General features: G+C 37.9%; 1 long non-coding RNA gene across 1 annotated transcript; it reads left to right on the plus strand.

The window, feature by feature from the left end:
- Positions 1-6,130: 6,130 nt before the first annotated feature.
- On the plus strand, positions 6,131-28,293 carry LOC116533255. The gene is made up of 4 exons (XR_004261179.1): positions 6,131-6,702; positions 14,371-14,428; positions 23,781-23,995; positions 25,931-28,293. It is a non-coding gene; the product is annotated as an uncharacterized LOC116533255 (long non-coding RNA).
- Positions 28,294-72,089: the final 43,796 nt, after the last annotated feature.

Raw genomic sequence — 72,089 nt, forward strand, 5'->3', positions numbered from 1 at the left:
TGTGTAAGTATACTATGATGTTTGCACAATGACAGATATACACACAATGCATTTCTCAGAACATATCCTTGTTGTTGATATGTGGCTGTACTTGAAAGGTGATGCACCAATCAAGAAACTATTGTAATGTGAATATCAATATCAGAAATAACTAAATCCAATTTCCTGTGGAGAGCTCAAGGGTATATACAGTAGATTTAAATTAAAAGTGATTGATAAAATGTAGTGTAGTGGTTTTTATTTTGCTTATATATGTATGTGTGTGTGTGTGTGTATATATATATATATATATAAAACATAAAATTTATCATTTTAGCCATTTTTGAAATATACAGTTCAGCAGTATTAAGTAAATCACATTTTTGTGAAACAACCACCACCATCCATCTCCAGAACATTTTCATCTATTCCACTGAAACTCTGTACTTATTAAACACGAATTTCTTGCTCCTCCCCTCCCTCAATCCCTGGCTACCACCATCCTACTTTCTGTCTCTGTGAATTTGCCTTAGATTCTAGATACCTCATTTAAGTGGGATCATACAATATTTGTCCTTTTGCATGTGACTTATTTCACCTAGCATAGTGTTGTCAAGGTACATCCATATTATAGCATGCCCCAAAATTTTCTTTCTTTTTAAGGCTGAATAATATTCCATTGTAAGTATTTGCCACATTTTGTTTATCCACTTATCCCTCCTTGGATACTTGGGTTGTGTCTACCTTTTCACTATAGTGAATAATGCTGCTTTGAACACGGATGTCCAAATTGTAGTGTAGGTTGTTGAGACAATCTAGCATTTTGGAGATTAGGTCAATGCATTTGGAGAAGCAGCACAAGCTATAGAGTTTATTCTTCCATTGATTCAATGTCAAAATCTGCACTGATGTTGATAAATTCATATACATCAGATAACTAATTCTGATCATCAATCCTCCAGTCTTTGTAACAACTAGTGCTTATTAATGTGAAGAGGGAATCCAAGCAATGTAAATGTGGATTTTGGCAATTTTACCTGACCACACATAATAGTTAAGATTGCATCTCTTGGCTGGGAGTGAGCTCACTCCTGTAATCCCAGAACTTTGAGAGCCCAAGGCAGGCAGATCACTTGAGGCTAGGAGTCTGAAATCAGCCTGGTCAACATGGAAAAACCCCATCTCTACTAAAAAACACCAAAAAAAGAAAATTAGCTGGGCATGGTTGTGCACACCTGTAATCTCAGCTACTTGACCAGCTGAGGCATGAGAATCACTTGAATCTGGGAGACAGAAGTTGCAGTGAACCAAGATTGTGCCACTACACTCCAGCTTGGTGACAGAACAAGACTGTCTCAAAAAAAAAAAAAAAGTTTGTGTCTCTTATAGTAAAAATTGTTATTTAATTTAAAAATAGATTCATTATCAAATCATTACACTTTTAAAAATCCCACCTGATTTAGAGATATCAAATGAAGATGTATTACTGAATACATCTTTATTTAAAATAAATTTTCCCAGCTTTTCTATGTGGCTTCCTGAAGATTCTCCACAGTAGCGCTACCTGGGAGCTTCCTCTTATATCTTGCGGTATTTGGAATGAGGTTGATTTTCTTTGACCACATTCTATATTGTATTTATCCACCTTATGCCACTAACTCTGTAGCCAAAAAGTGAACATGGTATTAATGGGATGCAGTCCTATTCACAGTAATAACTGTGGATTGCTAACCACATGATAAGATCAAGATGCATATTTGAATTGGCTGTATTTATGTTCCAGATGCAAGATGATTATCTGACAGCAGAGGCAACATGATTTAATACATAAGGCCGAGGGCCAGGAATCGGGAAATCTGGGTTTTATTCTTGGCTTCATCACTTAGGCCGTGTATACATGAGTGGAGTATTTTGTAATTGCACTGTTATTGTTGACCCCAAACTGCTTCCTGCCCTGCCCTGCCACCAGAAATGTTTTACTACATTGTTATGATATCATTGCCTTTCTTCTTTTCCTTCTATTTCTCTTTCCTCATCTTCCCTATTTCTTAATAAATTACATTAAATTGGTATCATATGAGCAATACATAAATATATTTTATTTTTTAAAAAAACTTACAGAGAATATTGATTTTCCCTTAATCTTCACTCTTTTATTCCTGAGAACTTCTCATTCTCTTGTTCCTAATCTTGTTCTTTTTCCTATCTGCTTTTATTTCATTCATTTTCTGATTGTAGAGACTCACCCCATTTCTACACCACCCTCTTTTTCATACTTAAACCAGCTTGAATTTCAACATAAAATGTTCCCACGATAAATTATTCCTCTAAAATACACTAAGGCAAGTGGAGAAATATGTGAAGTGTGATAGAGAACACAAAAAGCAAACTAGGAAACAGAATAGAAAACTGGAAGAGTACCAGGGATCTGTAGGATTGGATTCTGGGTGAACTGAAAACTGCTCTCAATGCATCCCATCCTATCAAGTAGGTAGTTAGCAAAATTTTCCTTTGAGAATTCTGTGAGGCCCTCTCAAGGAAACTTGTGGTTTCTTTGAGAATCAGAGATCTTTGCATTTCTGGGTTGCTGTCATCCCTACTTTTAGCAAAGAGATGCACAGGTTGATTTCAGATCATAGGGAAACTCTTCTGCCTCATCTACCCTCACCAGGAGGAACAGGGCAGTAGGGAATGGAGAAGGTAAATCCACAATTAAAACTGCTAGAAGACTAGGGATACCTAGCCATCATCCACAGCATTGTTCCCCCTTAGAGAGAGCATCGCTGGGCCGGGTGCCATGGCTCACGCCTGTAATCCCAGCATTTGGGAGGCTGAGGCGAGTATATCACCTGAGGTCAGGCGTTCAAAACAAGCCTGGGCAATATGACAAAAGCCTATCTCTAGTAAAAATATAAAAATTAGCTGGGTATGGTGGGTGCCTGTAATCCCAGCTACTCGGGAGGCTGAGGCAGGTAGAATTGCATGAACCTGGGAGACAGAGGTTGCAGTGAGCCGAGATCACACTATTGCACTCTAGCCTGGGCAACAGAGCAAGACTCCATCTCTGAAAAAGAAAAGAAAAGAAAGAAAAGAAAAGAAAAGAAAAAAGAAAAGAAAAGAAAAGAAAGAAAGGGGGAAAGGAAGGAAGGAAGGAAGGAAGGAAGGGAGGGAGGGAGGGAGGGAGGGAGGAAGGGAGGAAAGAAAGAAAAAGAAAGAGAGGGATAGAGTTAGCACCTAGCAATTTTTACAGCAAGAAAATATTGTTGGCAAAAATAGAGACCCATGTTTCCTTGACCTGAATACTGCCACAAAACTCAGGCAGTTTAGCAATTCTCAAATATGTGTATATATACATACACATACATTTGAAAACATTATATATATATTTTTTATCTTAAACAATGGAGCAGGCAGGTGGCTGAAAGCTTAAAATTACTGTTTTACCACATATCACATAGTTTAATAAGTCAAACTGCTTCCTATATTACATATATTCAGGGGCTTCCATATTTTTTCTTTTGTCTTTTCCTCTAATCTTTTTTTTTTTTTTTTTAGAATGAGATGAAGTGTCACAGGTATAATTAAGTCCTTTTGACATCATTCCCTGATCTCATTTCTTTCTCTTCCTATCTCTTTCCTATGGGGTAACCAGTAGTCCAAAGTTGTGTATCTTTCCTGTTCATGTTCTAAGTTTTAATTGCATCTGTGTGCATCCTGAACTAATATACAACATGGTTGAGTGTTTTAAAATTTATAAGCATTGATTTATTCCATATATATCTTTTTAAATGTGCATTTTGTACTCAACATTGTTTTTGAATTTTTATCAAATATTTTTACCACTTCTTAATACTTACAATTGTATGTGCAAGTTCCTAATTCCCTTGTCATTCCTTCTATCTAATTGCAAATCCCCAAATGGGTAGACTCTGCTTGACCTTGTGGAATTGTTGAAGATGCAGTTCTCAACAGCATCACTAGATATTGTAAATATATTAAATAAATTTAATAAGTGGGATCCATAACCTGATAATAGCATTTATAATAACCTATAGGACTGGACCATCCTCTGACATTTAAATTTTGGAGTTTCCGTAGGTGACATTTTGAAGTTTTCTAATAGTTCATCTAGAATATATGATCATATAAAATTTGACATATATAATGACCAAGAAAAGGCCATAATATTTGAATTACACCACAGAAAAGATAGGTGTGTCTTATCATTGAAACAATATTCCAAACATATTCTTACCAATTAATTTATTAGAATGTTAAAAGCCCATATGCAGACTTGGCCCAATCAATGAACACATCCAGAAGTAAGACTAATGTCTCCAAATAAAATTTCCCTCTTAAAAGAACCAGAGGTCTTTGGAGAAGTGGCTGATTCTGTGACAAGAAATATACAAGATGACCTGGGAACATTTTGTCCTATAGCTATCAAGTAAACTATCAAAAGACTTCTATGGTCATTTCAAAAGGACTCAAGAACCAAAATAAAGAATCTCCCACTGACCAGAAATAGGATAAGTAGCACATCAATTCAGATAAAAACTTCAATGGATTAAAACTAATCAAATACGTTTAAATCCATAGTCACCTTTGAAGAATGCAAGCCAACTCATAATTTTGCAAGTAGGTAAGCAAAGGGAAAGAATCAAGTATTTATCCCATCTTCCCTATATAGTTTATGCCAGTGAGTAACTGCTATGGTCTGAATTGTTGTGTCCCCCAGAATTTACAGGTTGAAATCCTAATTCCCAAAGTGATGGTATTAAGAGGTGAGGGCTTTGTGAGGTGATTATGTTAAGCAGCCTCTGCCCTCAAGAGTGTGGATTAGTGCCCTTGGAAAAGACCACAGAAAGACTGCTCTTCTTTTCTACTATGTGGACCCTCGCCAAACACTGAATTTGCCGACACTCTGATCGTGGACTTCCCATTCACCAGAAATGTAAGAAATAAATTTCTTTTGTTTATAATCCACCCAGTATATAGTATTTTGTTATAGCAGCCTAAACAGACTAAAACAGTAACAAAATAGGAAATGCAAGAAAATAGCTCTTTGAATAAGTGTTATAGCTAATAAAGAAGAGATGGTAGAATTATAATATTACTATTTTGCAATCTTTCATGAACTAATGGATTAACAATAGCTGCTAATATCCCACAAATAGAGATAACTCCTCATAGGGCTAGGTGCAGTGGCTCAGGCCTGCAATCCCAACATTTTGGGAGGCCAAGGCGGGTGGATCATCTGAGGTCAGGAGTTCGAGACTAGCCTGGCCAACATGGTAAAATCCTGTCTCCACTAAAAACACAAAAAAATTAGTGGGGCATGGTTGTGTGCACCTGTAATCCCAGCTACTTGGGAGTCTGAGGCAGGAGAATTGCTTCAATCCCAGAGGCAGAGGTTGCCGTGAGCCAAGATGGTGCCACTGCACTCCAGCTTGGAAAACAGAGAAAGACTGTCAAGAAAACCCCAAAAACTCCTGATAGAAATACAAATTACCACTTTGATGAAATAGCCTCCACAAACCAATCAAACTTAAATCCAAGAAAGCTCTAGATCCAGCTAATAATTTATGGGAAATACAGTCAAAAGAAAAACATATGCACTCTTGCATATGTTTATATATAATAGGCTACACCATGGGGATGCAACCAGCAAAACTCCAACTCAAGGAAATTCTGTAGGACAAACAACCTTGTGTCTTCAATGACTAAATTACAAGCAGAAAGAAAGGGAGAGAAGATTCATAGATTAAAAGAGACTTCAGAAACCTACCAAGAAATCATAACATGTAAACTTTACTTGAATTCTGATATAATCAAATGAACAATTAAAACGCCTTTATGACATTTATGAAACCATTGGAAATGTGAACACTGTATGATAATATGAGGAACTATTCGATTTTTTTTTTAGGTTTGATCATTGTACTGTAGCTTTTCTTATAATTTGCATGAGTTCTTGTGTAAATAATATTTATAAATGAATTAGTATATAGGTTTTGATTCAAGATAATAAGGAAAGAACATATGTTATACTTCAGTAACTACTTGATGAAATAATATGAAGAGAGAAGCAGGTACAGACATAAATGAAATCAAATTGGCCATAAGCTGATAATGAGCACATGGGATCAGACTCTTGAAGGGAACCCTTTCCTCCTGAACTTTTAAGAACTACTACCTGAAGCAGGGAAATGAAAACAGAAATAATATATACCCATGGGTTCCATGGCCAACCCAATAGGAAGTGAGCAGCTGTGAGCACTGCAGGATCTCTGTAAATTGGATACTTGGGCACTACCCTGGTATCTGGGTTGTATCTGTGGTCAGTCATCCCTTACTATTCCAGCTGAAGAAAAGGTTGTGGTGAACCCTGACCCTATGCACTTTATCAACTACTATTAGTGCTCACACAGCTGTAACAGCAGCAATCCTCAGTTTAGAAGTTAGCACTTTCTGTTCAGAATATCCATTGGTCCTGGAATTTTCTAATGCTTCATAAAGGCACTGTCATTAAGGGTCCTTCTGATGCTGAAAAAAAATGAGGCTAAGGTTTAGAAAACCCTATGTTATTTCAGCACACAAGATATCTAACAGAAGATGAAATAGAAACTTCCAGGGACATTGACTAGCCTCTCTCAATGATTTATTCGTCTCAGTGATTTATGCAACTCATGATATGCAGTCTCCAAGATGAAAACAAAAGTGGTGAGTTTTCCTAGACTAATCCTTTTTCTCCTACAAATGGAAATCAGGGCTTTTTGCCTGCTGGGAAAAGAGTGGCAGTGGTGATGTGGGAAGCCAGCAAGAAGAGGCTTTCAGAATAGAAAGCAGGTTTTTACTTTCAAGCCTGAGCTATTATATTCAAATAGACACAGAGTTCCAGAGTGCTCAGGTGCCAAACGCTCATTGTTGAAGAATAACAATAACTATAAAACAGAGCAGCATATAGATTGATAGGTCCTTCAAGGTTATAATGGGGATCAAAGAGTTTAACAACTCACTAAATAGGCATATTTTTAACAACTGAGCTGATCATAGCCATTTTGGAGACCCTGCATTTCTAAAGATAAGCTTATGCTTCTAGTAGAAAAATAATGGCCAGTGTATTCTATTGCTGACCATCCAGGGTTATTTTATGCAGCATTTAATCAATGCTTGGGTGTTAGAAGGCCTTGCGAATCATTATTTAAGGGAATCAGCACTGCTGGGTCTTAGAATGGCCTGATAAAGGGAGAGGCCTCTAGAGAAACCGAGAGAGTTCCAAGCCATTTCTCAGAATGAAACCAAATAAATCACCTATTATAGAATACCTCTTATGGTGAAGTTACATAACTCATCCACTACATTCAGTGTCTGGGTGATGGGATTAATTGTACCCAAAACCTCATTTGACCTCTACCTCGGAACAAGATGACCAGTCCCAACCACAATGCCTTACATACAGAAGGAACTCAAACATATATTGAATGAACTACTACCGCCTATCAGTGAATGTGAGCATAAAATTGTTGGCTAGAGGTTTTCTATTCTAGAATTTACTCTTTCATCAGAAAATAAAGGAATGGAGGATGTATTAGGCTATTTTGACATAGCCCAAATTATAGTAGTTTGTATTTTTGAATATTTACTGTAAATCAGGGAGTATTATAAACATTTTACATGTATTAATTCTCATAAGCCTCTGAGATAGGTATCATGATTTATTTTTACAAATAGAAAACTGAGGCACAGAGAATTAAACTAATATGCTCTAAGTCTTCTAGCTGGTAGTGGCACAGCCTGGAATCAAACCAAGTCTGACTCACTCCAGGATCTGCAGTCTTTACCAGTTTTCCAGACTGCCATTACCTATCCACAGCAAGTGAACAAAAGCCTTATTAAAGATCTCCATTTACTTTGAGAGGATATTTCAAGGAAAATTTTCTGTGTGATAAAGATGCCATATACTATAATAGTATAGAGCCTAGGACCTAGAATCAAGATTTGATTTATGGCTCTACCAATGATCCTAAGCAGGTTAACCTCTCTAAGCTTACTTTAAACTGGAGATAATAGTACCTACCTCAGAGGTCATTTTTTAAAATTAAATAAAGTAGTCTACATAGTGTTGGATAAAGAAAATATGGCCTACGTACATCATGAAATACTATGCAGCCATTAAAAAGAATGAGATTTTTTCCTTTGCAGCAACAGGAATGCAGTTGGAGGCCATTATCCTAAGTGAATTGACACTAGAATGGAAAACCAAATTCCACATGTTCTCGCTTGTAAGTGGGAGCTAAACATTGGGTACTCATGGATATAAAGATGGGTTATAACAAAGAGTAGGAGGGAGGGGGATGGTCAGAATTGAAAAACTATCTTTTGGGTATTACATTCAGTATCTGGGTGATGGGATTAATTGTACCCAAAACCTCGGCATTATGCAAACCTGCACACGTTTGCATAATGACAAGGTTTTGGGTACAATTCATTCCCCTGAATCTAAAATAAAAGTGGAAATTATCAAAAAATAATAATAATTCACATAAAGCACTTAGTACGGTTGGCACACATGTTAATGATAATAACAAGTTTACTGAGCTATTATGTACTTACTAAATATCCAATAAATTTTAGTTAAAATAGTTGATTGTGCTCAATGACAGCTTGATGTCTACCACATTTGGATAGTTTCTAATCTTTTCTAACCTGGAGAGATGTACTTATCACCATTGAATTCAAAAACTTTGCGGAATAATCTTTATTAACCTCAAGCTAATGATTAATCAAAAAAGATGTGTGTGTGTGTGTGTGTGTGAGTGTGTGTGTGTGTGTGTGTGTGTGTGTGTGAGAAAGGTCTATATACTACTATGATGCCCTAAATCAGAGAGTTGAAGAAGGCTAGCCAATTATATGTTGCTCGGACCTACTCCCTGCTAGGTAGGAGTTAATATTACTAAAAGTCAGTGAGAAAACATTTTAAGACCTGCCTTGACCATTCCTTTCCATGTAGAGAAGTACACTTATCATCAACTCTGGATGTTGTCGTAACTTTCAGACGTACTGAGTCTGCTGTGGCAAGGCAGGATGGAGAAAAGAATAAGTCAGGACTAGAGGGGACAGACTAGCTCTACCCAGTAAATGGGAATCTTGGCCATTACTTAAACTTAGACTGTGCACAGGGGTAAGAGTGACCTTAGGTCTGATTCCAGCTTGCAATGATATTCAAGAAGTCTGATCTCAGGGCAGAAGCACCACAACAGTCTTTAGGCCACAGTAATATGTAAAGGTCAACTGATGGTGACATCTTGGTTCTTTGGGATTTCATTACAAGAGGGAGACTTTTTTTCACACAATTCAGTTGCAGCTGGATATAAACCTGTGGCGAAAGGAATAAGAACAAGATCCAGATTTTGAGGGAAAAATGGTAAGAGTAGAAAGGTTTTCAGGACCACAGCCAAATGTAGTCCAGGCCTGGCAGGGAGCTGGAAGAAGTGAAATATAGGAGCCAAGATGAAAATTTAACTTCCATTCTATGAACATGCGAGAAAAAGCTGCAGCAAAGATAATCATGAAGGGCTTTCTGAGAATTAAGTAGAAACTAATGCAGTATCAGGAAGCACAAATAAGTTGGAATAGCAGTGATGAAAACTTCAAATCCCTTCATGCACTAAAGCTGAGATATCTAAACTGAAATCCATTTACAGGGTTCAGAGGTCCCTCTGAAATATGCACAAAATATTCATAGGTGGACACATATGTGCAGTTTTCTGGGAGGAAAGTTCATAGCTTTGATCTGTTTCTCAAAGTAGTTTGTGATCCAAAAAAGATGTATGACCACTGGCCTGAGTGAAGTTCATATAGGCTTGATCATTTGGTTGTTACATTCGTGAGACATATTTCCCTAACATTTGACCTCATAAAAAAACACAGATAGTAAGTAGTGAAATCATAGCATTTCCACATGTTGCTGTTCTTCATATCTGAAGAGGACCCACTTGGCCCTGAGAGCCACCTACCTTCAGTGTAGCCACCAGAGACTAAGGCCTGGTCAGCAGTCCAGTGCCCCCTTTGCTGATACTGCATTCTCAGGACTGCCATGGGTGTGTGGCTGTACCTCTCTTTTTTTAGTCCAGTGTTGTTTATATCATGGATACCAAAATGTATCCATGGAAAGGGTTTTTAAACTCCTATTTGCAAAGGGGTGCCAGACTGACAGGGTTTTTCACGGTTCATGTAAAAATCAGAAGAACAGGGAAAATAAAATGAATTTTCTTTCACAAAGGTAAATCTATTCAAATTAAGTAACTATCCTTTATTCTGATAAGACAAAAGATTATTCCCTTATGAATTATTTGATGTTAAACAAACTATGTTTTGATGGTGATATCTGATGGTGGTTTGTTCTTTTGTTTTTATCCTACTTGATCTATGTTGGTCTCCAATTAAAAAAAAAATGTAGCCCATGAAATCAAATTGTAGGAACTGATTTCTGTTCTACTCAACAGCAAGACATCTAGCCTGCAAGTGAATGCAATCAGATCCAGTGGTTGTTTTTCCACAGACCACTCATGTGACTACTCATGCCTACTGGCTCCTCATGTGACTGATTTTCCATGGTGGAGTTGGAACTAAAATAGGCACAACTGACTTGTTTGTTTATTTGTTAAATAGACACCTGGCTTAGACAATTAGGATAGCATCAGAACTTAGCAGTTCCATCTTTAACTCAGAATGTGCACGGCATCACATTTGGTAACTGCTGGTTGAAATAAAATTGACTCACTTTGTTCAAGGCACATAGGAACCCCTACACAATTCCCTCCTGCCCACTGTGAATCACGTTCAGCCAATTGCCACCCAGCACAGGGCTACTCACTTTCTGTGAGTGAAAAGTAGCTCTTATAAAGGGATGGAGTGTTAGAGCAAGAATCTATTTGTGAGAGTCTCAGTCTCAATTTTAGTAATGACTTATTCTGTGACCTGACATGGTCACTCAAGTGGACTTTCTATCCTTGTGGGGAATGAAAAAGCGACAAATACTGTACTTGCTTAATAGTGTTAGTATAAGGACATTAGGCTGAGGTAGGCATGTAGGCACTATTCAGGAACAGAAATTTCTTAACCTAACTGTGGACTTCAAAAATTATGAAGCTGAAACATTTTAATCTTAGGATGAACCCATCATTTAACTTAAGGTACTTTTGAGAATAAATATGATTACTTCATTGATGTATTCATACCAGAGTATTAAGACATTTTGGTGTTTGAAAAATCTATGTGCTTTCATAATTTATCAGTTGGATAGATCTATTATAGTTAAGACCAGTCTATTAAATAATCTTTATATAAAATGATTTCATAGGAAAACTATTAAATGTCTTGAACAGAAAAGTTATAATTGGACATAAACTATTATTAGATTCATCTTCAAGAATAATTCTCTACAAGAAATACTTTGTATGACCTTTGCTCGTGTAACCTTGTCAAGGCTACAGGGTTACCTGGACAAGTCAGGTAACATCTCTCTGCTCTTCAACTCTATGAATAAGAATAGAAGCTACCTCAAAGAATTAAATGTGGTAATACATGTATGTAAGCAGAGCAGGACACACAACAATCATTTGATAAACTTTAGCTAATATTATATTCTTTATTATATTATTATTATTGGCAAACTTGAGATATCAGCTGCAGAATACTTTAACAACAAGAAAAAGAAGCTCTGAACAATCTTACATGGTTTTGCTCTACCATTAAGTTGCAAGTTTCCCTCAATTCATCTCTATCATATCTTCCTGAGAAAACAGCAGAATATAAATAAGTTCAATCATTCTCCAACGCATACCTTATAAGACTCTCAGGAAAACCTATCTGATCTCTAGCAAATCTATACCAACATTGTGCACAAATGCATATGTGTTCACACTAACACACAGACACGTGTACACGCACACACACAGACACAAACACAAAACAGTCATTTTTAGTGTGATTCTCTAGGAATTTCAATAAACATAGGTTTGTTCTTTAAACTGAATTATATTTTATCACAAACACTGCTATAAACAATAGGAATGTTGCTTAAAAGCATAAGCCTAGAAGACAGGCCATGTACAATTATTGATCTTTTCTAATCCTTGGCCTCCGCGTCTGTAACACCTGCTTTATAGGAGAAAGGATGTAGTTAAATGAGATACTGCACATAAAACACTCAGCACAGGGCCCGGCACCTTGTTCATGAAATTGTAGCTGTTATTACTCTTCATTACAGATGTTATAATTTTCATCTCTAAAACTTCTATTGGATTCTTTTCATAGTTTCTATTTCTCTCTTCATCACGCTTGGGATTTTCTCTAAATTTTTGAGTACATAGAGAATACAATAAGCGTTTGAAGTCCTCATCTGTTAGTTCCCTCATCTTTGTCATTTCCCAGTCTTTTTACCAGCTGATTTTCTTCTAGTTAGGGTTCATAACTTGCTTTTTTGCAAAACTGGTAAACTTCTATTTATTTTTTTTTTGCACAACTGGTAAACTTGTATTACATCATAACTTTTGTCATTGATCACTGGATGTTGCACTATTCCTTTTATTAGTATTGGATTTTGATCTGCCATGCAATTAAGTTACTTGGAATAGGTTGGGTCTTTTCAAAGCTTGCTTTTAAACTTTGTTAGGGTGAACTCTGAGAGCCTTTGAGCCACAACTCATTTAGCCCCTTGCTGAGGCAATACCAACAGGGGATTTTACCTGATGCCACCTGTGTTATGAGTTCTTTCCACCCTGTTGGGAACACAAACTTAAATATTAGCACCCACCCTCTCTAATACTCTGTTCTATAAATTCCAGGTGTCTTGGCCTCTCTGAACACCAATTCTGTTTCCTTCATTCAGCCAGAACAACAACACTAGATTGCCCGTCCCTGAGTTCAGCCTGGAAACACTTTGGTCATTGAACTGGTGCAATCATGGCCTCACCTTGTTTGCTTCTCTTCTCTCAGGGATGAGAGTTCTGTGCTCCCTGCTGTCCAATGTCTACAAATTGCCGTTTCACATTTTTTATCCAGTTTTCTAGTTGCTCAGGGTGGGAGGGTAAATCCAGTCCACGTTATTCCATCTTAGCCAGAAGTTGAAGTCTTTGGCTATTATTATATCTGAAAGCCAGTCTTAGGTATAAAGCAGTCCTCAACTGTAAGTCAGAGTAAAAGGAGTAGCAAATGTGATACATTACAGACTGTACAGGTTAGTGTATGTGATTATAGGATGTTATTAAATACATGTATCAATTTAAGCATGCACCATTTTCTTTTTATTTTTATTTTTCACTTCTGAAAACATTTAGCTTTTGAATTCTTAACACTAGGCCAATCTTTATGAAAAGTCACAAATTAGGGAGCTTTTGTATAATTTGAAATCCTGTTAAAGATATGATTAAGACCTTTGTGAATGACTTGGTAAATTAAAATTTTCCCTAAAAGAACAAAAATTGATTTTCTTTTTTGTTTTTTTCCTGAGGCATGCAATCCTCTGAATATTGAAAATTAGGTTACTCTTACATAAATACATTGCAACTGTAATTTAACATATCTATGAAGCTGAAGTATTAAGATCCTTCCCCTGCAAGGTTTAATTTTTATTATACAGCATTATACTAATATTAAACATTATTACATTGTTCAACATTAGATGAATTTGTTGAAAGTGTGTTTGTGTATGAGAGATTGTGCATTTGTGTGTTCATGTGTGCATGTGTGTGTAGGATGCACAGAAAGAATATGCATACAACAGGGAGAATTAAGCTCAATTTCTTGCTTAAATAAATGTTTTATATTTGTTAATATAGTACTTAATCTTCAGGCTGAGGATTATAAATCCATGAAGGGAAATTGAGGAATTCAGACTTTAAAAATTGCCCTTGAGATGGAATTTAATCATCGCATTTTGAGATATATAAAATATACTACAAAGTGTGAGATAGCTCTACAAAATTTTTATTACATAAAGTCATTCAAATGAGAAATACCTCCTAGATTCACAAACTGTAGTATATATGTCTAATAAAAATTACTCTTAAATCTTACATTTCCCCTTTGAGACATTTATTGTTCCTGGAGAAAGCAGTATTTTTTTTTTCTTATTCCTAAATCTGTCTTCTATTAAACTAGAGGGCTCTATAAATCAGTAATAACCTTTCAGATATCAACCTTTTCATAATTATGTCCTCCAAATGCAAGTAATTGTTTACATATTTTATACAGAAATAAATCGGAGAAAACATATGTTCCATTTGATTTGGTGGAGGTATAAAGATTTAGGTTATTTTTCAGCATTTGTGAAGTTTGGCTTTACACTCTTTTATACTACATTTGGAAAAAAAATATTTCACACAGAGAAACAAATACATCAGATGATGCTATGCAGTTCTGAAGGAAAAACGTGTGTTGCCAGGTAGGAACTGATAAAGATTTTATCAATATATGGCTTTCATTAAATATAATACTCTGCATGACTTAGTGTACCATGCGTGTACTATGACTATGATTTTAACTGTCTAACAGGTTAAAAGGAATGTTTGGTTTCAGTCAAATAGAGCTCTGAGTATCTTTCTGATGCTTTGGCTGTATTTCTCAACAGGAAGTGGGTAAACTTCCAAACAAGAATGATTTCAGATTAAGAAACAACACCAGCATCTCGAAGGCCCTCTGTTTGTATAATGAAAGGACAGCAAACAGAGAGGCCCGCGGCTGTTTTCCTAGATGCCTGCTCTGGGTGCCAGCCATCTGTGTTCATTTAGATGGTGTATGTGTGCGTAGGTAGGTGAAGGGCGGGGGAAAGAGGAGAGACAGATCTCAGGTTGCAGTTCTGAGTGTGGTCTCTATAAAGAATGAAACCTCTGCCTGGTGCCTCTCAAACAAGACCCTCATCTGCTCGTCTCTCCAGAGAAGTAATTTCACCAATACCAGCTGCAAGGGGAATGTTTTGTGTTTTCTTTATTCAAAGTGAAAGATGTTAAACAGAAATTTTCAGAAGCACTTTTGTTTGGAAGAGGGGAAAGGAAGATCGCGGAAACTGGAAAACATCCATGAAATTAGCCCTAAATCATGGCCAATACTGATCATTTCCTGACAAGCTGTCTATCAACCAAGCCACAACAATAGTTTATTCAAAGCCCTCTGGTGCTAAAAGTGATAGAGCATTGTTAATTGAATGTTGGTACAATGGTGGATATTTTTAAATTTTAACTTTCATAAGTGCAGTAGTGGCTAGAACAGCCGTTTACTATCAGGAGTCCCCAAAACACATTGTTAATGTCTCTCTTACAGCTTGCATTAACAGGATTTAGAAGAATATCAGTTTAAAGTAAAGTACCTGAGAGCTTATTTGACTCACTTAAGATCAATGAAACAGAAGAGAACAGAAATTAGAAATGCAATCAGTCATGTTAGCTCCAAATTTGGCATTTATTTGTGAAAAAGTCTATCTAAATATAATGTCTGTAATTAGGAGATGGAAATGAGCTAATTTGGCTGCTTGATTTTATTTTTTCATAATTCATAACCAAAAAATTCTGGTTGCATTTAATTGATGTATTTATTGATAAAATTTTACAATATTCCTATGGCCTAAAATATCATTAGAATATTCTTCCAATGCTATTCTCCCACCCTGTCTCTTTCCCTCCTGCTCTCTCTCCACCTCCTTCTCTCTCACTATCTCTCTGAGTTTTTGTAGCTCTCACTTATCTGACCTTCTGTGACATATTCTGTTCTTAAACTTGAATTGGTCAATGTTGTGATTCTAACACCCATGTCCTAATGCAAGAAGAGGACATGCCAGATTCTGGGGTTAACTTTCTGGATGTCATGTCTGCTTACAGAAAAATGATTTGTATTCCCAATTTAGTGTCAAATTATCCATTTATGAAATTATTATAGGGTGTGAAACTCTTCCTCTTAAGCCCTTCTCAAGGAAAAAAAAATCTTTTTATTAACTGGACTAAAAAGCTACTTTAAGAAAAGCTCCCAAACTTAATAGTAGTAAGAACATTTCAAGTTTCTTAGAATGCTGTGTTTCTAGGTTTTCATGTAATCAGAATGCTTAGGAGAAGAGCGGGAACATTTATTAAGTATTTCACATATTTTGAGAATTATTTAAAATGAGAAACAGACTCACCTGGGTAACATTTTGCCTTGAAAATTCACTGGCCTGAGTTTGTACACCACAATGCAAAAGATGCGTAAGGAACTATTTAAGCTGATTTCGTTCTACTCTAGTATTTGACAATTACTACAAGAGATTTCTTCCTGGGTGTAAAGGAGTTTCTTCCTAAGGGCTCCGATAAAATCTGTCGGCATCTTTTGCAATTTGGGTCTTCCTATTACTTTGTCTTATTTCATGAGCCAGCAAACACATATCTGTCCAGAATCACAGGATTCTCACAAAAAGTACAGGACAAAGATCCAATACTCAAGAAGCTTAGCATGTGGTTAGGGGGAAGCAAAACTAATCAATGTAGGAAATAAATGGAGATCCTACATGTTTTGAAGAGCAACAGGAAATGGTTTTGTGAGATTAGGTGAGTAGAAAACAATGGCATAGATTGGGGAAATAGCTTGGCTTATAAGACTAACATCGAGGAGAGCCCTAGGAGTAGAGAAGGCAAGGAAGACGTGTAAAATAATTTTGCACACATGAGAAAGAATCAATTAATTTACTACCTTAAACTTAATGCCACTGTAGATTCTTGAGCATGGGGTGACATGAGGAAACAGGTGTTTAGGAAAATTATTCTGACAATGATATTGGAGGTTTGGTAGGAAATGGTCTGGAACATGGAGCTATATCAGGCAGCTGTTGGAGTGATTCACAGTGATTAGACTTGGGCTGAGGTTACGGCAGAGTTAATGAAAAGAGCCCAATCTTGAGGATGCTTTGAAGAAACAAACAATGGTTTGTCCATATCACAGACTAACTATAGGAGAGGGACACTGGTAAATTGTCCAAGGTGACATCATGATCTCAAGCTTGCAAAACTGGAAGAATGCAGGTATTACCCAGAGAAATGAGAAAGTTGGTAACTTGGATAGGAAATGCATTTTCTAAAAATTATAAAATGTATTTGAGAGTATGGTAGCTTCAGTTAATATTTATATTTAAAAAAAAAAAAAAAAAAACATTCTAGGCCGGGTGTGGTGGTTTATGCCTGTAATCCTAGCACTTTGAGAGGCTGAGGTAGGCAGATCACTTGAAGTCAGGAGTTCAAGAGCAGCAGGGTTTTACCAGTTCAAGAACATGGTAAAACCCTGTCTCCACTGAAAATAGGCTGAGGCACAACAATCACATGAACCCAGGAGGCAAAGGTTGCAGTAAGCAAAGATTACACTACTGCACTCCACACTCCAGCCTGGGTGACAGAGTGAGACTCCATCTCAAAACAAAACAAAACATTCTAATGCTTTAGCATTCCTACTTCTGAATATACACTGCAAATCACTGAAAGTAGAGATTTGAACAGATATTTATACATCCATGTTCACAGAGCACCATTATTCACAATAGCTAAAAGATGGAAACAACCAAAATGTCCATTGACAGATGAAGGAATAAACAAAATGGGGCGTACACACACACACACACACACACACACACACACAAACCAAGAAATTAGTTGGATGTGGTGGCGCACACCTGTAGTCCCAGACACTCAGGAAGCTGAGGAGACAGGAGGATCACTTGGGCCTGGGAGGTCAAGGCTCTAGTGAGCTGTGATCACACCACTCCACTCTAGCCTTGGCAACAGAGTGAGACCCTATCTCAAAAGAAGAAAGGAATGAAGCCCTGATACAAGCTAAAACATGGATGAAGCTTGAGGGCATTCTACTAAGTAAAATAAGCCAGATACAAAAGGACAAATATTGTATGATTCCACTAATATGTGGTACCTATAATAGTCAAATGCCAAGAGACAGAAAGTAGACAGTTTATCAGGGGTTGGAGGGAGAGGAGAATGGAGAATTATTGTTTAGTGGGTACAGAGTTCAGTTTGGAAAGATGAAAACATTCTGGAGACAGTGGTGGTGACGGTTGCAGAGCAATGTGAAAGTACTTAATGCCACTGAAATATATACTCAAAAACAGCTAAAATGGTTAAGTTTATGTTATGTATATTGCCAAATAGAAAAATGAGTGTCATAAAGAAAGACGGTGTAAACCCTGAGGGCGAACCAAATAAGTGCTTCCAAGAAACAAGTAGAATCTGTACACTTGAATTTAAACTTAGGACCTGCCACTTACTAACTGTGTGTCTCTTTTTCTTGTCTGTAAAAGGGTGCAATGAAGAGAACTAAACGAAATAACAGGTAACACTCTCTTGTACTTGGTAGGTGCTCCATAAATACTAGTTTCCTTCACAGTTTTAAAAAAAAAATACTCTTCAATTTGAACTTCTTCCCTGGACAGAATTAGACTTCAGATATATTACTGTGCATCTTTCATGCCAAACAGAATAACTTCAAAGAAGAGGTGCAGCAGCTGTCACAGAACAAAGACTCATGCAGGAAGGGTACCTCTTTCCTTATGCAAAGACTGAAAAACAGGAAAACGCAGCAGTAAACGTGAGGCTGCCTTTGACTGACAACTTCCCCTCCTGCCTGTGCCTCTTGCCCAAATCTCAGAAACATCTGTCACATACACTTGACTGTGTTTGGTTTTTATCTTAAAGAATCTTTATGACTAAATAAACTAATAAGATGTGAGGAAACTTCCAAGTACTCAGAAAGCTGACAGCTTGCCCAGAAATACCCAGATGATTTCAGTCCCTCTCAGTTCATTGGTAGAGAAGGAGGTTCAAGGGAGAAGTAAGACAATGTTATGTTAAAAAGCTACCACTGCCTCTGGTTAAAAATCAAAACTGGAAATTATCATAACTATTAGTGTGTGGTTAGAAAGGATTTTTAAAATATCATAAAAGTTACTAAAACACTTAGATATTTTCATAACTTCTAAACATTATCATGTTCCTGGTTAATATAAGAAGGAATTTTATTTTAATCAAAAAGGATGTCAAAGCCAGAATCCACTGATGAGAAAAATACTTCCAAAAATCTAAATAGGTGACCAAATCTCTCTGCTTTAAAAGAAATAGGAAAGAGATACCTCTGTAAAGCAGATGCAGCAATGCAAAGCAGGATACATGAATTTAGACGTTCATTACATTTGTATACCAAACATCAATATACTTAAAAACTGCGGTGATCTCAGAGTTCCCGTGTGCTGGAGCTGAGACCAGAACCCAGGGCTCCTAATTCCGAGTTCAGTTTAATATCCCATTGTATCCAATGCCACTCCAGAGGGTCACAGATCAGTCTTCAAAAAACCTCCACAAACCACCCCCATGTCCGATATTGGCATAACGGATCCAAAATAAAGCCATCTGGACAATTTTGATTGTGATCCTCAGATGCCACCTCATCCAAAATAAACCTTACTGGCTCTGATTTCCAACTGACTGACAATACACATCACGCTTTCCAATATGAACACATTTGGATTGGGCTTGTGGCTTGCATGTTAGTCACCCGCACTGCTGACCCCATGAATAATCACCTCTCCAACTGAAGTTCAGACAATAGGCATCCTGCCTCCTGCTTTACATCCCAGGCATTTTAAAGAGACACCCCTGTGGTCCTAATTCCTGGAAAACAATCATTTACACTGTATAAAACTCAAAACTCTAGGGAGGCAGTTAAGTAATTTAGCATTTTTGTTTTATGTGAAAATATTATTTCTAGTTCATAATGGGAAGTTCAAAAACATTGTTTCTTATCATTAAAAGCTCTCAGAAGTGTGTAATCTGGGCTCTTTATAGGTATGTTCCCTGTAAAATGCCCTGAGGAACAGAATACGGATCTTTCTACAAAGAAATACCTTCAATATCTTTTGTTGTTTAAGGAAAAGGTCTTTAATTTAGAGCTGAATTAGTCAGACAGATGAACAGTCCTTGGAATCTGCAGTTAGTTTAACAAGGTTTTAAGACAAATGAGGAGTGTTTGTCATCTATTATGTTGTGATGACTGTGAATTGAATGTAGAGAGTTTACAGGCTCCTTCATTCAAGAAAGTTTTTTTCATGCCATTATGTTCCAGATTCGTCAAGGTAGTTGGACACACATGGATCTGGCCCTGAAGGATCTTAAAGCCAAGTCAGGGTTCTGTGCAGGATCAAACAGCATCCCCTCACAAAGCCTTGAACAATTAATGTCCACCCAGAACCTCAGAATGTGACTTTACTCAGAAATAGGCTCTTTGCAGATGTAATTAAGGTATACATTAAGAAAAGGTCATACTGGATTAGGATAAGATGTAAGTCCAGTCATTGTCATCCATATGAAAAGAGGAGAGGGCACAAAGACATAGATATACACAGGCCATGTGCATGTGAAGATGGAGGCAGAGACTGAAGTGATATACTTACAAACCAAGGAAGGCCACGCATTGCTGGCCACAGCTGGAGCTTCAAGCAGCCCCCTCCCAGGAGTCTTTGAGGGATAGTGGCCTGCCAGCACTTTGACTTGGTACTTCTAGCCTCCAGAACTGTGAGAGAACAGATTTTTGTTGTTTTAAGCCACTCGGTTTGAGATAATTTGTTACAGCAACCCTAGCAAACTAATACAGGCTCCATCTTTGAACAGTCTGATTTAATTGGCTGGGTATAACCTGGGCATCAGTATTTTTATGAAAACTCCTTAGGTGATTCTAATGTTTTAGGACCATCACTCTAGATTGGTGGCTTTCAGTCTATTAGCATCAGCATCAACTGGGAACTTAGCACAAATGAAAATTCTCTGGACCCACACAGGCTTTCCAAATTGAAAATTCTTAAGAGTAGGATGCAGCAATTTGTAGCTTAACAAGCACTCCAGGTCATTCTGATGTCACTAATGTTTGAGAACCATTGTTCTGGTTGATAAGGGATCCAGGAAGTGATGGAAAATAATCAGTGAACAGGAATGGAGCAAAGCAATAGGCAGGCATATTTTAGAAAGTAAGGGAAGAGTGTTCATGTGTTCTTCTGGCAGCGCTGTGACAGTACATCTGGAAACCTCAATATCATGCTTGGTGTTGCTTAGAGGTATGTTACCAATCAATCATCTTTCAAGTGCAATTTTTGAAGACACACTGTTTTCAAATGTGCAGGGGGCCCTGACAATTTTGTTGCTATTCAGGTCTATAGCAACCCAAACTCTTCATTAAGATTGTATCTGTACCCATATCCCAGGAGGCAGAGAAGGAGGGCAATCTGAACACCTGAGATGAAAACTTCATTGAGGCCAACTTCTTTTCACTTCAATTATTAGAAAACTGGTTCCATTTGCCACTTCTTTTACCCACAGCCTGAAGAACAAAGCAGGCCAATACATTTCATTCTGGCATGGAATTATGCTCTTTGCCAGAATCAAGCTATGTAAGGCTACAGTAACCACTAAGGATGGGGTAACTGGAAACTGTGCCCCTTGATGAAAAGCCTTGGTAAAATCCACATGGCTAGCAGTTGATAGAAAAGAAAATATTAGATGTTATTTTTTTCAGAGATAAATGGTTTAAGAATCCAATTTAAATATTTTTATTTGTTTGCTTCATTTTCATGCATCTGACCTCAAGCAGAAAGGCTTTCCTGGCAGCATTGACAAGATTCTTTCTCAAGTTGCTTGCATTGTAGTCACATAATCCGCTCAACTTTCTCTTATGCTGTTATGGTCCCAGTATTATATTGTCAACTTAAGGTACCATTTCCATAAGCATTAAGGTAAAAAGTACTAATTTTTCTTCTAACTCCATCTCTTACTTGATCCAGATTTAGAAACTGCCCTGACAGAAAGAATTAGCTTCTCATTTTCAACAAGTACAAGAGAAATTATTAAGTAGACCAAGTTTGTCTTTGAAGTCCCTTTCCCTTTCTTTTTGGGGTATTCATCCCACATGCCTGGTGCCCACAAGCAGACCCATGATTGCTCAGGGACTCCCATCTAATTGGAGTGGTCCCTCATTTTTCAGATTTTTCTTCTTCTGTCATGCCTCATAGTACATTGATCTTGTGGATTAAGAAGACCATGCTCTCTTTTGGTTAACATCAGGGATGATGGATTGATGTTTGTTATTTGTTAATTAGCTGAGGTTACTCTTACTAGATACAATAATATTTTAACCCACATGAAGTACAGATGTCTTCTTACAAGGGGAAATTGAATGATAAGAACAGCAAGCTCTTGCAGTCATAGCTTGAGGACATCTGCCCGGAGTCCTTACAGAGTTGCCCCAAGTTGTGGTAGCTCATTGATGTCAAAATCAGCTAGTGTGATTGTTAAATGAAATGCAGACTCTTGCATTCCACCCCAGACCTTCTGAATCAGAGTTCAGTGGTTGGAACTCAGAACTCTGAATTTTAACAACTCTCCTGATTATTTTTTGGTACACTGGAGATTGAGATTCTCTGGTATCATGGAAGGATCCCCAGATTCAGAGTTAGCAGGCCTGATTTTCAGCCTCGTCGTCACCATGTGCCATGTATCCTGGGCAATTTGTGCCTCTTGTTTTGGAATTTAATTCCTTTACAGTCAAATGCAGCTAAGAATACTTGCCTTGTATTGTCCACCTTAGAGAATAGTCGCAAGGCTCAAATGAGTTAAAGCCTTAAAACTGCCCTCTGGACTACAGGGCTGGCACTAGAGTGAGGTGAGTAGGCCACTCACCTTGGGGCATAAAATTAAAGGGGGTCCCAAAAAACTCATAATCAAGATAAATAATATTTTAATGCAATATTTTTAAATCAAAATTAATGCATAAAAGACTATAATGAACAAAACATCAACACTTGTGATGTTTTGGGTTAGTGTTACTGATTTTTTTCTTTTTGCCTCAAACTCAGTATAGCATGGCATTGTTACTAATATGTATTTTAAAATTTGATGTGTTTACTGTAGATGTTTTTGCATTAATTTTTATTTTTAAAAAGTGCTTCCATCAAAATATTATTTTCTTCATTAATTGATTAGTGTGTGATACTCCCTTAAAATTTATACCTGTGGTTAATAACTTAGCTGGTCTCTCCCTAGTCCTAACCCTATAATCTAGAATAGGTTGTGCAGACGAAGGTTGTTGTTTTTACCGGGGTGGACCTGGTTTCCTCAAATAGTTGCATGCACACATCAAAATCCCTGCTGGCATCCTAGCTAAATTCTGCCTGTTGAATGGTGAGAATGTGGTCCTAAGAACATAAGGCAGGTATAGGCATGCGCACAGTGATTTTCAGGAGCCTCCCTTCCCGGGGGGCACCGGAGAAGAACTCCTCATTGGGATATTTGGTATGAGAACCTGTTTAACTGGTGTAACTGGAAAATTTGCTTTTGTTTAAGGGAGAACTCCTCCTGCAACTACACACCCATCCCAAAAAAGTTTAAATTTGCAAGTTGCCTCATATGTAGTTTTTATTTCAAAAGCTATTATCGTATACCAAGGCTAGCAAGTCCCCTTGTGCTGGAGACAAGAATTAGTGCCACCCAGGCTGGGTAGCTGGTAACCAGGGAGTGGAATGATTAACAAGAGACCTGAGGGTCGGGGAGAGGGGTGATCTGCTGAGCAGAAAGAAGCCCCTGCTCTTTTGCTGTTTTTTATTTCCCCACCTCACTCAAGGAGGCAGCTTAAAATCCAGTACTGAGAAGACACAGGGCCAGGTAGAACAGTCCACCTCCTCTCCTCCTGCCAGCCTGGAAGGTCTAGGATAATGCCTTCAACTTCTCTTACAGGACCCCAACATTTGTGCAGTGTTTGCTGTACAAGGAGGAAAAATGGAAAGAAAGCATGGCATAAAAGGGGGAAAGAGACTCTGCATGAGAAGCCCAGCTCAGCAGGCCAGAGGACCCTGGATCTGTGAAAGTAAGCATCCAGCCTTTGCAAAGCAGCAGGCAAACTTAGAGATGCCCAACTTCAGAGTGACGGCAGAGTGAGCCTGGGTCTGCAGGTAAGCAGATGACAGCCGCAGGAGGAAAAACAAAAGGTAGAAAACAAAGTTAACTCTCTAAGCCTTTGACACTAGATACTAAAACTAAAGACAAACAACACTGTGAGATTCTCAACTGTGATCTTTACATGTGATATTTTCCTTTCTTCCAATGCTTCCCTGGTCCATACATAATGATTTTTAGAATAAAGTGTTATATGACTTATCACATATCTGAAAAACCTTTGTGGCTGTGATAAGCTAAACAATGTCCCCTCACCCCTCACAAAAAATCCACATTGTAATCCCTGTACATTGTTAATATGTTGGCTTACACAGTAATAGATTTTGCAGGTGTGATTAAGAATGTAGAGATGAGAAGAGTAGCTTGGTTTATCTAGGTGGGCCCAAAGCAATCACAAAGGTCTTTATAAATGGAAGCAGGAGGCTCAGAGTGAGTAGGAGGAGTAGGGAAGATCAAAGTAGGAGGCTGGAGGGATTGAGGGAAGCTGAAAAGGTCAAGGAACCCCCTGAAGCCTTGAGAAGGAATGCAGTCTTGCTAACACCCATGTTTTAGGCTTCTGACCTCCAGAAGTATAAAAGAATCAATTTGTCTTGTTTTAAACTACTCAGTTTATAGTGATTTGTTAGCGTAGCAATCAATACAGTTGGTAATGGGTTAACACTGGTCATTCTGACTTTTAAAAAATTGTGCCTAGACTTGACAAGCAATGACCTTGTCGTGCAAGTAATTTGGTGGCAAACGTTCAAAGCTGGCAAAACATTTACTTAGCTGTATGTTTGGAGGACCTCAAAGTATGTTTGAGCTGAACATGGTATACTGCACAGGCCTGACACTTCGGCAGCACCCAGGTCAGTGCTATATAGTATGAGGCACTTAATAAACGCTTTTTGTCAGTCTCAATAGGAATAACAGCTGACTGTGGGTTATGGCGTTCCCATTTCCACCAGGGTAAGACAATTTAGAAAGTTGGATTCCAGAAACTTGAACCATGAAATCTAATATTTACAGCTCCACCTCAAGAAAAAAGAAGTGGGCAAGGCAATGGAACAAAGATATAAATGAGTAATGTTTCTATATGGTGACAGGATTTTTAAGGCACCCAGTGATGCCAATGAAATTGAGTCATTTGGAAGAGTTAGGATTTGGGAGGCACTTTTTGGTAAGTGAGTGGAATAACTCCTTGTCAGTTCCATGCTGGCTTCTGCATCTACTTGTGGCCGTGCCCTTTCTGTTCATAATGGTTATGTCACTGATGTATTTATACTTTCCAGTGGAGTCTGAATCAACAAGGTTTATTCACACACAGATAATTCAAATTCATAAAGCCATGCCTGTGATTCTCTTCAGATATTTACTGACTTAGAGTGAGGCACATGTAGCCACACTTAGCATTTTACCTTATGGTTTCTGGCTCTCTTCTCTGGCTCACATGAAGAGCTGCTCATTCATCTTCACAGTTAGAGAGATGCTATAGTTTAATATGCCTTTGAGAAAGAACTTCACTCTATAGAGAGTTAAAGTAATTGTGATGAAGATGAAGTTGAAAACAGGAATATGATTTTCAGATTCCTTTCTGAGCAGGGACCACAGGCAAGAAGGAGAATGTACTCAGTGGCTAATATGAGCACACTCTGTAGGGCATAACCTCTGGACCTGTTCTGCCAGTGATTCCATGCCACATTGCCACTTACTTTCTTTTCTTGGCCAACTTACTTAACATTTGTACCCCAGTTTTCTCATCTCATGTACCACAGTCACCCACAAATAAATAAAGAACACACAGATGCCTTTATCACTCAGGATGTGGCACCCAGAGCTGAGATGGGGATAAGTGGACTACCCCACTAGGTTGTTGTGAAGATTGAATAAGTTAATATGCATGAAGTGTAATCAAATGATGCCTGGCCCACAGCTTTTATTCTTCTTCACAGGTCCCTAACTCTTCCCACTGCTCCACTGAGCCCCCCACCATCCTTTATGCCAGCACTGTGAAGATTGTTCTTGCCTCCCCTACTGTCATTCAGTAACCTCTACAATCTGGCCCCAGTAGAAAGAACTTGCCAACAACATATCAATAGCAGAGATGAAAGTCTTGTCATATGGTACCCACATCTATTGAAGTAGTCATGCTGATACCAGATATCCCTGGTTCTCTGTCTTTGAGGCACATGGTAGAACTATACTTTCTAGCTTTCTGTGTGGCTGGGTGGGTCATATGACAAGTTCAGACAAATGAGTTATGATTAGAAACATTTAATCGTTAATACATATTCTAGCACTCTTTCCTTCTGCCACCATAACTGATCATGTTTCAGACAGTGACTTCTCCATCAGGCTGGTTCCAGAGTGAAAATAGAGCCTAATAGAGTCTGTAGTTGATACAATATGGACATGTAGGGTGAATGAGAAAATGCTTTTGTTGGGTTAAGCACCTGAGGTTTGATGGTTTGTTGCTCCTGCAGCACAACCTTACCTATCCTAACTAATATGATTATCATTGACTAACCTGACAACAGAAGAGTCTCTCTACTTCTACTGTGATGAGGAACAGAGTTTTACCTATTATATCTTAATAGCAGCAGCCTCTGGAAGTAGTTATATCTCTACCACTTCTTACCCATGTGGCATAAAGCCAGCTATAAACCTCTCCAGGTTTCAGTTTTCCCTTTTAAAAGTAGGAGTAAGTAAGACCTTTCTCATGGAGTTGTTGATCAAATGAAATAATTAAATAAAGAGTATTTAAATTTTGAATTTTAATGACAATTCAAATGAAATAATGTCTATGAAGTATTTATTTAGTCCATAATATCCTCAGTAAATGGTAGTTAGTCTTACTAACACAAAAGAAATTGACAAAGCCATGCCATGCTCAATACGGTTTCTAGAACCATATTATCTCTAAAAATCCCAACTTTCCGCTGTAAGTTTGAGCTAAAGATTAGTAGATAATTTGGTAGAACAGGCTAATCAATTCCAATGGTCTATTCTTCTTGTTAAGTTTAGCTATCAGTCATCTTTTGATGAAAACAAAGCCAGCCTAGCTGTTTGTAAGCAAGCCTCTACAAAGACAGAAACTGTCTTATATTTCTTTGAATATCTCCTATGGCCTCTCACATACGCCTTGGCTATATTTCTGGATCTTTATTTAATTGTTTTGAACGCTTCTTATGTTTAACTTCTGCCATCTCCATTAGGAAAACAACGTAATCTTTCCTTCAGTGCTGTTGGCATAAGCCCCCATGACCAGGCAACATTTGCCCCATGTTTAAAGAACGCAGTTGTGTAAGGTTGGTTGACCATCTGACAGGAATTCCTGCACTGAGTGGTCAGTCAGTGGAGATCTCTTTCCACTGGTAACTTTATCAAGAAAGCTAGATACAAGACTGTATATCAGGTATATTTTCATGTGTGAAATCAAGGGATAGAAAATAACTGGAAGGAAATATTCCAAAACGTTAGCAGTTGTTTCTCCCGGAAAGTGTGATGTATACAGTTGGATGGGTGATATATATAGTACTTTCCATAGTCCTGGTCAAGAGATATTTTGGAGGGCTCCACATACCACAGTCACCCACAAATAAATATAATAAAGAACACACAGATGCCTTTATCACTCAGGATGTGGCACCCAGAGCTGGCCCAGCATAGTCTGTAATACTTAACATTGCTCTCATGACCACACTCTTCAGGTGCCAGGGAAATGAACCTCTATATCACTTCCCTGTATCCTTAAAACAAAAGGCGGCCTAATTTGAAAGCTGATAAAAATCAGGAATTATGATGATGTTGCTTTAGAATATTTGGAGGATGTAAGAGAAAAAGAGTGCTGGGTTATGAGAATAACCAAACTTATCAAATTCCTCCCTGAAGGTAACATAAATGCAATAGATGCTTTTACAACAAAGTGTCATTTCTCAATAATGCCAAGAATCCTTTTTCACGCTTCTTTTCTTGTTCAAATTCCTGGTTCCCATGCTACTCCATTAGCATAATATTCAGAAAAGTTGCAGGTGGTGATTTAGGAACATTTTGTAATATTAGCATTTCATATTACCCTTAAATTTGCATGCATGTATCATATGTGTATCATGGTACCAATTCTTTATATTGGTAACTAGGTGGGCATAGAATGTTTACAATGTGAATAATGTTATCTCTATAAAAATAACATTTATTTAAAATGTTAATATATGAAATAAAATTTTGGCATATATTAACTATAACTTGTATTATACCTTTTAAAGTTAATAGATTATTTTGAATATTTTAAAAGACTTTTAGAAACATATAAAATAACTTTTAGAATTTATTTTTGTATTTAATTTATATATTCTCATTAAAATATGTTTACATATACTTTCAATATAATTGCAGTTTCTAAGCCTTCAGAGAATTGCAATGAGTTGAAAACAAAGTATGTAAGCATATTGATTATAACAACAAAGTAATTTTTCTGAAATAAAGGCAAGAAAACTTAATTGATGGAACAAATACAAATCTGTAAGTTATGTAAACACTTTGTTACTCATTTAGCTATCATGACCCATAGACAGAAGAGCCAGATGTGTGCAATAATAACTTTAGCAGACATTTGCCAGCCCTCAGACATACAAAAACTATAACTTCATATATATCCTTTGCTTTTTGTCACTATAAGGGTATATTTGTCAAGGTAGAAGGATAAAATATATTTTATAAACCAATTTATAATAAAGAACTAAAATCCCCTCCAAGTGTCAACTTCAACAATCCCCTTGGGTCTATTTGTTCAGACTGGAGTTTCCATTCAGTTTCCCATGCCAGATAAAATATAGATTAAAGCCCAGACTGTCCCCAAATGGCAGTGTCCCTGACCTCATGGCAGGAAAGAAAGAAGGCAGCCTGGAGGAAGTGACTGATTCACCATGAAACAGTGGTTTCGCTGAAACAGAGACCTCCCAGCAGCTCCAGGCCAGAATTACAAAGTACTTTAAGAGCCAGTTCTACAGGAAGAGGGCCAATTATGTCCCCAGACTGACATGGTACAAAAGAGTAGAAGAAAGATACAACCATGGGGAAAGTTGAGCCCTACAAATAATATCTCTTGTGGTGAGTTTCCTTTAGTTTCCTCAGCCCCAACACTCAGATATGCTTAAGATAAAAAGTTCTTGAACTTGACAGACAGTTGAGAGCACCAGTTGTCTCAAGAGCAGAGATTCCTTGGAAATGATAAGGTGCAAACATTCTCAAATGGCTCTCTTTGTATCCAACTGCAATCTCCAGCCATAAACCAGCAGGGGCAAAGCTCTGAGGCATCCCTCAAAACACCAGGTTTCTGCTGTCTGAGGGCTCCCTGGACTTCCTAATGACAGAAACCTAGTCAGCCTAGGTTTGGGATACTTTTTTTAGAAAGAATCTCCAGGCACAACACTCAGAGAAACAAGCGGCCAGGGAAGAAGGTTGTATGGCCCCTGTTGGAAAGATTACTAAGCAGGGAGGCCCTAAGATGAAGAGAGCTGGGCTTCTCTGTTTTTTTTTTTGTTTTTTTTTTTTTTTTTTTTTTTTTTTTTAACCTTCTTTCTCAAAGCTTAACTGGAGAAGCCCTCCTAAAGCCAGGGGTGGGCCCATGGATGTGTATCTTCTTCTGGGGCTATGCTGCTGGGAAGTGTCTCCCTTGAAGAGAAATTATAAATGTTCTGGACTCCTCAGAATTCCAGATTGCTTCTAAGGGGACAGTGCTGGATTCTCACAGAAAGCGCCCACTCAGAAATTGATCTGGGAAGCTGGACTTAATTCACAAAGACAGGATTACTGGATGCTGAAGAAATGAATGCTGCTCAGACCTCACTGAAGGCTCACACATTGGAGAAAGCCTCACATACTCTACACTGACTTGCCATGTGCACATATTCACAAAATGTCCAAGGTCTATCACTCTGAGTGTTCGGGTTATTCATTGCTGCCCTCATTTATCAAAAACTTATTTAGAGTTTTTGATATCAAATACTTAGTGCCTGAGGATTCAAACACAGGAATGTGAAGAATCACAGTATTCTTGAGCCCTTAGATTTTTTTTAGGTGTTTAAACAAGGCCAGGTTCTTCTCTAGGTGGAATAGTTAAAGTAAAATCCATTTTTGACGGGGACAGAGGGCTTAAACAACTTCTCTGTGCCCCGGCCCATTGAAAACACTAAAATTTGTATTCTAAATTTTAATATGGAAATGTGGTCTGGCCTGATTTTCTTCCTTGCATTACTGCTTTAATCTAATCCTTCTGTAACAGCATTCCCCAGCACAGAGGCTTGTACTAGTGAATGTGTTTGGGGAGTACAAGAGAGAGAAATATGGGCTTTGGAGTAAGGTGTCTGCAAACCCATTTATGATAATGTATTGTCTTGGTCAGTGTTACCAAGGAGTACAGTTACTTCTCTGTGTATGTTCGAGGCTTTTGATGTTAAAAAAACACACTCTCTACCCTGTGGCTTTTCCACTTAAAAGAATTGCTCAGGCCTTGTGTATCCCTTTGTAGGCCTCTGCTCACATTTGCCCTCCATGAACTGTCCTCCAGTTTCTGTCCAGCTCTGTTTCTTGCTCTTGGTGCCCGATTTATACATCAAAAAACCAATAAAGCTGCCCAGGGGTACTGAGCTCCAATACCAAGAATAAAAAATCACAATAAAATGTATAGCTAATTTTTCCTGTTTTTATGTGCCAAATACTTTACTTTCTGTTTTATTTTATATTCACAATCTTGGCCATTGTTCTAATGAGGCACTGAAGTCGCGAGACTGCCCTGAGATCACATTGCTGGAACGCAGCAGATTTAGGATTCAAAACCAAATCTCTTTGACCCCCAAACCTACTCTCAGTTAAAATGCTGTGTGGTCTCAAAGCCCCTTTAACACTCACTGTCTCCAGTTATGTCCTGTTTTCCATTCCTAATATAATCTATCTTCTGTTCCTAAGACAGGCAGCCAGAATTTTGTTCCTTTTCAAGTTTCTTCAGAGAACCAATCTTAATTATTGATCAATGTTTTCTATTTCATTAATTCTCAACCAGATCTTTTATTTCCTTTGACCTAGTTTCTTAAGACCTTATTCTGCTATTCCCGTTTTTAATTTCTCAAGTTTGATTAGTTTATTAATCTCTACCTTTCATTTTTCTCTAAGTACAGCTTTTCTTCAAATTTTGATATTTCGTCTTGCTAATCATTTGGTTCCAATCATCTTCCATTATATTAATTCTATGATGCATAAGTCATTTGAGAAGTTTTAAAATTTACAAGTATGTATTTCTCTACCTTAACTGTAAGAGTATAGAATGTATAAAGCCAGACTTTTGTGTCCTAGCACATGATTACTTTTCAAAAATTTTCTTGTGCTTGGAAAGAACGTATATTTGCCAATTGTTGAGCAATGTTTTTATATGGGTTCATTTTATCAAATGTGTTGGTGGTATTGTTTGGTGCTATATACTTTGCAAATTTTGTCTTTTGATCTTTTAATTACTGTAATAGAAATATGTATTAATTCTATCACAATGGTGGTGAATTTAGCAACTTCTTCCCGTGCGACAACTCACTGTGCTGGCTTAAACAGCCGCACTGAGATTCGTGGTGCTTTTTTTGCCCTGGAGTCTACTGTCCTAGCTCCCTGCTCAGTCCCCTTTTTAAACAGACGAATGGGCGACTTCCCGTGGCTCCAATCGCCAGCCAAAAGGGCACCCGGACCGGTGTATTCTTTACGGAGCACCGCTGTTCCGCGGCGCCGACAAAGCAGCCGCGCGGGGCAAAGTAGCGGCGCAGGCCGGCACAGCCGCACTGGCCGAATCAGCCGCGCTGGCGAACCGTGGAGCTCCTCCGCCTGGAAATTTCCTAGTCTGTGGGCAATAAAAATGCGGCGTCCACTCACTCTCCGCGCTTTCACTGGGAGCTGCAATCCTGAGCTGTTCCTAAACGACCATCTTGGATCCTCCCTGAATTTAGCAACTTCTTATAGTTTAATCAGAAATTCCTTTTGATGAAGTGAATCTCTGTTTCTAAGTCAATATACACCTAGAATGGTTAAAGCTTCCCAGTGAATTACATCATTCATCATTATGTAGAGACTACCTCCACTAATATTTTTTGTCTTAAGATTTATTGTGTCTAATATTAATTGCTTTCTCTTCACCAGCTTTCTCTTAAGCAGTATTTTTCTAGTATTGTTTTGCTAATTCTTTACTTTTAAACATTTCTGGTGTAATGTCTCCAAATTTTAGGCATCCCTTTAGGGAAAACATTACTGAACTAGAATTTTATTTTTTAATTCAGTATGATAGTCATTATCATTTAACTAGAAACTCTAACCTATTTACTCCTATTGTGAATTGTGATGTATTTAGTCCATGTTATCATTTCTTCCATCTTATCATTTGGGTTGATTTGTTTTTTTTCTGATCTCATTCTTTCCTGAGTCAATTTAAAAATGTGTTCCATTTTATTTTTTCTATTAGTATAAAAATTATAAATTTTATTCTCATTCTTTAATGATTTTATATAAATATTAAAATTAATATTTAAGTCCAAGTCTTTGCATTCTCTTGGAATACTAAGACTTTATAATGCTTTCATTATAATGATACCACAACTCCATAGACAAATAATATGTGATCCCTGCTTATTATTTTATATATTTAGCTCTACATGTTAAACATTTATTATTTTATACAGTTTATACTTATTTTGATATATTGATGATTTTAACATTTATTCTTACATATTGGGGCTTTCTTTATGGGACCATATTCTTTCTTCCTAATGCACTTCTTCTAGAGGTTTCTTTAGTAAGATGTTGACAGTACATGGACACAAAGACGAGAACAAGACACCAGGGCTTCCACCAGGTGCAGGAAATGAGGAAGGTAAGGATCTAAAACTAACTGTCAGATACTATGCTTATTACCTGGATAACAAAAGAATCTGTACACAAAACCCCTATGACATGTAATGTACCATTATAACAAACCTGCACATATACCCCTGAACTTAAAATAAATGTTTAAATAAATAAATAAAAAATGTTGGTGGTCAACTCTTTTTTTTTTCAATCTTAAAATGACAAATTCAACCTTGTTCAAAAGAGGTAATTTTACTGGGCATATAATTATATTCCTTTCCTTTTTCTTTTTTTGTAGAGACAGGGTCTTGCTATGTTGCCCAGCCTGATCTTGAACTCCTGGCCTCAACTGATCCTCCTCACTTGGCCTTCCAAAGTGCTGGGATTACAGATGTGAGCCACGGTACCCAGTCTACAGTTTTTGTTTTAGAAATGTATAGAAACATTCCACTCTCCTCTGGCCTCACTGTGCTCTGGAGAAGTCCCTCTATAAGTAATAGCAATAATAAGCAGTTAAAGCTTTTTTTCTTTTATAGTGTTATAATGTGCCAGAGACTATATTTGGCTATATTTATTTATATACACTGTCATTTAATTCTTATGTCCATACTATGAAGTAGGTACTATGATAGGTTGAGTTTCCCTTATCCAAAATGCTTGGGACCTGAAGTGTTTTGAGATATATTGAAGATGGGACACAAGTCTAAACACAAAGTTCATTTATGTTTCATATATACCTTACACAAATAGCCTGAAGGTAATTTTATATGATATTCTACACAATTTTATGCATGAAGTACATGAAACAAAGTTTTGACTGCATTTTGACTACAACCCATCATATGAGGTCAAGTGTGAAATTTTCCACTTGTGGTGCTCAAAAAGCTTCAGATTTTTTAGTATTTCAAATTTTCAGGTTAGGGACACTCAACTTGTATTGTTATTTCCATTAGATGAAGAAACTCAGGCAATTAGTTTGTTAGTGATAGAGCCTAGATTTGAATCCAGGCAGTCTGGCTTCAGAGTCTGTACTCTTAACCATACACTGGCAGCATTTCTGACTTATTTCAAGTAGAACTTTTAATTTTCACTTCTTGGGATTCATGTAACTTACCACATTTTATATGACCTGTTATTCTACAATTCTGGAATATTCTCAGACATTATCACTTCGGATACTGGCTTTTCTCTATCCTTTGTCTGAAATATTCAGTAAATATATGTGGAAACTTCTTATTAATCCCTCATATTTTTCACATTTGTAATCTTTATTTAAGAAGCTTGTCTCTTCAGTTGGAGTTTCTATTTCATCATTTTTTTCTTTTTCTTTCCTAATCAGCTTAACCCATTGCATATCTAACTTAATTACTATATTTTTAGTTCTAGAAATTATATTTGGTTCCTTTTAAAATTAGCTTGGTACTTTTCACAGTCACTTCTAGTTTTCTTGGTTATATTTTTAATGGTCTCTTTAAGTGTATCTCATACAGTTATTTTATATATTTATCCAATAATTTTAATAGCTTTGGTCTTCATTGTTTCTGCTAACTTTCTAATAGGAACTTCATTCCTCATATATGTTTTAATTTTGCTTGTGTTTCCTGAAATGGTAATTCTTTTAGACCTAAGTTTTGGTGGGTTTCTTCAAACAGAGTTCACATTGACCTCCACTGGGCCCCTGGAGGCACTTCCACATGTAGACCATTTTATAGTAAATTATCAGCTTCAATGGTATAAATAATGTTTCCAATACAAATGAAGACAGGCTTCTGCTTGTGAAATTATATCTACTTATTATTTCCTCAATATATGCCAGATAAAAAGATAAACGAGTTTATTCGCTTCCTTTCTCTAGGAGGTGCCCCCCTACCATACACTCAATTTTAAGGAGTCCAGACTTTCTAAGATTGGTATCAGATCACACTTTCCACAGGTGTGTGCTTGACTTAGTCACTCATCCTTCACTGGAGCTCTTGAAAACCTAAGCTCTGGCTTCCAGGGCAACTACAGATTCCAGTGCCCCTTCACATCACTGGATTTCTGCTTTCCTCCAAGGTTTTCTTTACAGTCTAGCCAGTTCTATGCCTTTAACATTACTCTCTATTTAATGTTGTACCCACCATATCTGATCATAACTTTTTAAGCTACCTACAAATACCATTGTATCAGCTACAGAAACCAAGAGTTATAGTTTTTACTGTTCGTCTGCTACCTGTTTGCTATCCCATATTAAGTTTTCTTTTTGTCTTCTTATGTCTCCAAATCTTTTGAATAAGTGCCTCATGAGGAACATGCAAAAAAAAAAAATTTCACATCTGTTCAACAGACATTTTTCAATGATCTGTTTTTCTCTTCATGTTCATTGCTCAAAGATTCATGTACTTTTAAAATTCTAACCTAACATCTGGAGCATGAATGGTAACCTTATCTTCATAGACTCTCTACTTTAAACAATATTACACAAAATGTTGAATCTAGTTTCTACCTCCCTAAACTCCATTCTCCTCCAAGCTATTTCTACTTTAAAATCTTCCACATTTTCCTAATGCAACATCCCATAAAAATCAGCAAGTGCTTGCACAATTGAAGAAAAAATTTTTGACCAGAATTCCTAGTAAGACTTGGCAGAAATGATCTTCCTGTTCAATTCATGTGTCCCAGAATTAAAAACCTTCCAGAAGGATTTTCAATGACCACTTGGACTTCAATTTGATTTAAGATCATAAAACAAGCCAGTGTCATGGCTTCCCATAGAGACTGTGATGTCCCTTACAGCTTACCATATTATAATACTTCTGAAGTATTTCAGAGTCATCTGAACAGTACCTGTCAAATGTGAGACCACCTGACCCTGATTAGGTCCCTTTTCTGCAGAAGCTGTATTGCTTATTACAAATCAATACATTAGGGCCCCCAAACAGAGCATCAGAAAAGCCAGTTGTCCTTTGGGAAGATCATGGTGGATGGGAGGCAGGGCTCGAATGCAGTTCCTACTTGGACAGGCAGAGCAGCATGTGGAGGCTTGCATCATGACCTTTTGTTTCAGAATAACTGCAGGAATAAATCAGGGAAGCCAAGAGAAGTGACCCTCTGAAGGAAACAGATTGCTCCTGCAGGACCTGGGAGACACTCCAAATACTAACAGGTGCTGGTATCCACAGCTGAGAGACCAACAGAAAGTTCACATCACAGGACTCTGCAGACAACCTCCAGTACCAGCTCAGAGCGTGGTAGCCTTGCTGGGTGGCTAGATCCAGAAAAGAGATAACAATTCCTACAGCTCGGCTATCAGGAAGCCACATTCCTAGGACAAGAGTGGGGAGTACTATATCAAGGAAACACTCCTTGGAACAACAGAATCTGAACAACAGCTTTCAGCCCTAGACTTTCCCTCTGATATAGCCTCCACAAATGAGAAGGAACCAGAAAACCAACTCTGATAATATGACAAAACAAGGTTTTTCAACACTCCCCAAAAATCACACTAGCTTACTACTAATGGATCCAAACCAAGAAGAAATTTATGATTTACCTGAAAAAAAAATTCAGAAGGTTGGTTATTAAGCTAATTAAGGAGGCACCAGAGAAAGGCAAAACCCAATTTAAGAAAGTTAAAAAATATATATATATACAAGAAATGGGAGGAGAAATGAAAAGCAATCAAAGCTTCAGGAAACAATGGATGCACTTATAGAAATGTAAAATGCTGGGGAAATTCTCAGCAATAGAATAGAGCAAGTAAAAGAAAGAACTTCAGAGCTCAAAGACAAGGTTTTTTAAATTAACCCAATCCAGTGAAGACAAATTAAAAGAATAAGAAAATATGAACAAAGCCTCCAAAAAGTCTGAGATTCTGTTAAATGACCAAACCTAAGAATAATTGGCATTCCTGAGGAAGAAGAGAAATCTAAAAATTTCGAAAACATATTTGGGAGAATAATCAAGGAAAATATCCCCAGCCCTGCTAAAGACCTAGACATCTAAATACAAGAAGCTCAAAGAATACCTGGAAAATTCATTGCAAAAAGATAAGCACCAAGACACATTGTCATCAGGTTATCTAAAGTCAAAATGAAGAAAAGAATCTTAAGAACTGTGAGGCAAAAGCACCACGTAACCTAAGAAAGACAACCTATCAGATTAACAGCAGATTTTTCAGTAGAAACCCTACAACCTAGAAGGGAATGGGGCCCTATCTTCAGCCTTTTTAAACAAAACAATTATCAGCCAAGATTTTGTATCCAGCGAAACTAAGCTTCATAAATTAAGGAAAGATAGTCTTTTTCAGACAAACAAATGCTCAGAGAATTTGCCACTACCAAGCCACCACTATAAGAACTGCTAAAAGGAGCTCTAAATCTTGAAACAAATTTCAAAACAGAACCTCTTTACAGCATAAATCTCACAAGACTTAAAAAACAAAAATACAAAAAAATTAAAATAAAACAAGGTATACAGGCAACAAATAGCACGATGAATGGAATGATACCTCACATCTCACATCTCAATACTAATATTGAATGTAAACAGCCTGAATGCTCCACTTAAAAGATGCAGAATTTCAGAATGGATAAGAATTCACCAACCAACTATCTGCTGCCTTCAAAAGACTCACCTAACACAAAAGGACTCACATAAACTTAAGGCAAAGGGGTGGAGTAAGACATTTCATGCAAATGGACACCAAAAGCTAGCAGGAGTAGCTATTCTTTTATTAGACAAAACAAACTTTAAAGTAACAGCAGTTTAAAAGACAAAGAGGGAGATTATATATTTATTAAAAACTTGGTCTAACAGGAAAATATCACAATCCTAAATATATATGCACCTAATACTGGAGCTCCCAAAATTATAGAACAATTATTAATAGACCAAGAAATGAGATAGGCAGTAACACAATAGTAGTGGGGGAAGTCAGTACTCCAGTATAGCACTAGACAGGTCATCAAGACAGAAAGTCAACAAAGAAACAATGGATTTAAACTATATCCCAGAACAAATGGACTTAACACATATTTGCAGAATATTCTACCCAACAAGCAAGCTGATGATATGATTGTTTACCTAGAAAACCCTAAAGACACCTCCAGAAAGCTCCTAGAACTGACAAAAGAATTCAGCAAAGTTTCTGGATACAAAATTAATGTATACAAATCAGTAATTCTATACACCAACAGCGACCACTCTGAGAATCAAATCAAGAACTCAACCACTTTTACAATAGCTGCAAAAATAATAATAATAATAGTAATGATGGAATACTTAGGAATATACCTAACCAAGGAGGTGAAAGACAAGAGGAAAACTACAATTCACTGATGAAAGAAATCATAGATGACATAAACAAATGGAAACACATCCCATGCTCATGGATGGGTAGAATCAATATTGCGAAAATAACTGTATTCCCATCAAAATACCACCATCATTCTTCACAGAACTAGAAAAAACAATCCTAAAATTCATATGGTACCAAAAAGAACCTGCATAGCCAAAGCAAGACTAAGCAAAAGGAACAAATCTGGAGGCATCGCATTATCTGATTTCAAACTACTATAAGGCCATAGTCAACAAAACAGCATGATACTGGCATAAAAATATGCACATAGATGTATGGAACAGAGTAAGAGAACCCAGAAATAAACCCAAAGGCTTACAGCCACTTATCTTAACAAAGGAAACAAAAACATAAAGTGGGGAAAGGACGCCCTATTCAACAAATGGTGCTGGGATAATTGACTAGCCCCATGTAGGAGAATGAAACTAGATCCTTGTCTCTCACTTTATACAAAAATCTACTAAAGGTGGATCAAAGACTTAAATCTAAGACCTGAAACTATAAATATTCTAGGAGATAACATTGGGAAAACCTGTCTAGGATTTCATAACCAAGAATGCAAAAGCAAATTTAATAAAAATAAAGATAAATAGCTGAGACTTAATTAAACCAAGGCACTTTTGCATGGCAAAAGGAACAGTAAGGAGAGTAAATAGACAACCCGGAGTGGGAGAAAATCTTCACAGTCTATATATCTGAAAAAGGACTAATATCCAGAATCTACAATGAACTCAAACAAATTAGCAAGAAAAAAAAATAATCCCATCAAAAGTGGGCCAAGGACATGAATAAACAATTCTTAAAGGAAGATATACAAATGGCCAGCAAGAATATATAAAAAAAAAAGCTCAACATCACCAATGATCAGGGAAATGCAAATCAAAACCACAATGCGATACCACCTTACTCCTGCAAGAATGGCCATAATCAAAAAATCAAAAAATAATAGATGTTGGTGTTGGATGTGGTGAACAGGGAACACTTCTACACTGCAGGTGGGAATGTAAGCTAGTATAACCACTATGGAAAACAGTGTAGAGATTCCCTAAAGAACTAAAAGTAGAACTACCATTTGATCCAGCAATCCTATTACTGGGTATCTACCCAGAGGAAAATATGTCAATATATGAACAAGATACTTGCACATACATGTTTGTAACAGCACAATTCACAATTGCAAAATGTGGAACCAACCCAAATGCCCAATAGGTGGATAAAGAAGCTGTGGTAGATATATATATATATATATATATATATATATATATATATATATGTATATGTATATATATCTGATGAAATACTACTCAGCCATAAAAAGGAATGTATTAATGGCCTTTGCAGTGACGTGGATGAGATTGGAGACTATTATTCTAGGTGAATTAACTCAGAAATGGAAAACCAAACATCATATGTTCTCATAAGTGGAAGCTAAGTTATGAGAATGCAAAGGCATAAGAATGACACAATGGACTTTGGGGATTTGGGGGGGAAGGGTGGGAAGAGGGTTAGGGATAAAAGACTACAAATAGGGTGCAATGTACACTGCTTGGGTGATGGGTACACCAAAATCTCACAAATCACCAGTAAAGAACTTACTCATGTAATCAAACGCCACCTGTTCCCCAATAATCTATGGAAATAAAGAATTAAAAATAATAATTAAAAAACAAGTCAATATATTAGGATTAGGTGGTGTGTGTGTGTGTGTGTGTGTGTGTGTGTGTGTAGGCCTTATTGGCATCATTTTAGAGACTTGGATCTTTTTCTCCTTAGCACTTACTTCACTGTCCAGTGATTGACTGAGTAGCATTATTTATAACTTGCAAATACAGCATCCATTCAGCAAACATTTTGTGAGCACTTGGGATGCAATAGTGGCTAAAACATTTTTCCCTTGAGATGCTCACAGTGTACTAAAGAGAACACATTAACAATTATATTGCAATATAATGAGAGCTATAATCCAGAAATATATCAAGTATTATGAGAATAGAATGAAGTGAACAAAGAATTGGAGTGGAGTAAAAAAGAGAGAAAAGGCTTCATTGAGTCCTAAAGGCCAAATGGGTCCAAGTGGAGATAGGGAGGGTAACATGGGTGGAGGGCATAAAAGAACACAGGACAGCCGGGCGCGGTGGGTCACGCCTGTAATCCCAGTACTTTGGGAGGCCGAGGCGGGTGGATCACGAGGTCAAGAGATCGAGACCATCCTGGTCAACATGGTGAAACCCCGTCTCTACTAAAGATACAAAACATTAGCTGGGCATGGTGGCGCGTGCCTGTAATCTCAGCTACTCAGGAGGTTGAGGCAGGAGAATTGCCTGATCCCAGGAGGCGGAGGTTGCGGTGAGCCGAGATCGCGCCATTGCACTCCAGCCTGGGTAACGAGAGTGAAACTCCGTCTCAAAAAAAAAAAAAAAGAACACAGGATATTCAGAAAATGCAAATTGTTCCATATGGCTTAAGCAGAAAAGACAATGGAAAGCAATCAGGTCAAGAGCAGCTCTTGCTGGGCCTGGTGTATGCACTTGTAATCCCAGCTACTGTGGAGGCTGAGGCAGGAGGATCACTGGAGGCCAGTAGTTTGAGGCCAGCCATGGCATCATAGTAACATCCCCATCTCTAAAATAATATTTAAAAATTAGCTGGGCAGGGTGGCACACACCTGCAGTTCTAACTACTTGGGAGGCTGAAGCTGGAGGATTGGTTGAGATCAGAAGTTCGAGGTAACAGTGAGTTAGGACTGCACCACTGCACACCAGCATAGGTAACAGAGTGAGACGCTGTCACTGAGAACAAAAATTGTTTTTAAAGAGAAGCTCTTGTAGGAAGCAGTAGAGACAGAATAGCTTCTGGGGAGAATCATTTGGAAAGTGAAGTAGAAAGAAAAGATCTTAGAAAGGTAGATGAATATCTCAACACATGACTGTTGCAAAAAGAGCAAATATGCAAAATATCTTGTGCAAAAAGTTTATTATTTAGATCAACACTTCTAAATGTTAGCATGCATACAGTTTCACCTGGGGTCTTGTTGAAATGAAGATTCTGCTTCAATAGGCATGGGGTGGGCCTGAGATTCTGCATTTCTGACAAGCTCTCAAGTGATGCTGATGCTGTTGATCCATAGGCCACACTTTGAGTAGCAAGGGTTTAAAATGTATCATGGTTTGTCCCAAGTCATTTATGTGATTGTAAATGTAGGCTCTAGTCCCAACTTTCAAAATCCACCACATATTACTAATATTTTCAAAGAATCTATTTTTAAAGCTTCATATAGGATGTTCCTTAACCTTTTATTACATTAAAATCCTAGAATTAGATGAAAAGAAAACAAATTTCCTTCTTTCCTCTTCTTTCAGGATGAATATGCTTCTAGGATCTCGTTTTATTTTTTGCCAAATACAGTCTCTCTTCCAAAAGAATATTTTATACTTTGGTTCTCTCATTTTGTGAACATTTTATGGCTACACTATATAATCCCTCTAATAAAGAAGTCCTATAACTCAGTAGATTATAAATTACTTGGAATCTGTAGCTAGACTTCAGAGAATTTTGTACCTCCCGTAGTACCTAATATAGAACTTTATAACAGCGAATGGTTGTATCTGTCTATTGAATAATACATATATACTCTGCTGTTTCAAAAGAATTTCATGACTACATAGAAACTAATTGTACACATAATGTTTTTTCCTCATATGCATGTAAATTTTGCATTTCAAAATACTGGGCTTCTTTCACTTCCGATGGGAGTTTTGCACACAGTCTATAAATCTTGCTGTTAAGACATTTTCCTTCATTATCCTAAATTTATCTTAATTTCAATCCAATTAAAAACTGTTTACTAGAGTTTTCCCCTCACATAATTGAGCACAGTATAGTTGATTTTTTAACTGTAAACATACATCTGTGAATAATTCCTAAATGCCACAGTATATAGGAGATTCTGGAGCATAATGGAAGTAATTTATTTCCAAATTGCTCCCATTTCTCTTATGACTTGCTTGCAGAGCTTTATTAAAATCAAGTCCAGCAGGTATGACAAGAGGCTAATCTCGTTTCCTAAGCGTTATGCCTGCTGCCTGTGCAAAAGACTCCTAAGGCTTTTGCATAGCTCATAAATGCATCCATCTCTGAAGCTATGACTCTACTTAGTGACCACAGCAAAGAATACCAGCAATACAGAGAAATGTTTAGAAGCATGATTCCAGAGTAAGACTGCAGAGGTTCAGATTCTCTCTCTACTATTCATCTGTAAAGTAGAATAATAATAGTAGATACTTCACAGGATCATTGTGAGGATCAAATGAGCTGATGCACATTAAGAATATGATTAGTAGTTATTAATATAATCAGTATTAAGGCCATTGTTAATTCTTACTTTTATAGCAGCCAGTTTCCAGGCAATAGATAGAATTGCCCCAGACAGTAAACAGTAAACCCCATCTGCAAAAAGAATATAGCAACCATAACATGCTCTATCTGGTCATTGCAGTGGTCCAATGTGATTGGTCAGCCAATCAAATGCATCTTTCAGAAAAGAATCTAATATTTCCTAAACCAGCATATTATTTTACTCTGTGTCTCCGTAGACCTGGTTTTCTATCTGACAATTTGAACAATGTGTCAAGTGGATCTGATTTATCGAATTGGTATTGAACATCCTCTGTATGCAAGGCACTCAGCAATACCAACTTGATACCAAAACGTGTGGAAGATACAACAATGAATATTTATTCAATAGTTATTACATGCCTTTCTATATGCCAGGCACTGAGCTAGGTGGTGATGATATAAAAGAGAGAAAGTACATATAGTTTCTGTCCTTGGGGACCTTCTAGTCTAGAGGAAAAAAATAAACCACAATTATAATAAAGTCTCAGTGCTATGTCAGGGAAAGACAAAATGCTATTGGAAAGAAGAGCAAGATAAGCAGGAGGTCTAGGAAGGTGATCTGGTGGAGGTGACTCTAAGCTGAGAACAAAGCATGAGTAGGAATTAGTTAGGTAAAGAGCTAGGAGGAGCACTAGGAAACAGTACAGGGAAAGGCCCAGGCAAGCAAAGGCCCCACAGGCTTCCCTGAGAAAGCAGTAGGAGTGAAGCATGACTGCAGGTGTAAGGTGTAGTGCAAGAAGGGAAATGAGGGAGAGATGCTATTAGCACCTGCTAAGCCATGGTAAGTAGTTGAGAATTTATTTCAAGGGCAGTGGATTTATTTCAACCTTGAATTTATTTCAAGGTTTTAGCAGGGGAATGAGATGATCAGGTACACAGGCATTGTAGAAAAATCACTCTGATTGCAGAGTAAGGAATGAATAGGTAAAAGGAGAGCTGGGAGCAAGACTTGAGCAAGGAAAGCCAAATCAATTGCTATGAGGGCAAAAGTAAGAGCCAGAGATGGCCTGGAATCAGAGAGAGAGTGGAAATATAAAGAAATGAAGGGACTGTGCACAGTGGGTCACGCCTGTAATCCCAGTACTTTGGGAGGCCAAGGCAGTCTGATCACCTGAGGTCAGGAGTTCGAGACCAGGCTGGCCAACATGGTGAAACCTCATCTCTATTAAAAATACAAAAATTAGCTGGGTGTGGTGGCGGATGCCTGTAATCCCAGCACCTCTGGAGGCTGAGGCAGGAGATTCGTTTGAAACCGGGAGGCAGAGTTTGCCAAGATCTCATGTTTGCACTCCCACCTGGGCAACAAGAGAGAGACTCTGTCTAAAAAAAAAAAAAAAAAAAAAAATAGTTTCAAGAGATATTGAGAAGAGATAATCAGAAGAATCCATAACTAATGCAATGTAGTGAGTGTGGAAGAAGGAACCAAAGATGACTTTGAGCTGAGAGAGATAACATGAAGTAAGGAACAAAGACTCCTGTTCTCTGTTGTATGGAATAGGAGAGGCAGGACAGAATATGATCACTGACATAATAGAAATGGAAAAACGTAGGACTGGCATAAGCAAATAAATCCTTAGGGATGAGGGGTTCAGAAACATCTTGGGAGGCGTTGGAATTGGTTAAGATTAGCAGGGACTGGTAGTTTGGAGATGCTGAAAAGATATTTCCATTCTCCAGTAATGTCAGTCCTACAGCTTGGATCCTTTTCAGTGGCCAGCGTCCTCAGGTCAGAAGAGGCTTTCAGAGAAAAGTACTTTCATCTGTTCATCAGGACCTGGAATTCCTGCCTGAAAATATCTGCAGCACCAAGTAACATTTCTCAAGCTGTAGATATTTGAAGTTATGTCCAGGTCCTTGTCAGTTTGGGAATTACTGCTCTGAAAGAGTACTTAGCAAAGGTCTTGCCAAAAGTATCAGTACGAATCACTTTCCCTACCCCCCTAAAGTTTATTTCTTTTAATAAAAGACAGAAGCCAGATTTTGATATAATTTTTTAAGGTTTTCCATATCAGATTTTGAAGTGGATTTTGATGCAATATCAGACTTCAAAGAAACAGGTAGACTGCTCTCAGCCTGGATTCTGAACACTGACCCTTTCTCCTTCAGCCCTACTAGCCTTAGCCCCACAATCAGAGCTTTCAGCAGTGTTCTGAAGGCCCAGAGAGGAGTTATCCTGACTTTTAAATTGCCAACCCAGCACATGTGGGATATGTCTTTAACCACAAAATATGTTTTCTTTAAGGCCTTTCCTCAATTGTGAAAACTCAAATTTAATAAGGACTGAAAAAGCCTATAAATCAAACACAATAAAATATTAAATTATGCACCTTATTCTAAGTGGGGTACATATATTTTATTATCGAAAGTGTGGGTCTGGACATTCTGGAAATTCTGGTTTCTCAGGCAGACTGGGAGTTGGAGAACAAAGCTGCATTAGTTTTCAATTTACCGAACATGATGTTAGTGATTACATTAACTTAATCTAATATTATTTCCCATATTTAAAGACAGAATGAGAACCTTGTGTTTAGATTGTTGTTGGCTTTAAATATATAAATGTGAATGTATGTGTGTGAGTGTGTGTGCGTGTATTTGTGTGCATACATAAAGAAATAAGGAGCCTGGCTGGCTTTCCATATAATAGGCCACGTTATTAGTACAGCTGCACATTCTGTGTCTCAGGGGATTAGAAGCTCAGCCTAAAATCTCATTTAATTACAGAGCATTGACTACCATGGACCTCTTGCATCTGGACCCAGGAATAATGGAGAACATTTTCTCTGAATGGTTTGCAGTGTTCAGGATAGAAACACATGTAGTTCAATTTCTAACATTTGGTTAAAACACAAAAAGCAAAAGTTCACAGATGGTCAGCTCAGTGTATTAAATACTTTTACCAAAGTTTTTTAACCTTCTTCTTCTTTGGAGTCTTAAAAAGTGCAATTCCTTTCCCTTTTGAATACGGAGGTGAAAAAAACACAAAATGACTTAGTTCATCTGTAAATGACCATAACAATAGTTCTTACCTCAGAAGCTATGTTGAGAGGAACCAGATAACGTGGGTGAAAGGACACTAAAGGATATCAGTGTCCTTTCAAATGCTATTCAATGTTAGTTAAATAGTATTATTATCATTACTCATTTACTCTTTTGTTTTTTAAAAATAAACTTTTGAGCACCTACTAAGTCCTAAGCACTGTCCTACATGAAGAAAATGTAGTGCTGAATAAGACAGACAGGACTTCTGCTCTAATGCAATTTCCATTCTAGTGAGGCAGACAGATGAACAAATTAAATATTCCAAAGAGATAAGTACTGTGAAAAATCTGAAACAGGATAATATGGTAGACAGTGGCTGTAATGTTTCTCTGAACCAGTCCCTCTAAAAAAAGTAACATTTGAGTTGGAGACTAAATGAATTAAATGATAAAAACAAGCCAGCCATTGGAAGAACATTCCAGAGAGAAAGAAAAGCAAATGGGCTGGATTGAGGACAAGAGGACCACAGTGTGGGGGAAAGGGGTGCAGTGAGTGGGGAGAGACAGACAAGGTAAGGCTTGAGGGAAGGGCTGTAGCCCAATATGCAGGGCCAGCCTTGCAGGCCACGGCAGAAGCTGGACTTAATCCTAAAAGCTGTAAGAAGCCACTGGAGGATTTTAAGCAGGGAAGAGATAGATTCTGAATCGCATTTAAAATGAAAGTCACTCTGACTCCTGTATGGAAAATGAATGAGTTGGGTGATGGAGAGGAGAGTACCCAGAGTTGTAACAGAGACATGAATTAAGAGGCTTTTTCAATAGATGAGGAGAGAGGAATGATGATGGCAATAGGGTAGTTGCAAGAAGGCAGAAAAACAGGCGATCAAAGTCAAGCTGGAAGCTGCATAGATGACCTACAGTTCCAGGTAGAAGTTCAGGTAGACTTGTAAAAGTCATCAGCAAAGTATTGTAGGCAAAGCCTAGGGACTGAATTCTCACAAAGAAGGTCAGAGAAGGAAGAAATGAGGGCCAGGACTTCACTTTGGAATATTCCAGTATCCCAACATTTACAGCAAGCTTGTCCAACCTATGGCCCACGGGCTGCATGTGGCCCAGGATGGCTTTGAACATGGCCCAACACAAATTCATAAACTTTCTTAAAAACATTATGAATTTTTTTTTTGAGATATAGTCTCGCTCTGTTGCCTAGGCTGGAGTACAGTGGCGTGATCTCTCCTCACTGCAAAATCTGCTTCCCTGGTTCAAGCAATTCTCCTGCCTCAGCCTCCTGAGTAGCTGGGATTACAGGCACCCACCACCATGCCTGGCTAATTTTTGTATTTTTAGTAGAGACGGGGTTTCACTATGTTGGCTAGGCTGGTCTTGAAGTCCTGACCTCAAGTGATCCACTTGCTTCGGCCTCCCAAAATGCTGGGATTACAGGTGTGAGCCACTGTGCCTGGCCAAAACATTATGAGATCTTTTTGCCATTTTCTTTTCGCTCATCAGCTATGGTTAGCATTAGTGTATATTATGTGTGGCTGAAGACAATTCCTCTCCTCCTTCTCCTTCTTCTTCTCCTTCTTCTTCTTTTGGTGTGGCCTAGGGAAGCCAAAAGATTGGACACCTTTGATTTAGAGGAAAATCCAGCAAAGGAACAACCAACAAGAGGCAGGGAAAAATCTAGAAATGTATGGGCTAAGAGCCAACAGAAGAAAGTGCTAAGGAGGGGCAGTTAAGAAGGAAGGAAGTGGTCAATTTGTCAAGTGTAGGTGGAATGAAGAGGAAGATGAGTACCTAGAAGAGGGCTTCAGATTTGGTAATGTGGAAATCATGAATGACCTTTAAAATCAGTATATCGAAGAGATGTCTGCACCCTCATGTTTATTGCAGCACTATTCACGATATCCAAGATATGGAATCAACCCATGTCTATCAACAAATAAGCAGATAAAGAAAATGTGGTACATGCATATACACAATGGAATATTATTTAGCCCCAAAAAGGAATAAAATCTTGCCATTTACAACAACATGGATGGAACTGGAGGTCATTATGTTAAGTGAAATCAGCTATGTTCTCACTAATATGTGAGAGCTAAAAAAATGAACTCATGGAGACAGACAGAGAGTAGAATAATAATTACCAGAGGCTAGGAAAGGGAGTGGGGAGGGAGGGAATAAAGATGAGGTGGTTAATGGGTACAGAAATGCTTTTAGAGGAATAACATCTAGTGTTAGCCGCACAGCAGAATGACTATAGTTAACAATAATTATATATTTAAAATAACTAAAAGAGTGGAATTGGAATGTTCCTAATACAAAGAGATGATAAATGCTTGAGGTGATAGATATCCCAATTACTCTAGTTGTGGGCTCAAGGACTTCAAGGCTGCTGTGAGCTCTTACTGTGCTACTGTACTCCAGGGAGGGTGACAGAGCAGAAGACCCTGTCACAAACAACAGCAACAACAACAAAACTAGGCAATACGTTTGTTTTTTATTGCTTTGGTGTTTTCTACCTATACTGTGAACAAAATAAAAATGGTTGGCTGACATTCTCTTGCAAAACATTTCAACTGGACGTATTAGGTAAAGTCACTTAATACTGGGCCATCTTGAAACTTCCCTGTGTCACTAAAAAAATACAGTGTGGATATAGACAAATCAACAGTTCAAGTGAAAAGTAGAAACAACGCCATGGCAATCCTAAACAGAGATTTAAGCATTCAATTTTATAAAAGAAAAACAGAGTACCAGTTTTTTTTAGTTGCCAAGTCAGTTTCATCAGATACTCCTTCACCATATATGTAATTTCATCTAAAACTGTGGTCACCTAAGTGAATAAGATAATTTTCTTAATCAAAATATAATAATGCTAAAGAAATAGCTTGAATAATGATAGAATACAGTCATTCATTTGTAGTTTTAGTCATATTTTATAAAGTGCCTATAAGAAGTACTCTAGGGTAAGGAAACTAACCTTTTGCTTACTTACTATGTGCTAAGCACTATACTTGATGCTATATTTACATTAACTTGCTTAGTACTCACTATTATGCTACAAGATATAACCTGTCTACAATTTAGAAGTGAAAAGACTGGCTCAGACTTTAATAAAACCAATTCAGGTTTACACAGTGATAATGGTGGAGATTTGACCTCAGGTCAGTCTGTCTAAAGGTGCTTCACACTTCATTATACTACCTATTTTACACACACAAGAGCAAGATAAGCAGACCATTTCCACCCACACAAGGCTGAGTATCATAAGACAGCACTCCTGTACATGTTGAATCATTTTTTTAGAATTTTACACATTTGTTTAACAATAAATTCCTCCTTAGAATCTACAGTCTGTAGGCTTCATGAGGTCAGATCCTCTCACTTACTACTTTATAAACTCCTGTACTTTGCACATAGAACTTGCTCAAGTGTCTATTAACTGATACCCTTTAAGGAGATTCATAATTTAAAGAAAACAATAGACAAATATACAGTGATTCAAGATCCACAAAGCAAGCTACTATCTGTCAGGAGACTCATGTCTTGAAAAGCAGCCTGCATCTGATACTACTCTAAGGCAGACTTTGCCAAGTACATGAAGGTCAGCAAATTCTGTGCCTTTCATTCCTGCCATTCCTGGTCACCACCTCAAAATGTAAGCCTCTCCTGACAGCTGTCCTCTTCAGTCAGTTTAGCTCCTCTGTGCTTCCTGTCTTCTGACCCAGCCCCAATTCCTCCTCTCCTTCAGAGTAAATAAGTTTCACAAGATTATGTGAAAATTATTAGTTTCACATAATCTTGTGAAACTTATTTCAGAGTAAACAGACTTCCCTCTACCCTCAGCTGCTACACAGAACACATCCTACACTTCCCTGCCTTACTGAAATTTGATGCATCTCCCAAGGCCACTGCTTTGGTGGCCCTCTCAAGGGCCATATTCCCATGTTCCATATTTCACTGTTCTAAGAGTTGGCTCCTGTGTTCACTCCCCAGTGAATCTTTCAAACCAATATTTCCCAGTCCTAGAGTCTAATAAAAGTGTTTATTGTTTGAGAATAATGGCACTTACCATAACATCTCCTCCCAATCAACTGTCAACCACCAACCACCTATATATGGTTTTAGTCAAAAATTTTGGCTGAATTGTAATACTTTTCTCTACCTAAAGTCCTGTTCAGGTAACTATCTGAATCAATAGCCATATGTGACATTTACTTACCTTATAAACCCCATCCCACTTCATCATCTATTCTCATCATACCTCAGACATTGCCATCATCCTCTAAAGTAATGAATTTCAGTGTTCCACTGTCTAATAACAGGCTCTTTCCAGCTTTAACTCCCTCATTCCCATGATTCCTGTCCTTGTATTTCAATTCTCTCCTTTCTCTCCATCCTTCTGTGTTCAGCCTAGACCTCATGATCCATCATGCCACCCCTCTTTAGCATATTTCCCCACAACCTTGTCCCACATCCTACTGTCACACTATCCTAATAAAATCTCATCTTTAACTTCCACAATCTACTGTCTGATAATAGAGAATACATGTTCACAGTACATCTCTGTGTCCCTTCACATTTTAGGTCTTTAATTTTTGCTTAGATTTTAGCATAGCAGATAAATCCTTTATATATTCCTAGTCAGCTTTCTTGCCTTGAATAATAATTTCAAAACAGTATTAATCTTCTCTTCTCAGGCAGCATGTTCAAAACCTCTCTCTCTGTCAAGGCATGACCTTACTTTCTACTTCAGAAGCAGTGAATACATAATCCTATGAGACTTCCTCAGTCTCCCACTCTCAGATCTATAACATCAGCTATATCCACCCTTGTCCTTTTCTCTTTTTCAGTCTCAGTTGGAAGACCTAATCCTCCCAAGGCTAATTCTTAGACTTTTGCTGTGGTGCCCATTTCCCAGATCTGCAGAGATACAACTCCATCAATTAGTCCTTTTTATCCTACCTCTTCAATCTCTCCCTCTCTCCTGTTTTGTTCCAATTAGCATATACACATGCTTAAGTCTCTCAGTTGATTTTACACCCCTCTCTCTGGCCATGTGGCCCACTTTGCTTCACAGTCCACTCTTAGAAAAAAATGCTTATAGCCACTCTTTTAATTTTACTTCCAACTAAGTTTTCTATTAATAACAAATACACTGCAATTACTCTTGCCAGCAACCAGTGATCTCCTTGTTGCTATTCAGTGGGCGGGGTTCTGCACTTAGCTTACTCTATCTCTTACAGATGTCTTCCTTTTTGAGACACTCTCTTCCCCTGGTTTTCTATAACATTACACTCTCCTGGTTTTCTTAATATATCCCTCGTCATTTCTATCTTCCTCTAACTACCCTGTAGGTATTGTTCTACTATAAGAACCCATCATTGGCTATCTTCTCACTCTGCATATTCTTGCTGAGTAATTTACCCATTCCTATAATATCTACCATCATCTATATCTGTGGTCCTTAAACTTTTTTGGGTCATGAACCCCTTTGAGAATCTGTTGAAAATTCTGTATCTTGTCCCTGAAAAAGAAAAGAAATACACAACCATAACTTTTTCCATATCATTTTAGAATGTTCTTGGACACCCTGAAGCTTATTAATGAACCTGTCAATAAGCATTTCTGATCTGCTGTGCCAACAACTCCCAGAATTTATCTGCATTCATCTCTCTTGGTCAAGACCTGAAAATTAGAATGCCTACTTGATATCTTTAATTGGAAATCTGTATTAGTCAGGGTTCTCTAGAGGGACAGAACTAATATTGTGTATATATATACATGTATAAAATATATATAAATATATATCCTATCAGTTAATATATACGAATATTTTTATATATCCTATAGTTCATATATATATATATATATATGAATATATTTGTATATCCTATTAGTTCTGTCCCTCTAGAGAACCCTAATACAGATTTATACATATATAATATGAGTATATTATACATATATATTTGGGAGTTTATTAACTATTAACTTACAGGATCACAAGGTCCCACAATAGGCTGTATACAAGCTAAGGAGCAAGGAGAGCCAGTCTGAGTTCCAAAACTGAAGAACTTGGAGTCTGATGTTCAAGGGCAGGAATGTGAAAAGGCGATAGCGTCCTAGCTTCCCAGCCTACAGCTTTATCCAGCACAATTTATATATTATATATCCTAGTCAGGATAAAGATTAAGCCTGGGTAGCTAGGACAGTATCGCCTTTCACATTTTTCTGCCTTCTTTTTATTGCTGGCAGCTGATTAGATTGTGCCCACCAGACTCCAGATTAGGGGTGGATCTGCCTTCCCCAGCCCACCAATTCAAATGTTATCTCCTTTGGCAACACCCTCACAGACATACACAGGATCAATATTGTGCTTCCTTCAATCCAATCAAGTTGACACTCAGTGTTAATCATTACAACATCCCACCAGCACTGCGCATTAGACATGTCTAAAACCTGTTTTCTTCTCACCCTAAATCTTATCCCAACAGATTTTATGTTCTTCAACAATATTACATATTTTCTTTTATTTTGTGCAATTCTTAAGTTTGTTCCATTTTTATTTCTAGGTACTTACTGCTAGCATAGAATATAGGTATTTTTGTATCTTTACCAAATACTAGGCTCTTATTAAATTTGACTAGTCTTTTAGTAGAATTTCTTGGATTTCTAAGTATAAATTCAAATACTTGGCAAAAAGCTAGTTTATTTTTTTCTAAATTTTACATTATTATTTAATTCATGTCTTATTGCATTTGCTAATCTTGCTACTATTGAACATGTGAAATCAACAGCATTGGCATCATCTAGGAGCTCATTAAAAATGTGGAATCTTAGATCTCATCCTCAAACACATTGAATCAGAATCCGCATTTCAGAAAGATCTCCAAACCAGTGAGCAAGATGGAACAATAGGAAGCACTGGCTCTCCCTTCCCATCTGACATGGACACACCAACTCAACAACAATTCATAGACAAATTTCTTTTTTGAGAAATTCAGAAACTAGTTAAGAGGCTTTGGCACTGCAGGCAAGTGTAAAATCAGTCAAAATGAAGCCAGTAGGAAAACCTGAGATGCCCTCTTGCAATAATCCCTACCCCCGGCACAGTACCATAGAGTCTGGACAAAACCCTAAGCTTCCAACTCTTCCTGCAGAGGAAAAGAGGTACACCATGTGTCCAATGCTCCAACTATTCCAAGTGCTGCACAGAGGTCTGGCTTCTTACTAGCCTGTCTTAAAGTGCTGATAGAATATGGCATACTCTAGCTACCAAGGACCAGTGAAAACAAACAATGCAGTTTGGGTTAGTAGTTACCATAGCCATTCCTCCCAGCTCACCACAGAGAGAGTAGACAAAAAATTCAGCTTGCATCTTCTAATAGGGGAGGGAAAATTGTGCACCACACATGCAAATTTATCTTGAGTTTGCCTAAATTACTGACCTCAGTCCTACTTGTCACAGAGCACTGATGACATACTCTAGATGCCTAGGAATGACGAAGAACAAAAATGTGGATTTGCACAGAAATTTGAGAGCCCCCAGAATCTATAGTTGGGCTAATTTGTGAGTCTCCTCTCTATTCGCCTATTTTTCTTTCATTGCTATCTTAAAGTTAAGAATGACTATTTGTCTTCAAATTCCTTTATATATACATAATGTGTGTATATATATATATATATATATATATATATATATATATATATATTTATCATATATATATGATAATGTAGTTTTCCTACTCTAATTTGATGGCATAACAATTAATTCATTATATCAACAAATGATTCAACTCATGATACCAACAAAGTAAATGTATGTTTTCATATATTACTGGATCCTATTTTTCTAATATTCTAATTTTTGCTTCTATATACATAATCAATTAGTCTCCAGTTTTCTTCATTTGTTTGAGGTTTTAAAATTATAGCTAGTTTTATAAAATAATTTGGGGTGCTTTCCAACTTTGTCAGTAGACTAGAACAATGGTTGTCAATTAGCATGCACATTAGAATTACCTGAGAAGTTTCAGGAAAATATTATTGTTTAGGCCTCACTCTTAGAGATTCTGATTCAAATGATCTGGGGCTCAGCAGAAAGATTTTTTTTTTAATTAAGTTACATTAAAACAAACAGGTGATTCTAATGGGTATCTAGAATTGGGAAACACTGGTCTCAGTGTTTCATTGAATTTCAGTTAATCATTTAAATAACTTCAGAAGAATAAGTATAATTTTAACTATTAACATTATCTTGTCAATGGACACTATTTAGTCACCTTCCCAGTTTCATCTATGATAATTGTTGCATTAAAGCTTCCTTCCCATTTCTTTTTGAATTAATTTTAATAAAAACTTGTATCTAGTTCTTCATGAAGTTAAGGACATTTCCTTCTATTCCTACTTTTCTGAGAATTTATTATGAATGAATGTTGAATTTTCTCAAATACTTCTGCATCTATTGAGATGATGATGAGATTTTTCTTCTGTAGTCTGTTAATATGATGAATTACATTGATTGATTGTGAAACACTGAACCAGCCTCTCATTCCTAAGATAAGCCCCACTCAATAGTGAAATTTCCTTTTTATATATTGCTGGATTCTATTTGTTAATACTTTGCTGAGGAGGAGAAAACTGGAAGTTTCATCCCCTACTGGACATTCTTCACTTTCCTCCTCATACATCTGCTGATATACTTTTCAGATTCTTCCAATAGTTGCTTTGATTGCTTTTTGCAGTTTACCTAGATTTTCCGTTGTAATCAGTGGAAGAGATGGGCATGGAAAGCTTACTCCAGCTTGATTGGCACCAGAAGTCTATCACTCTTGTTAGTGCTTTTTGTAAATAGCACATCCAATCTATTAGTTTGCTTTTAAACTGGAAAATTCTGTCTGCTTACATAAAGATCATATTCTTGATTATATTTGTTCCATTTTTATGTTCATTTTTATTGTACTTTTTTAGTGTTTGTTTTATCTATATTGTTTATTATTCCCTCCCCCATCCCCTGTTACTTGGGAATGCTGCTGTAATTTTCCAATTTACAAATATTTATTTTTCCTTTCCCAAAGGTCACAAGCGAGCATCTTTCATTTAACTATTACACAAAAAGTAGATATCAACTGTTTTCTCTCCAACAATGCTCAACTGTTTTCTCTCCAACAGTGCACTGGTCTTTCATTCCTTTACTCTTTCTCCAATAAGAAGAGCTTTTAAGAACACATTTTCTTTTTTTTTTTGAGACAGAGTTTCGCTCTTGTTACCCAGGCTGGAGTGCAATGGCGCGATCTCGGCTCACTGCAACCTCCACCTCCTGGGTTCAGGCAATTCTCCTGCCTCAGCCTCCCAAGCAGCCGGGACTACAGGAACACGCCACCATGCCCAGCTAATTTTTTGTAGTTTTAGCAGAGACAGGGTTTCACCATGTTGACCAGGATGGTCTTGATCTCTTGACCTCGTGATCCACCCGCCTCGGCCTCCCAAAGTGCTGGGACTAAGAACACATTTTCTATTCAACACACTTTCTCCATCCCACCATCCCAAATAAGACTTTTGCTATGCTTTCATTTCCCTTCTATTTCTCTTGTTACATGCCTAGGTTTAACAAAAATTTAGTACTTTGTTTAGTTCCAGACTATTATTATTATTATTATTTTGCAGTATATGTACTTTACTCCAGGATCATTGCCCTAGCCCTGCATGATGTACCCTGAGACAATGATTGTGCATGTAGAGGAATGAATGCATTTGGTAGATATTGCCTATTCCTTTGCTCTTCTTTTCTTTTTCTTCATCTTTCCTTATCTTGAATTTTCTGTTCTGATTAATGTGATTTTGGTTATAGTCTCTTCTCAGATACTTTTCTTTGATTTGGTACAATAGTAACATATTCAATGATTCTTTGTATATTTGAAAAACACTTTTGCACTCCTGTAGATGAATCTCAGAAACTCAATGAGCAGAAGAAGCTAGACACACAAATGAGGACATGCTGGATGATTCTGTCTATAGGAGCTCTGAAACAAACAAAACTGCTGTATGTGATAGAGGTTAGAATAACCATCACTTTTGGAAGAAGAATGAGAGCACCTACTGGGACACTAGGAATGTCTGTTTCTTGCTCTGTTGTGGAGGTTACCTGTCTTTATACGCATGTAAAAATCATCAAGCTGTATGCTTAGGATTTTTGCACTTTGCTGTATGTTCAGAAATAGAGAGAGTCTTAAAAAAGGAAGAAAAATTAATAAATCAAGAGCCTAACTATGGAAGAAAACTGAAAAAGAATATCAAGAATAAGTCCTTCCTCTATAAAAAGCATCAGAACAAAAACTGTTAAAGTTCCGGTAAAACTCTCAGGTACAAATATATTTAATGCTATTTAAAATGTTCTAACCTTTAGGCCAGGAACAGTGGTTCACACCTGTAAATCCTAGCACTCTGGGAGACAGAGTGAGGCAGAGCACTTGAGGCCAAGAGTTCAAGACCAGCCTGGCCAATACAGCAAACCCCATCTCTACTAAAAATAAAAAAATTAATCAGGCGAGGTGGCTGCTATCTGTAATTCCAGCTACTCGGCAGGCAGAAGCATGAGAATCTCTTAAACCCGGGAGGTGGAGGTTGCAGTGAGCAGAGATGCACTCCAGCCTGAGCAACAGAGTAAGACTCGGTCTCAAAAAAAAATAAAAAAATAAAAAATTTGGAAGTAGATAAATGAAAAGTTTTCCAAATTATTCTACAACATAAAAAGATGACCTCATATTTTTGGCCTTATATCTACCACTACATAGAAGCATCAAGTACCCAAATTCTTATATATTTTTTCTTTTTGAGACAGATTCTAGCTCTGTTACTCAGGCTGGAGTGCAGTAGTCTGATCTCAGCTCACTGCAGCTTCTGCCTTCCAGGTTCTAGCTATTCTCCTGCCTCAGCCTCCCAAGTAGCTGGGATTACAGTCACACAACCCCATGCCCAGCTAATTTTTGTATTTTCAGTAGAGACAGGGTTTCACCATGTTGGCCAAGCTGGTCTAGAACTCCTGACCCCAAGTGATCTTCCTGCTTCAGCCTCCCAAAGTACAGGGATTACAGGCCCAAATTCTAAATAAAGCTGCAAACAGACACAGCTGGGCTTATTTGGAGGCACCGAACTAGCCCTCTTAATCTAACCTTGCCTCCTTTTACTTTGGACTGCTACAAGGAGAGAAAAACTGAAAAGGCAGCTAAACTTCCCCATCTCCACTCTGAAGCCCTTCAATTACAGATTAAGCTTGATTGGGGGAAGGGAAACAGATTCAAACAATTACGAATGTACGTGGTGGACATTTATAGCGTGAGCTCCAGTTATCTGGTCACCATGCAAATAAGTCAAGGATCCATGAAAATATTTTTCAAATTAAAGTATATTCAAAAGCTAGAAATCCACTGGAAAGCATGACACAACCAAGTTCAGGCAGCTCTCTTAAAGCATATAAACGTGAATTTTAAGAAAGTTAAATGTTAAACATTAAAAATTTTAAAGATCAGTAAGAACAATATCTGTTAATGTTAGTCCAGGTTACGTCTATGATACACGTTTATATTTCTTCACTAAAGGCCCACTTTTACTCTTTCTTTTTGAACTCTGTGCAAATGAAACTTGTGAAGCAATCACTGCATCTACTGGAGCTGGGAGTCTGTTTGCATTTCCATTCATCTCCTTGTTTCTGAGGGGGTCTACATTCAGGCAAAGAAAGAAAAAGCTAATAGAGCAGCAGGCCTTGGTCTGAAATCAGCACTTATGGTATCAGCCCACGTAAAAACAGATCTTTTTGTAAGGTTGAATAGGGCTGATAAAATAATAGATTGTCCTTCTTTGTGGAAGCCATGGGAATGCATTTAATGCGAATTACACAGGTCCCAGGAACCCACCTAAGAGTTGCAGCAAGAAACTTATGAAATGTAAGGTTTAAGCAAGGTGCTGTGGCTAAATTAACACAATGTGTAAATGTACATATGTTTGTGTCAGTAGGGCCTATGTGTATGTTGGGTCTTAACCATTAACACACATATTGGTTTGATATATCCAGCTTCTGTTACAAGTTCTAGTACTGTCTAGCAATCTTTTTGGAAATATGCCTCATGTTTCGACCATACTCCTGCCAAGAGAACAGGCTCCCAGAACAGGCTCCATTAAAACCTATCAATTGTATTGTTAAACTATATAAATATTTCCATGCAATTTTCAACAGAAATGTTATTTTCTGAACAATATCACACAAATATCTTGAAGCACACCACAGAAATCAAAATGTTAATTTGGAGTCCCCCAGTCCTTAGATTTCTGTCTGTGATTCCAATTCATTCAGCATCTTAGGACCAAGCAAGCATACTCGTAGCTGAAACACATCAGGGCAACTTCAGCCTTTTCCTTACCCCAGGCAAAAGCCATCCTGTGACTTTTGGCTCTATTCCCCATGTCCTAACAGACAGAAAAAAAAAAAAATCCCAGGAAATGGCTTTGGATTCAGTAGGTAAAGGTGGTGGCAAGAAGAGCTGGTAACTATGCGCTGAGTAACCCATCAGCAAAACTAAGGTGTGTGTGCGTGTGTGTGTGTGTGTCAGAGAAAGAGTGAGAGACAAGAGGACACCTGCTTTAATAGAAAAGAATAAGTAGTTTTTGCTAAGGCCTAAATGATAAATATGGTCTCACAGTAAAGCTAAGTCTGCACATGATACTTTTTTTTGTAAGACTTGTATTACCAAAACTTTTTTATTTTTACAAAGACTAGTGTCTTAAGTTAAATGGAAAAAAGCTATAATGTTAGAAAATAAGTCTTTGGACTTACTGAGCTGAAAAGGGAGATTGCCCTTCTAGAGAGCCTGGGGGAGGACGTTATATAGTGTGGCTCTCTCCATACCTCTAAAAATGCAGCTATGACTCTACTTTATTTCAAGGTCTTCCCAGAATAGAGGGCTATGTGTGCATCTCTGGTCCCTGTGTAAATAATTCGAAAAATAAAAGTAAAAGAATTAGAAAATTAGTAAACAATTCAACCCCTTAGAACATCCATGTAGGACCTGAAAGGATCACACACTGGAGTAGTTGAAGGGGTAGCCAGGGACAACCAGTAGTCCCTAATACGCTGCTGGGTGTCCATGTCACAATCTGCCCACAAGCCAAAGGAACTTGAGTTTGTACAGAGCTGAGGACAATAAGGCCAACTAAGCAGCCTTGGCCTTGCAACAAGAGCTGTGTCACACTCAACATCCCCTTCTTCTGAAAGGCTTGGTGACCTAGGGGACATGAAGGATACCCAGTGGTCACTCTAGACACTTAGAGCTTGGCTGCTCTGCCCTATGTACCTCTCATCTGGTGCATCGAAAATGTAGGGTTGAATAAGAACTGAACGTTAGAAGGTAATTTTCAGGTAAAAACAGGTGAGTAGAGTCTGACACCCCTGTATGTTCTATCACTTTTCAGCTTCTCTTTGAGGTGTAACTCTGTTCTCACAATGCACCATTACTGAACTCAAATTCTGCTAGAGATGCCTCTAAGCCACACAGGTAGTACTACTTGTTAGTACTACTTCTGAGCCTACTGTGCTGCCCACAGTAGGTATTCAATACATGTGCTTAAGAATACTATTCAGCCTCAGGTTGATTCTTACTTCTTGTTTGTGACTATATCCTGTATCTCCATTAGGATTGTACACAAGGCCAACATATCATACTTCACATCTTTTACAGGTCCTCACAAAGCACCATATTCATAGTCTTCTGTGAAGACTCTGACTCCTTAATGCTTTCCTATACTGGCAATAGATGGGTAACGCCTGTTATGTTTACTACGCTTACCTTATTCAGTACAGTAGGGCCATTTAAGCTTTCAGCTGCTAACAATAACTATTAGTTTAACACACCAGCACCTACATGGAACTGGCCTTCTTTAATCCTAGTGGACAGCTGCAAGAAACAGAATATTTGATCAATTTTATAGGACATTTTGATCACTTATATCCTGTTACTGAGATTTACAATAAAAACATAACCAAAATATTGTCCAGTAAATGAATTCAATGCTTTTTCTTATTCCTTATATTTATCCATTTTTAAGGCCACTTCTGTTTGTTTTGTTCTCTTAAGTGTTTCTGAGGTAAAATAAAAGACATAATTCCTCTCAGGTAGTCTGTTTGGAATGAATTATCTAAAGGATGACCCAACAATGTGTGGGCCTCCCTAGGCAATATGGCCATCCACCACTTTAAGGAAATACAACATAAATAAAGTAGTTAGCAGGTAATTACATGCATAAAAGAAAGATTTTCTACTTTCCAGGGAGAATGAGTGCAAGCTCCTGTGTTGCATTTGAACATGAATTTGAACTTCCAAATTTTGATTGGAGAGAGATCCAAGATGGCTGATCACTAGCAGCTCGGGATTGCAGCTCCCACTGAAAGAGCAGAGAACGAGAGGACGACACACTTTCAGATCAATTTTTGTTGCTCACACACCAGGAGATTCCCAGCGGAGGAGCCCCACCTGTCGCCAGCGTGACTCTTGAGGCCGGTGAGGCGGTTTTGCCGCTGCCTTGGTGTGGCGGTTCTTGGTGCAGAGTCAGAAAAGCACCATCAATCTTAAAGCCGCTGTTTTGGCTGGAGCAGTGGGTTGCTCAGATTCTAGCGCCGGGAATCAACAAGTTGGACGTCCATTCATAAACCCAACTATAAAGACGGTAATTATAAAGACCACAGATGGATAAATCTATAACGAAGGGAAGAAAACAGCCTAAAAAGGCTGAGAATACCCAAACTCAGAACGCCTCTCCCTCTACAGGGGATCACAGTTCCTCATCAGAAACAGAACAAGGCCTGATGGAGAAAGACTGTGTTCCATTAGCAGAAGCTGGCTTTAAAAAGTGGATGATAAGAAACTTCTGGGAATTAAAAGAACTTGTTCTAACCCAATGCAAAGAAACTAAGAACTTTGAAAAAAGGTATGACGAAATGTTAACAAGAATACACAATTTAGAGAGGAATATAAGTGAATTAATGGAGCTGAAAAATACAACACGAGAATTTTGCGAACTATGCACAAGTTTTAACAGCCGAATTGATCAAGTAGAAGAAAAGATATCAGAGGTCGAAGACCAACTTCATGAAATAAAACAAAAAGACAAGATTAGAGAAAAAAGGATAAAAAAGAACGAGCAAAGTCTCCAAGAAATATGGGACTATGTGAAAAGACCTAATCTACGTTTGATAGGTGTACCTGAATGTGACGAAGAGAATCAATCCAAGCTGGAAAATACGCTTCAGGATATTATTCAGGAAAACTTTCCCAACCTAGCAAGGCAGGACAATATTCAACTCCAGGAAATACAGAGAACACCACAAAAATATTCCTCAAGAAGACCAACCTCAAGGCACATAATTGCCAGATTCACCAGGGTTGAAATGAAAGAGAAAATACTGAGGGCAGCCAGAGAGAAAGGTCAGGTTACCCATAAAGGGAAGCCCATCAGACTCACAGCAGATCTCTCAGTAGAAACCCTACAAGCCAGAAGAGAGTGGGGGCCAATATTCAACATCCTTAAAGAAAAAAACTTTCAACCCAGAATTTTACATCCAGCCAAACTAAGCTTCATAAGCGAAGGAAAAATAAAATCTTTTGTGAACAAGCAAGCACTCAGAAATTTCATCACCACCAGGCCTGCTTTACAAGAGCTTCTGAAAGAACCACTACAAAGGAACAACTAGTATCAGCCTTTCTAAAAAATACCAAAAAATAAAGAACATCAACATATTTAAGAAATTGCATCAACGAATGGGCAAAACAGCCAGCTAACATTAAATGACAGTATCAAACACACATATATTGTTATTAATTTTAAATTTAAATCGACTAAATCCCCCAATCCAAAGACACAGACAGGCAAAAAAAGCCAAGACCCATTGGTATGCTACATCCAGATCCATCTCACATGCAAGGATACATAAAGACTCAAAACAAAGGGATGGTGAAAAATTTACCAACCAAATGGAGAGCTAAAATAAATAAATAGAAAGCAGGAGTTGCAATTTTTGCTGATAAAATAGATTTCAAAGCAATAAAGATCAAAAGAAGCAAAGAAAGATATTACATAAAGATAAAAGGATCAATGTAACAAGAAGAGCTAAAGATCCTAAACATATATGCACCCAATACAGAAATACCCAGATATATAAGACTTACAAAGAGACTTGGACCCCCACACAATAATAGCGGGAGACTTCAACATCAATATTAGATAGATCAATGAGACAGAATGTTAACATCGATATCCAGGACTTGAACTCAGATCTGGAACAAGTAGACTTAATTAACATTCATAGAACTCTCCACTTTAAATACACAAAATATACACTCTTATCAGTACTACATCACACGTATTTACAGGTTTAAATGAAATATTGGTTGGCTGCTTGTTAATTATTTTATTCCCTCATTTTTTTTTATGTCTCTATTATTAAACACAATTACAGGCATACCCAGTTTTAGACTGCATTCTAGCCCGGGCAATAAAGCAACACCCCTGTTCTCTCTCCCTCTTCCTCTTCCTCTTTCTTCCTTTCCTGTATTCTTTTTCTTTTTTTTTAATTCTTTTTCTTCCTTTCTCTCGGAAAAAAAAAAAAATCAAATTTTGATTTGTATGAAACTTTCTGTAAAGAGAGACACATCTATAACAATAATTTCCCCTACACCAGGATTTAGAGTTGGGCCACACAGTCTCCTTCACTGGCAAAAGATTTGCATTTCAAGGCCTTTTTGAAAATACCAACCCCATACTAAAAAACCTATATGAACAGCAATTAGAAAAACCAATCCTGCTATCAACATCCTCTGCTAATTATAATGAGGAGGCCTAAGAGAGAATCTTCCAACCCTGGCCACTAATCCAGTCAGATTGCATCTGCATTTGAATGAGTGACATCAGACCTCTCTACAGCTGTGGCCCATTGGGGTTGCCGGCCAATCAAAGACTCAGTGAGCAGCTGGGCCTGGTCATTTGTTCGCTCAGATCTTATCAAGCTTGACTCCTTTTCACGTTAGAACTCTCCTTTCTCACTTTCAGTCTCAATTTTCCTCTACTCAGCAACACCCAGAATAGAAAGGACCTTAAAGGTCTTCTAATCCACTGATTGTCAAAATTGAGTTTTCTTCATAATCAAGGAATTCTTTCTTCAAGCTAAGGCTCACCCAGAGCCTAAGATATAAAACAGAGTTGTTTGGATGTGCTCTGGTCATGGAGGGAATGGGGGCTAATAGCCCACCTGGGGCGCTGACCTACCCTTCCCAGTAAGGATTTTAAGATAGAAATTCTATTTCCTCCATTTATGGATGAGGCATCTGGAGGGTGGACTGAGTTTTTCAGTGGGGACATCCCTGACATTTGTGGACAGAAGCAGTGTTGCCACACAAGCTCGGCAGATGCATAGTAGTCATTTAGCATCCCCTGACCCCAGCTAAGTACAGGTGCTGACTGAACTCAGATACTGAGAGAGAGCGTGGCTCTTGTTCCACCTGGGCTGAGAACCACCTGATCTGGAGTGATTTTTTCCAGCGTTAGTCAAAGGCAGAGCCAAGAAAAACCCAGGTTTCCTGCTTCCCAGCCTATCTCTTCTCTCCAACATGTGGACTTTTCTGCCAGCTACCATGTTTTCCTGCCTCAGCCCTTTGGAGCTTTGTTCTAACAGCCAGGCCCCTGTCTAATGGAATTCTGTTTCTACTACTCTGAGGCTGCCAGACCTTACTCCTAATGCCATTCCTATTGTGGGGCCCATGCAGGCTCTTCCATCTGAGAACGAGATTAATTTACCCACAGAGAAGATATCTCCAGCACTTTCTCAGTTTATGGTAAGCACAAATTTAACTTCTGGGCTATGACCAATGTAGTTTCTCAGTGAAACGTGATTTTCAATTCACAAAACTTGATACACTAATTTTTTTCCTTCTTTCCAAATTGTATTGTTTGATTTTAGATCATCTATATTCTATATAACCGCCTGTGTAACAATGATTCTAGTAGATAAGTTATTGGCTGCCATCCTGCTTAGGGAGCCAAAGAGATCTGAGTTTGAGTCCTCCTCCTCCACTGATCAGCTATATAAACCTCTAAAAGAGACCTGGCTTTTCTGGGCCTCAGTTTCCTCATTTGTAAACTGGGGAGAAAAGTAAACTTTCCTTGCAAGAAGGGAAGATCTCTGGATGGATTACATGCAATAATGCATGTATAGTACATAGCATTAGCAATTGCTGCCACTATGATTATCATCATCGCCATTTCCTCACCTTAGTGTAATTTGTTGGAGTAAATTCCCCTAAGGTTCGTAATATTGTCACATGGAGGTGGCTGAGCACCACAAATTCTAGATTCTGTGTTCAGAGTTTCCCTCAGCTTTCAAGCTTGCCCGGTAATATCAGTCCATTCTGGAAGAAAATGATAGACTCCTCTCTTTCTTCTCTAATGAGACGAGTAGACATCCCTGTGGTCACCCAAGAGATCTTATTTCCTGCTGATAGAGGGGTCGGCAAATATACAGACCTTTTAAAATGGGTTTTTACTAACAGTCTATCAAGTCTCCAGAGGGTACTATCGTGTCTGAGACAGCCAGGATCCTTTATTACTGACAGCTTGTGCTGTGTGGTTGAAATCATTTTTGACAAGAAAAAAACAGGCTCCAGTACAATGAAATCATGGACCATCCACAGTGACCAATTTTCAAACTTCAAAATCCTCACTAGTGCTTAATTATGACACATAAAAATGAATTTCCATGGAAATTTGATGTACATTTTTGTCTTTTGCATTCCGTACTGAAAAACCAAACAATTTTAAAAATCACAGCTATTAAGCCAAATTAAACCAAACACATTGTTCTATTTGCCACAAGTTGTTTCAGAGTACAATTTGCTTTGCTAAATCAATAGTTTTTGCAAACTTATATATGTGTAAAGCGTTTGTTAGATGCCTGTTCAAAATCTATCCTTGTGGTTAGTGTTTTAAACGATATATACAGATGTTAAGTGTATATATGAAAAAGTATACTTTATTGAAAATAGTTAAGACCCAATAAATCATAACAAATTCAGTATTAAATTCGATGTTGGGATTCTTTAGATAGATCAGATTCAGCAGCTCTTTTTTTTTTTTTTTTTTTTTTTTTTGGAGATGGAGTCTCGCTCTTGTCTCCCAGGCTGGAGTGCAGTGGCACTATCTCGGCTCACTGCAACTTCTGCCTCCTGGTTTCAAGCAATTCTTCTGCCTCAGCCTCCTGAGTAGCTGGGATTACAGGCACCCACCACCACATCCAGCTAATTTTTGTACTGTTAGTGGAGACAGGGTTTCACCATGTTGGCCAGGCTGGTCTCAAATTCCTGACCTCAGGTGATCTGCCCTCCTTAAGCTTCCCAAAGTGCTGGGACTACAGGTGTGAGCCACCACGCTCAGCCAGCAGCTCTTCTTAATAGAAAGCTTTTGTGTGTTCCTGAGGAAATTTTGCCCAAGGAAAGACTGCTGCAGATTCCCAAGCTACATTTCTTTGCTCTTTTCATTCTCCGGGAAACAATAATTATTCAATTAATCTTGTCAACAAGTGGAGGCTAGTTTCATTTCAGTTGTTTACTAATTATTATTGGGTAGATGTTTAGATCCTTGAAAATGTTGTCCAATTGCCACAAACTAATAATGAAGCCAGGCTTGGTTAATTAGGGAATAAGAGCAATTAGCTTGTCAGCGGTTCATTCCGACAGTCCCTAGAGAAAGGCTACATTTAGGGATTTGTATCACAGGAGCTATTGACCTCTAAACCCTCCTCCTTTTCTGTCACTGCTGTTTAATGGAAAGTCACTTATTTTGTCAGGCTAATAACTGAGGTAATGAAGTATCCCATGGCTTCAGCTTACAACTCTGTTTTCCTCTTGCTAATTTTAGAAAGTTTATAAATAGATGAATGGATCTATTTTGGACATCATTAAACAAGGAAACCTAAGGTGGGACTTCATAGAATCCATTGAGGTCTGCTGACCACCCCGAAAGCTATCTGGAGCTCATTAGTCCACAGAGCTTTCTCTGCCAAAGAAAAGTTGGTTGTGAATTTTTTTGTTATAAGACTGTTATGGGTCAAGGCAGTTTTGTTTAAAATTTCGATTTAATGGGACAAGGGAGGATGATTTTGAAATGTTTTCTCTTGTTTCCATCTCTCCTAACAGAAATTGTCTTTTTAAAGCAATGGAATTAGGTAATTCATCCGTAGCCATTTGGTGGGGGATGGCGGGAATGAGACTGGGATGGTAGTTATTTATCATAAAAGATCTTAGAGAAAGCTCTTAGGGACAGCCTGACAAGCTTGCCAAAAAGTAATAATTTAAACCAAAATCCTCTGATTGATTGTTCTAATCTTGGACCTCCCATTTTCAGTGGAAATTCAGTGCAGAACATCCCCTTCACGGCTAGACTAGAGCTGCATCTGACCAGATTGAGATATTTCACTGGACCAATTTGCTGTTCCCTGTCTTCCCATTCTTAGAAAAGCCTAGGACAGAAAAGTGCAAGCCCTGATCTTGGAAGCCCAATCAGCAGGCCATGGTCTCTCTGCCACATGACATGTTCAGAATTTTATTTACCTCACCTTTACTTTTCTCCTTGGGAATATTGTAAAAAACTTCTCTAAGCCTAAGCCATGGTAGCAACTACATAGGATATAAAAAAGAACATAAAAGTAGAAATGAAAATGGAGGTAACAAATCCCATCTCATCATGGAGTTTTGCTGAAGTTGTCACCAATAGTAGAGGTAATGGTGTTGACCTTGGTACTAAAAGGACCTAATAAATAGCATCTCCACCTTCTTCCCCTTTGAGTTCAGAACCAAATGAAAAACACGACAAAAAGGTAAGGTGAATGGGAGCACATATCACCTTTATTTTAAATTGGTAAAGTTCAATTCAGATTTTACTACATTCTCAAGAGAAATTACCTCCATATTTTGAAGAAATCAAAATGTAACACTACCCACTGAGTATGGTGGCTCATACCTGTAATCTCAGCACTTTGGGAGGCCACAGCAGGAGGATCACTTGAGCCCAGGAGGTCGAGGCTATAGTGAGCTGTGATCAGGCCACTGCACTCCAGCCTGGACTACAGAGCAAGACTCTGTCTCAAAAAAAAAAAAAAAAAAAAAAAAGTAACTATATTAAACATCATATTAGAGAATGTGGTTGATATCAAAGAATGTGGCTTCTATCACAGGTTTCCTGATAGGATTTAGACTAGAATTAAAATTTACCCACTCAATGCCTGGACTGCTAGACCACGTCTCATGGGAAAACTGCCTATGTGAACCAAGGAGCTAAGCAGAAGATGTGCTCCCGCTGGTGCCTGCCTGCTGAAGAGAAAGGTGTTGGCTTTGCAGGCCCAGCTCATTTTTCCAAACTCAGTAACCAAATTAAGTCTCTCCTCCTCCAAGGAAGCAGCCGGGATGGGGCAAGAATACAGGCACATTCTCAAAATAAGATTTCCTACACTGTAGTATGGAAAAACTATTCCTCCTAACAGATGTTACAGACAAAAGCTTTCTATATAGTTATATTTTCAGTGATTCATTAAGAAATTAAAAGTACAATAAAATCTGAATTAAATCTCATTAATTTGAAAATTAAAGCAATTAACTTTTACATTGGCAATAAGCAATCCATTGGGCAAATTAATAGTTTCTACAGAATTCTTGAGAGATTATTTTAATTCTTAAGCAAATAACATTAATTTTAAGACCTTTCAAAAGAAAGTGGCCCTAAGTATCTGTGAGGAATTGGTTCCATGACATTCTGAGGATGCCAAAATCCAAAGATTCCCAATTCCTTATATAGAATGATACAGTTGTATATATCCAAGCACATGCTCCCATATACTTTAAATAATCTCTAGACTACATATAATACCAAATATAATGTAGATGCCATATAAACAATTGTTATACTGTATTGTTTAAGGAATAATGATATGGAGAAAGTCTATATGCATCAGTACAGGTACAATTATTTTCCAAATAGTTTCAATCCTTAGTTAAGTCCATGATGCAGAACCTAGGACATGGAGGGCCCACCACACCCCTCAAATGAAAAGGGATCACGCTAAATGTATGACACTTTTAGCTGTTAAAGTTGCTAAAGATGCATATGTATTTTGTTATTACCAGAACAGTGGAAATGATGCACAAAAGTCAGTTTTTAATTTTACTTCTCAACATGCACATATTTTACCAACATGCCCTACCTTCAACTTGCTGATGAGTAAAGACTGAAAGGAAAAGGAACTGTGGGTTGCCCCATGTTTCCCTTTCCTTCTCTGTTATTTTCAACACAACTGATTGACTAATACAGGGAATTAATAAAACAAAAGATGTGACAAGTTTCCCTGGTCATATGTTTTTTAGAACATTGCATTTTTCCTGTGTTTAAAACAAATTCTGGTTTGAATAGAAATGGTCTTTTGAGATCATTTGTGTTCCCTACACACACACACAGACACACACACACACACACAGGTCCTGGATGTAGCATGCTCACCTTGTACTTGCTTTGAGTCTTGCTGAGCTCACTTGTTTCATGGGTCCATCAGAATTCTGTGTCCTTGGGGCTTTGGGAATGCTATCTGCAGATGGGGCAGCTAGGAAGATTGGAGAAGCTCTACTGTATGGATCTCCTCTGCTCAGATGCAAGCTTTATCGTCCCATCATATTTTATTTATGAAACACAAGTTCAAAGATAAAATTATTAAAAATTTCCAACCAGAGGCAGCAGAGCATGAATGTGGGACACTTTTGAGCACAAGACCATGTGCAATAGCACAGGTCACATGCTCATGAAGATCACATGCCCTGAACAACATAGGTCACATGCCCATTGAAAAAGATCACATGCCCATGAAGCCAGCCCTGACCAGAGAATAGGATTAGACCTGAGAAAGTTTGGGCCACAGGTTATCATCAGGGAAGCCTGAATTCCAGGATAATGAACAACTGAAAGAGAGGAACAAGTGTTGAAACAACCCCCCCACACACACACCCTTTTTTTTTCTTTTTGACATGGTCTCACTCTGTTGTCCAGGCTAGAGTGCAGTGGCATAATCTTGGCTCACTGCAACTGTTGCCTTCCAGGCTCAAATTATCCTCCCACATCAGCCTCCAGAGTAATTGGGACTACAGGTACACACCATAACACCTAGCTAATTTTTGCATTTTTTTGTAGAGATGGGATTTCGCCATATTCCCGAGGCTGGTCTGGAACTCCTGGGCTTAGGAGAGCTGCCTGTTTGGGCTTCCCAAAGTATGGGGACTACAGATGTGAGCCATACATGGCCAACCCCCTATCCTTATTTTAAGCGATTGCTCTCACCTTTGCCAGGAGGTAAGAATACCAACAACAAATAGGCCTTGTACCACCAGGGCACCAGGCTATATGCAATTGCTATTTAGAGTATTAATGATTATTTACCCTAATACTCAATTAATACAAAGGAATTAAGTTGTGATTCAAGTTTATTTTATTTTATTTTATTTTTTTGAGACAGAGTTTCATTCTTGTTACCCAGGCTGGAATGCAACAATGCAATCTTGGCTCACCACAAACTCTGCTTCCTGGCTCAAGTGATCCTCCTGCCTCAGCCTCCGGAGTAGCTGGGATTACAGACATGTGCCACCACACCCACCTAATTTTGTATTTTTAGTAGAGACAGGGTTTCTCCATGTTGGTCAGGCTGGTCTCAAACTCTCGACCTTGACTTCAGGTGACCTGCCCACCTCAGCCTCCCAAAGTGCTGGGATTACAGGTGTGAGCCACAGCCCCAGGCCTGTTGTCATTCAAGTTTTATGGACCCAATTTAGCCTTTGTGCTAAATTACCCTCCATTGAGCACAAAAGTATGTGAGTTTTTGCTACATTTCTGTTAGCATCTGGCAACAACCAGTATGATTAAATAAAAGTTTACTATAAGTTTTCAAGTAATTTAGTAAAATTGGTATAAATATGCAGGTTAGGTAAATTAAACAGCTTTAGGGTCCTTTAAACCCATTACATTTGTGACCATTTTAGTTTACAAAGTGCTTTAACCCCATAATAACCCTGTGAAGTAAGATAGGTGGGCATTATACCCATATGTATGGGTGTGTTTACCAGGCCTGCCCTCTCCGGGCTCTGAATTGGATTGCATGAACCTACATTCCCCCCACAGCCTCAGCTGATTGGAAAGGTGGAAACACTTAATGCAAGGGAAATCAGAACATAAGCTAGACAATGGCCTGGTGTGACCAGACTCTAAAAGATGAAATGGGCCAACTGGATGTGTCTCTCAAAGAGAAAACATAATGTGTCCAATACAGACCTCCTTGTACAGCTCAGACTGTTCACATTTCTAAATTAGATCTGTTGAGACATTTTCCCAACTGTTTTGTTATTAGTCTTCTCCATCTTAGTAAAAGGCATTTCCAGCCACTCATTTGCTCAGCAAAAGATTAAGAATCACCCTCATTCCTTCCTTTTCCCTCCCTCCTATCTCTCAGCAAGCTCTGCGAGTTCTATTTATAGCTTTAGTCTATCTGCTTCTGCTCATTTCCACTGACCACCTCTGGACCAAGCTATAATTATCTCTTGTCTAATTTTGCAATAGCCTCAAAGCTAGTCTCCCTGCTTCCATTCTTGCCCCTTTGGTAATCCATTTTCTACACAATAGCCATTGTGAGCTTTATACAGTGTAATTCAAATCATGCCACTGACATACTTAAAATTTTTCAGAGTTTCTTCATAGTGAAAAAATTCATTGCCCTGACTTACAAAGCTCTGCATGATAGGAAATTTATATTCTTCTCTAAATACCTCAAGCCAGTCCCTTCAGCTATACTGGCATTTGTCAGCTCCTGGACCCATAAAGCTCTCCCCATCTCAGGGATCTTGTAATGCATATCTTGAAATCATTTTTGTGGGGACTAGCTTAACTATTACCTCCACATGGAAGCCTTCACTGATCATGTTCCCCCAACACCTCCAAAGTAATTCTCAACTCTGTTACTTTCTATCTGGCTCCCATTCATTCCCATCGTAGAATGTACCAGACTCTGTTTTATTTATGTCTCTGTTTGTTCATTGGCCAATTCTTTCCATCAAATGTAAGTTTCATGAAGAGTGGGACCTTGTCTAAATTGTTTATTACTCTAGCCCTAGCACATAGAGTAGTTCCTGGCACATAATAGGTATTAAATAATTTTTTCTTTAAATGAAGAATAGAGAAAAAGTCAAATATTTTAAAATTTTTAGATATAGTAGAGATTGGGGCAACCTGAGGGACCACATACAAACTGAGGAAATAAAAATTATGCACATGTAAATGAGAAAGAAGACATGAACAGGATTGCAGAAATAACCCCAAATCTGAGAAAGAATATATACAGGCTCTAGAGCTACCTTCAGTGGGAACAATGTCCCAGTTCTAAATTCAGGACAGGTATATCCTGACAATAAAGTCTTTTTGCCAGACACCAACCAAAGTTTCAAGTTTTTTTTGTTGTTGTTGTTTTTTTAATTAGAAAACTGAAAGTTATTCTGCAGCTTTGTCTTGTGACAACTCACCGTGAATGGTCATCCTAGATGACTTATCCAATCCTATGGCTGGCAAGCAAGACACAGTAAACAACCATGAAGATCACATGGAATGGGTGAAGGATGGCATCCCCAATGAAGAGATGTACCATATAAAAATGACATGTCCTCTAAGACTACCCTACCCTAGACCCCTCCCATGTGCCTTAGTATTCCCTGAACACACACACTCTTCTACATGACCAGGGCTTTGCACTTGGTCTCTGCTTTGAGTACTCTTCCTTGTTAGCAGCCTAGTAAACTCAGAATGGGATGGTTATTCTCGAGGCCCTCCATGTATTCTTCAACAGTAGCAAACTCACCTCCCTGTGTTCTTCATCTTTGTTTACATTTCTGTCTTTCTTGATCAGACCATGAAAGTCTTATTTCAGGGAGAGTGAGCAGGTGCTCAATGCAATAGATGCTCCACAAGAAATGGACGCGTGATTATTTTCAAAAGTCACACGGCTAATGACTCACAGGGCCAAAATTAGAATCCAGTGTCTTTCCCTTGGTTCATTCTTCAAATTTTGTGTGGCATTATCATTGTATAAGCTGGTTATGAAGAAAAGCTTTCCTGATGATTATAGCAAAAGCCTTAGTTTGGGGATTAATGTTGAAGAAAAGCAAAACAAGTCTCTACTAAATAAATAAATACAAAAGGCCTCACAATGTTCTACTAAAATAAATTGTATCATTGGAGTTGTAATAACTCAGGGAACTTTTCTATTTTTAAGTTCTTTTTACAACTCTTATAAGAGTCAGTATCCCTGGCAAATACTTACCCAACATGTAGTTATTAAATGGCTACTGAATAGGAGACTGCCTGCACCAGCTACTGAGAATAAAAAGGTAAATAAGGCATGTCACCTGC

Source organism: Sapajus apella, unplaced genomic scaffold (assembly GCF_009761245.1).
Source record: "Sapajus apella isolate SASKATOON/1434 unplaced genomic scaffold, GSC_monkey_1.0 scaffold81, whole genome shotgun sequence".
NCBI classification, from domain to species: Eukaryota; Metazoa; Chordata; class Mammalia; order Primates; family Cebidae; genus Sapajus; species Sapajus apella.